At 48.2% G+C, this 61,953-nt stretch overlaps 4 protein-coding genes across 7 annotated transcripts in view; 3 read left to right on the plus strand and 1 right to left on the minus strand.

Moving 5' to 3' along the window:
- The first annotated feature begins 849 nt into the window (after positions 1 to 849).
- grm3 (glutamate receptor, metabotropic 3) lies at positions 850 to 29,291 on the plus strand. 2 transcript variants are annotated; one of them, XM_029154500.3, is made up of 14 exons: positions 850 to 1,007; positions 3,485 to 3,553; positions 8,045 to 8,104; positions 11,797 to 12,344; positions 13,364 to 13,507; positions 15,666 to 15,935; positions 16,075 to 16,690; positions 22,417 to 22,659; positions 22,764 to 22,953; positions 23,023 to 23,332; positions 23,445 to 23,638; positions 23,832 to 23,964; positions 25,009 to 25,186; positions 25,926 to 29,291. In XM_029154500.3, the coding sequence occupies exons 4-14, from the start codon at positions 12,027 to 12,029 to the stop codon at positions 26,000 to 26,002; spliced, it is 2,673 nt and encodes an 890-aa protein (XP_029010333.1). In that variant the 5' UTR covers positions 850 to 1,007; positions 3,485 to 3,553; positions 8,045 to 8,104; positions 11,797 to 12,026; the 3' UTR covers positions 26,003 to 29,291. The 2 variants fall into 2 exon arrangements, with proteins under 2 accessions (XP_029010333.1, XP_029010332.1); XM_029154499.3 differs by having other exon boundaries at positions 11,800 to 12,344.
- A 1,196-nt stretch (positions 29,292 to 30,487) lies between these two features.
- On the minus strand, positions 30,488 to 38,646 carry elapor2a (endosome-lysosome associated apoptosis and autophagy regulator family member 2a). Of its 2 annotated transcripts, XM_029154496.3 has the most exons (22): positions 38,357 to 38,646; positions 37,390 to 37,510; positions 36,357 to 36,546; positions 36,129 to 36,276; positions 35,888 to 35,977; positions 35,606 to 35,711; positions 35,344 to 35,496; positions 34,860 to 34,948; positions 34,581 to 34,761; positions 34,372 to 34,500; positions 34,172 to 34,262; positions 33,996 to 34,098; positions 33,781 to 33,918; positions 33,042 to 33,305; positions 32,770 to 32,943; positions 32,502 to 32,688; positions 32,263 to 32,359; positions 32,063 to 32,164; positions 31,855 to 31,981; positions 31,584 to 31,762; positions 31,217 to 31,385; positions 30,488 to 31,129 (listed from the first exon to the last, which is right to left on the minus strand). In XM_029154496.3, exons 1-22 carry the CDS (start codon positions 38,450 to 38,452, stop codon positions 31,061 to 31,063), a joined length of 3,003 nt encoding a protein of 1,000 aa, XP_029010329.1. In that variant the 5' UTR covers positions 38,453 to 38,646; the 3' UTR covers positions 30,488 to 31,060. The 2 variants fall into 2 exon arrangements, with proteins under 2 accessions (XP_029010329.1, XP_029010330.1); XM_029154497.3 differs by lacking the exon at positions 38,357 to 38,646 and having other exon boundaries at positions 37,409 to 37,510.
- A 9,828-nt stretch (positions 38,647 to 48,474) lies between these two features.
- On the plus strand, positions 48,475 to 59,931 carry fam107b (family with sequence similarity 107 member B). 2 transcript variants are annotated; one of them, XM_029154516.3, is made up of 4 exons: positions 48,475 to 48,664; positions 56,841 to 56,979; positions 58,758 to 58,914; positions 59,007 to 59,931. In XM_029154516.3, exons 2-4 carry the CDS (start codon positions 56,852 to 56,854, stop codon positions 59,124 to 59,126), a joined length of 405 nt encoding a protein of 134 aa, XP_029010349.1. In that variant the 5' UTR covers positions 48,475 to 48,664; positions 56,841 to 56,851; the 3' UTR covers positions 59,127 to 59,931. The 2 variants fall into 2 exon arrangements, with proteins under 2 accessions (XP_029010349.1, XP_029010348.1); XM_029154515.3 differs by lacking the exon at positions 48,475 to 48,664 and adding an exon at positions 55,972 to 56,144.
- A 1,001-nt stretch (positions 59,932 to 60,932) lies between these two features.
- LOC114857741 (glycine cleavage system H protein, mitochondrial-like) overlaps positions 60,933 to 61,953 on the plus strand; it is a 2,538-nt gene continuing 1,517 nt past the window's right edge. Inside the window, exons 1-3 of the mRNA XM_029154518.2 lie at positions 60,933 to 61,115; positions 61,320 to 61,402; positions 61,646 to 61,709. Coding sequence (XP_029010351.1) covers positions 60,965 to 61,115; positions 61,320 to 61,402; positions 61,646 to 61,709 — 298 coding nt within the window. The 5' untranslated portion in view covers positions 60,933 to 60,964. The remainder of the gene's footprint in view (positions 61,116 to 61,319; positions 61,403 to 61,645; positions 61,710 to 61,953) is intronic.

Genomic DNA, 61,953 nt, shown 5'->3' on the forward strand with positions numbered 1-61,953 from the left:
TAATGACTCCATGAGCATAATCATACAAACAAGTTGCTCAGATGTGTGTGTGCATGTACACACACACACACACAACTGAGTGCCACTGCTTCTGATGGAACAACACAGGGAAACAGAGAGGGAAACAAACAACAGAAACAACTTGCAGAAAGTGTGTGTGTGTGTGTGTGTGTGTGTGTGTGTGTGTGTGTGTGTGTGTGTGTGTGTGTGTGTGTGTGTGTGTGTGTGTGTGTGTGTGTGTGTGTGTGTGTGCGTGTGCTTTAGATCATGCCCTGTGTTAGTGTGATATATGATGGAGCCTTCAGATGAAGACATCTCTGAAGGTCTTTAGGTCTCCGTGTGCAGCTCCTCTGCCACTGCCTGCTTTTTCACATCAGAAGCATGAACAGCATGTTTAGTGCCCCTCTCCCGGGTTTTCTTGCTGCTGACATCATAGAGCGTAATAGTTTGCTAAAATATTGATGGAGCTCGCATTGGATGTGAATATCCCCTCTTCTCCGCGCGGAGACGCCTGTGGATGAATTCTGTGCCCGTTCATGCTCCCGCACCTCGAACATGCGTGTACCATGTATCTGAGATGCCCCCTCCTTCTCTCCTCCTCCACTAAGTGAAGCTGGAGTTGTTGTTCTGAGCGGTAAACATGTGCTAAAGGGGGTGAATGGCTAAGTTTTCTTTTTATCCAATAAAAACGTCTCCCTGCCAGATCGATTGTTGTTGCTAGGAGACTGAAGCATCCTTTGGCAAGGGGCTACAGCTCTCCGCGTCTGTTGTTTCCCTCTCCCTCTCTCTCTCTCTCTCCCTCTCTCTCTCTCTCTCTCTCCCTCTCTCTCTCTCTCCCACACACACACGCACGCACGCGTGCGTACACGCGCGCGCGGAGCTGGCGCGCAGAGCAGTGGCGCCCATCCTCTCTCTCAGTGCGACTCCTCCGAGGGATCAGGAGTAGACTAAGTCAAACTTCCAGATTAAGAATTGTGCGCAGCCTTTGAAGAATCCAAGTCGCCAAGGTGGGTCAAATATAACATGTTCCATATTTGTTAGTGAAATGTATTGCGGTCTTGGGTTACGAGTTGGGCGACAGAGTGCAGGGAAAAATTGTCAGTCCGGGACCGTTCAAGCGCGCGTCAGCCAATCATACGGTGGGGACCAATTTGCTTTGAACTTTGCGCAGGATTTAAACACCCAGTTGTCTGCGTGATTATATCCCGGCTGTTGCGTCGGCTCTATACATTTAATCAGATTCTCCGACTGATCGCAGGTTGTGATTAAGAAAAAAAAAAAGCCCCGATAGCTCATCTCTGCAGCAGATGCACGATAAAGACACAGAAGGTGAAACAAAGAGTGGGCTATCTGCAGCTGCGGATATTTTACGCTGCATGGAGAAGTTATTTGGGTTCAGGCGGACCGCTGAGCCGCCGCGAGCTTCCTGGGAATAAGACAGTAGCGCGTCTCCGCACACAGGCATACAGGTGGATTCTGCACGAGCCCGCCGCTGCTTGGAGAAACGACTTTCCGCTCACCTCCGAGCAACGGCGCTCCACGCAGAGAGACGCGAACCTCCAGTACAGGATCGAGCGGAACCAACATGCGTCTGTCAACATCGGATGATGCGAATATAGATTCTGACAGACTCGGTGTCGTTAATGCGGTTGTCCACTGACAGACGAGCGTTACGGGGACTAGAACTTAGTTAATAGACGATGACGTCTATTGATCCAGGTTGACTCACACGTGAGTCCTCTCAGAAAAGGCTTATAATAATTGGAATTCTGAAGACGGGTGATAAATCAAGGCCCCTCGGCTGTATTCCTGCAGAGCAGGTGTGTCTTTGCAAGGCTCATCCGCGAGCACACAGCGACCTGACAGCTTCTAAAGCTCTTTGCCATTGTGTAACTTTAACTAAATGGATCGACGCGCACATCACAGTTAAACATTTGAGTGGGAACTTAGACAACAGTACATAAAACATTTCAAAGTCAAAATGCTTTTTGTCTATGGAGATAATGAGGTAACACTTCATGTGATAATAATAACAATAATAATAATAATAATAATAATAATAATAATAATAATAATAATAATAATAATAATAATAATAATAATAATAATAATAATTTTGTGCTAGTGAGGGTGGGGTCGACCTGCAAGGCTTTTGTTTAAATTTACTATAATGTGCATTATCCACAGAATAGTATTATATATTTATGCATATTTCATTTGAGTATTTTTGTTTACTGACATGCAGTCTGTTCATCTGTGTGTGTGTGTGTGCAGGAGTTTCTGTTACTTACTGCATGCCTGTGTGCATTGGGTGTACAGTACGTGTGGGTGGGCATTCGGTGGCCTTGTTGCACCTTAAAGACAGGTGTTTGTATGGAGACTGTGCACCTCCTGTGTGTGCGTGTGAGGAGACATTATGGATTTGGCCTTGGGGTCCAGCATTTTAGTGCTGGTAAATGTGCTTACATGAGCTTGCGGTTGTGCATTTTGTGTGACTGTGTGTGTATATGTACAGCCCAGATGGTCTTCCACACAGCACCAGCAGCAGCGGTCTTATATAAGTCTTCTATGATAATGGCTACGTGTTGTCACGTAATGTACAGGCAGTGCTGGCTGTAAGTGATCACAGGGCGATTGGCTCTCTGATGGTGTCCTCTTATTGATTTTACACATTTAGTAATGTGATTAATCAAACAGCTGAGAGGCTGCGGCCACACAGAATCTAACGTCCTCTCCAAACTTCAGTAAGTGAAGTGTTGCTGACTTCACCTGAACTTCAGTTACAATCAAGGTCACAGAAATATAGTTCAGAAACAATCTCATATAAAAAGATATTCATCAAAGGTCAAATGTTTCTTTGCAAAAGGGCTACGGTACAGTATGTGGGTGACTTCTGACGTTCTTTGCACTTTTGCAATTGGTTTTGGCGAGACAACCAAATCCGCCTGACCGTAGACGTCCTGCTCCATGAAGGCACCAACAAACGTTTCATGCACATGAGGCAGTATGGGTTTTCCCATGCTGTAAATTTAAGTGGAGGATTTGAGTTTGCAGTTGTAGAAATTCCATCTGTATAATAGGAGATTTACATTAGATATACTGTACCTGCATGAGTCAGACTTTGCTCCATTGGAACATTTTGTGGATGTTGAGGCTGACTCAGCATGTTTTAAAACTGCAGAGTTGCCAGTCGCTATTTTGCAACAATAACCAACTTCATGAATTAAGAGTTTCTCAGTAAGTGTTACAGGCGTTTCTGTGAACAGCACACTGTTTAAGAGCTTCTTAATGTTGCTGCCTGTGGTGCTGAATTCATTTAAAAATAACATGACTGGTTTAATAGTGTGAAATTGTCTTCTACAGTACTGACAAAACACAAATTAAATGTGCATTATGGACAATAGTCTGTGAGTTTAGTACCGTTTGGTCACACAGAATGATGAACTTTCCTCTTTCTGATTTCATGTGTCCATCAAAATTGAAGATCAGAGGGTGGAAACATGGAACCTTTAATGCCAAGAATCGAAAGGAGTCCAACATATTAATTTACCAGGTAGGTACAGAAACGCAAAACCTGCTTCTTTGTGAACAACTAACCCAAGTGTAATAAAGTGGATTCATACATAGGAGTTGAACACAAAACGCTCCACATCATAAACTGGATATTTTATACTTCAGATTGATGTACAGTATCGCAGCAGCATCTATTTGGTGTATTATCATTATTATTATTATACACAACAGATGAATATCACACTCTGTTCTTCGTGAAGGTCTTGGCTCATCGCGTTGGGGCAAATCTACTGTTGCTCCACACCACAGGTTTCCTACACTGTTACGCTCTAGAAAAGGGAGGCATCTCAAAATCACTGCGGTGTCCCACAGCTCACCTTTCATCAGCAAAAAGTCACACACACACACACACTCACACACAGCGCCGCTGACATGCACAGACATTCACATGCACGTGCATACACTCAGGGGATGAGGCAGAGAAAGGGCAGCGGGATGTACAGCTGTGATGGTGTGTCTCAGAGAGAGATCAGACTCTTTAATAAGTGATGAATTTGAGGAGGGAGAGGTGTGTGTGTGTGTGTGTGTGTGTGTGTGTGTGTGTGTGTGTGTGTGTGTGTGTGTGTGTGTGTGTGTGTGTGTGTGTGTGTGTGTGTGAGGGTTGGTGAGAGGGGGCTTTGCTGGTCATGCAGTCACTGCTATCAATATTGCTGCTATGCTCATGGATCTTACATTCAGCTTGAATGCGACCAAAGGATTTTGTGCAGTTTGTTGTTGATGTGGATCCTCTTTGGTCGATGCATATTTCTAACTATGAACGACATACAAAACCAGTCAGCGGAGGTCAGATCTGAAAATGATTCAAACTGCTAACAACAAACCTGGAGCCGTGTTGTTCACTGCAAACTAGGATTATTACAAATTAGCATAAATTAAAACTAGGTTAAACCCAGCTCACAAATAGATTAAACAGATCCACAGGTGTAATATTAATGTCTCAGTAGAGTGTTCCTGACCTGTTTGGTGGAATAAGGAAAGGAGGATTTTACAGAAGTCATTTTTGTTTGTAGCAGTATCAGATTTGACAGTAATTTGTAAAAAGAGTATGTTACAGTTATAATTTGACTATTTTACAGCAATTTGTTGTAACTGAAAATTATAAACACAGCGTATTAATGACAATGGGTGCGAATAAAATAAGAACGTTTAAAAAAGACAGAGAAGCGAGAGACTCATCTTTGCTTGTGAATGATTTCTGTCCTGCACAATGTTGACTGTGATTTATGCTATTATTACACCATAAGGATGAATACGTGATATTAAACCAAACAAAGGGTTGGAGCCTTCAGTTTTTTTTTTTATCATCCTCTGTTTAAGCCCAAAACATACTGTATAACCCAAACTGGGATTTATGCTCATACCTTCATCTTTATTTTAGCATCAGCGCATGAACAGAAAGCAACTACGAACACAATAAATAAATGCAATAACGCTCCTGTTGCATCAGGCTTCACTTCCACGGGATGTTCTCCCGCATCTGCAGGCTGAACCCTCTGAACCTCACTGCTCTGCTTTTCCCTGGTCAATGCAGAACAGAACTACACCGATCAGGCCTAACGTTCAGGTGAAGTGAATAACTGCTAATGTCTTCACTGTGGCTCCTGTCAGTCGGTGCATGTATTAGGCAGAAACTGAACATTTTGTCCTCGCAGTCGATGCCTTAGATGCAGGAGCAGGTATCAGAGTTTTAGGGAGTTTCTACATGTTCCTGGGGAGACATTATTGCACACACATTTGTTTCTAAAACTGCAAATATACGCAGTAGGTGCGTTGCTCATTCTGACGTAACCATTGCAGTCTTTCAGCAAAATTACTTAAGATCATCTTAAAACCTGAGTTTGTTTGATTGATAAATAAGACGTGCTGAATCCACACGTAGCTGTTGTTGGATCAGCTGCTAATGTTAGCGACCAGCATGAGCATCACACACATCACACACAGCTCACTACGCTTGGCAAACACAGTCAAATGTCAGAACCCTGAGGATATTTCTGCTTTTTTCAGAACACAAACCAAAGTATTTTTGGAGAACAACAAGACAAAGCTGGACATCTCCGAGCCGCAGTATCACAATTTCACGACGCAAACACGGGTTGTTCACGTCCCAGCACCGCAGCCTGCAAACGGATTCCACTTATCAGCTGCTAATAAGCTTTCAAATCACCTCTGAGCACAGTTTGGTTCTGGTGAAGGGAGGGGGCTTGTTTTTCATCAGCAAAATTGTTATATGTAGAAAATAAAAGAAGAAAATCTTCATATAACTTCTATATTTCTTCATATTCAATGTTTGTTAGTTTGTTTCTCTTTCCATTTGCCAGTCAAAACTCCACACCGAACCCGAAACCAATCATCATTACTCCTGTGTTAGAGCGCTGTCCATACCAATCCTGTGTATTCTTCAGTCTGCCACGTTCAATACTCTCTATTTCTACCAGGTCATAGTTTCTGCGTATTGATGGGAGCCGTGACAGACCGGTGGGGTGTGAACGTGAATTAAGCAGGACGTAGGAACACTGGTACCATTGCAGGGCTGACTGATGGTCGGCGATGGCTCCCAGGGTCGTTACATGACAGTTAGGTTGATAGATGGCATCCATATATGACAGGCCCACCGACCTCTACGATGATGAAATGCAGATCTCACCAATGCTTTTATACATTTTTCACCCGAGTCTGTTTAAGGCAGACATTTTTAATAAAAACCACGTCAGATGAATTGCGGACCACCGAAAACACATGCTGCAGACAACGAAGACAGAGATGATACGGATGAAGGCAGAGATGCAGTAATAGCTACAAGGTATTATATGTCTATTGTCACTGATCACTGATAAACTGATTGAATTAAAATGTATTATTGTTGATCAATTGTCTGTCAATAATATCAGTTAATGGAATATTCCCACATTCTGCACCATTCAGAAAGTCTCACTCAGTGTATAAAAGTTCACAATGTTCAGACTGCTGAGCCTGTTCACTAGAGCTTTTGTGTGGTGCTCAGAGGTTAAAAGCTTTTTAGTGGAGAATCCCGTTCGAGTACCTGCTGCACACAAGAGCCCAGTCCAGACGATGTGTCAGTAAAGCACATTGCTCCTTTCCGGGGTTAAAACGAGTTCCATTGCAAATGTACTCCTTCATCTGCTCCATAATAGTGTGTGAATTGCATGCTGGAACTGCCATTCTGTTGTTAAGCAAAGATCAATGATTGCACTAATAAGCTCTATTTAATTTCACCTTTTGAGGTTCAGCAAATCAATTGTATAGTATGTGTCTGATACATCTTTAACCTCTGAGGTCATAAAATGGATTAAACTGTACACCAAGGTCTAAATTAGCAGAATCAATAGTCATCTGACATATTATGATTAATTATGATTATCAGAAAGTGGTGATGAACCGAGACTTAATCCAATTAGATCCGCATCTTTTTCTTCAGAGATACCATCTACTGTATAAAGAGGCCAAGATGTGCTTCCTTCAAATACAGTATTATTTTATTGAATCAAATTCTCAGTGACTTATATTTAATGCCTGTTTTTAAGTAAATTGACAGAAACATTTGATATTGTGTGGTTCTGTGTGATGCTTTTAAAAGGCACAGAGAGATATGCATCATGTTTTACTGTTGTGTTTTGTGATATCCTTCTGTCCTATTTATGGATCATCAGTCTTTCGCGCCTAAAACGTATTTCGTAAATAATTAATGGTCACAGCCCATTGCACCCGTTAGACTGTCAGAAGTCTGGGACACCATGTCACAAACACATACACACAAACACACACACACAGGGACCGTGTCAGGGTAAAAGAAAATAAGAATATGCTTTTTGAACACACCTGCCTTCTCATACAGCTGATATGGTCTTCAATCTATTCAGTCATCACTAATAAGCAATTGAGTGGATTGGCAGATGAAATATAATGTATATTCCCATACTATGGGCTTCCAAACATTGATGCAGATGTGGTCCTATGAGCTGTATAACACTCAGAAACACACACATTGTCACATTTATCCACTCAAGGAAAACACACACAACCTACTGGGCAGAGTTATTGGACTCTCTCTTCGCTCAGGCTACTGTGGTCCATCGACCCTGCATGGCTGCTCTCAGCTGGATGCGTGTCATCCACAGCAGCTCTGCCTGTTAGAGTAAAGGAAAGGCGGTGGAGGGTGTTAGCAAGGTGGGAGTAAATGGGAGGAGGGGAGAAGGAAGGAAATGGTGCCATAGAGGACACAGACAATGAATCATGAAAAGCAAAAGACAAGAGTAGTGGAGTTTAGTCTACTTGCTGACTTCAGATGTGAACAGGGTCAAAGGTGAAATGGGGCTGTCTGTCAGATGCGACTCTGGAGAAGTGTTTAAAATCAGTGTCCTGCTCTAAATGATCCTTTCTCTTTCCTTCTATTGGCAGTCAGGCTGTTTTATAGTGATATGTGATTTACTTGCTTTACTTGTGTCTTTAATAGGTGTCTGTCCTGATGTTCCCATGTGTCAGTGGCCGTCTACTCATGTACTTCTTCATGCAGGTAAGATCAGAGGTAATAAATGCATGCTAGTAATGAAGGCTTGATGTCGTCCCAATGACCCGAGTGCAGCAATTAAAATGAAACATAACACTTCCACGATGAAAATCATTTTAATAATCAAAAATCCTAGAAAGCAGAAGCAAATGCAACACTTCCACCACTACAGGGTGGAAGCTTGAGACCTTTGGGTTTTGAAAAAAAAGGCATATCCTTTTTTAAATAAATTATATGGTCTAAAGCCTGAAGTTGTCGGGGAAATTAACAGTGGTTTACTTGCTTTCTAATAAATAGGCTCCAACATGCAAAATAATGTAATCACCATGCAGTTCGTGGCCCTGCAACTTAGCCTCGTAAGCAATTTTTGTTGTAATAAAGTGAGAAAAGTAAATTGTTTTTTCAGTCTACAGCGTGTGCTCGTCTTTCCTGCATGGCTGCTCTTGTGACAGGAAGCTAGTTTTGGGCACTTTCCAAGAAATTATAATTCAATTTCCGTGGATACCATGAAATCAAAATAAACTAGCTAGGAGTTATTTATTTAGCACATTTCTAGGAAGTTGTTACTTGAAAGCTTAGTATCAATCTAAGGTGTTGCGTGAACCCGTTGTTGGACTTTCATCTACATGAATATATAGTTTTATAATAACATCACATGCATGTGTTTGTTTACAAATGAATACACACATACAGCCTTGTTGCATCACTGCCCTCAAAACTGTGCTCGTTACAAAGTCCCCCTCTGTGTTAACTTCAAAGTGGCCTCTAACAGTGATCCAAGTTAGTTTTAACAGTGTACTTCCAGGGTCGCCAGCTTTTTAGCAAAGTAATGGAAGCCATTCACAGGAAATCTGCTTTTTTGCACGCACGCACACACACACACACACACACACACACACTCTGGTGCCCCTGACGGCTTGATGGACTGATATTAATCTTTCATAGACACATCAATGTCCCAATTAAAAGCTGACATTAATTCCATATTCATTTAATGTTACCTGACTGTCACTGAGTGACAAATAATGTTGTGTTAAACCACAATAACAAGTGGAAGTTGTGCTTTTATATTCATATAGCCACTAAACATGCATTTATTTTACAGTACATGCCAATGCCGTGAGCCTCCTACATGTTTCCTCAACACACTCATTCAGATCTCTGTTGGCTGAGAAGGAAGAAAGCTAAGATATACAGTAGAAACAGCCTGCTTTTAGGTCAACCCCTCAGAGAAGTAAAGGTGTGTGTGTGTGTGTTTGTGCGTGTGTGCGTGTGTGCGTGTGTGCGTGCGTGCGTGTGTGCGTGCGTGCGTGCGTGCGTGGGTGGGTGTTTGTCTGGGTGTGTGTGTCTATGTGTGTCAAATTACAGAGAAGAGTGGTAAAGATATGGCAGCCGCCTGCAGAAAAATCTGAGCACCCTGCGTCTAAAGACGCTTTCATCCTTTCAACCTGCACACACACACACACACACACACACACACACACACACACACACACACACACACACACACACACACTGATGTTTAGGCCCGAGATGCTAGATACAGTAGATGAGACAGTCAAAACATCAACTTCTGTCTTATCTTTCCCGTTGAAGAGACATGAGAAACTGTTTCATTAGCCAGGTTTGTATTGGATCGTTTAAGGTTTAGAGCGACAACAAGTTAAACTCTGCTACAGCAAAGTATTTGAATCCTTGGATATTTGTTGAGTTAAATAAACATATTCAGTGGCTGGGATGTGTACACCCCTGTTATTTGCCAGTAGAGAAAGGCACCATGCTTGTTGACTCCTTCATTTATGATGTCACTTAATGACAGTCACTAACAAAAATGTAAATAACCATTATTAAAATCTGCTATAAATCAAAATGATGGCATCCATCCATTTTGTCCTGCAGGCACAACACCAGTATTCACGAAAGTGCAGCTCTTATACACTTTTCTTCAGTAGACGGTTTTATTTAGTCTCCGCCTGCTTTTACCTTGGCTTCGTGCAGACTTAACTGTGCTGTTGTGCGGGAAGAAGCACAGGTGGGGCTGTGTTTATGCAGATTAGCCGACGCAGTGCAGCTTTGGACCAACATGCCAACATCCAATAGAACCTACCCGAGCCATTAGAGGTCTGTGACTGAATGAAATGTATATAATACATATAAAACGTAGAGTGAACCGTGGTTGTGGATCTTAGATACTTTGAGGCTGCTTTGCTTCCTCTAACACTGGAAACCTGTAGCATGCAAAAGGCAAGGTGCAAGGTCATTAATACATGAAGGTTGCTGAAGCATGCAGCCAACCAATATTAGTGAACTGAGGCTATTGACCAGAAGCAATGCACCAAGAATTTGTCCGGACCGTTCGTTTTCAGAGGCTGTTTTCTTGCTATGCGCCACCGCAGCAGGTCAGAGCAGCAAACGAGTGGTGAGTGCTGAAGACGCTTGTTATTAATGGACTGGATCTTTTGGAGACTGCAGAGGCCATTAAAAGTTGCATTGGAGTTGAATTTGGAGGAACCACTTGAAACAGTAGTGGTGAGAAAATTGGGCACAGCTTAAAGCACTTAAGCTCATATAAGAGAGGTTTATAAGTTTGAGCAGAACCCAGTAACTCAGGACGCCAGTTAAGAGTACCGTAGAACAGGTAGAACAAAAAACAGCCAATTAAACAGACCAACACTAAGCCCTGTTTGAAACAGAACCCAGAACAGGGAAACATACAAACAAAAGCAATTTAGACAAACCTACAATGGCCTGAGACGAGGCCTTAAATACAGACTATGGATCCAGGTGATAACATTAATCAGGCCGGGACACAAGACAGGAAACAGAAAGTGACATAAAACCAATGAAGAAGACAGAACTGGAACAAAAACTAAGGCACCACCAGCAGGCGGAGGCACAAACTGTCACACAAATGCACAGGTCGTCCAAGCCTTGTGCACTGATGCATCCCCACACTATCACTGATGCTGACTTTGGACCTTACTGCGACTACAGACTGGAGCTGGCGTTATTTTCTCCTTATGGCGTAAGCGATTTTGTAGAATGCTACGGGTTCACGGTGGCATAGTTACAGTTTCTGGCTGCACCTGAAAAAGGAAGGCAAAGAACGTTGAAGCCACAAGCGCCCAAATCCGCAGCAGCAGCTTTAATTTAGATGTTCGGCTTCTCTTGGCCTCATTGTTGTCAGTTAGCCACGTCCACGGTAAAACACATTCACTCCTGACGTTGTAATTATTCAGGCAGGAGGGGAGCAATGAATCTGGTAACACACACACACACACACACACACACACACACACACACACACACACACACACACACACACACACACACACACACACACACACACACACTTAGAGGCGTGCACCCATGGATGAGCAGAGAATCGTTGGAACAGAGATCAGATTAGAGCAGCTTTTCTGATCTGTGGCTTGAGAAGGCCGGGCTCATGTATCAGCCATCTAAGCTGGCTTATCCTGACGTGACCACAGGCAAACATGAAAGTTGACAGGGCGATATTTGATGGGGGGGACTGAGGAACAGGGGGGAACAACCTCCCAACAGCTCTATGTCCTGTTTAGTCATGGCCTGGCATTGGCTGTGAAGCAGAAATGTTAAACGTTCTACCTTGATGTCTCTATATATACTTTATAGTGGTCGTAGCAGTGCACTCATTCTATTTCTTTCTTCTTTCCAAGCAGGACTGATGTCCAGATGTTGCACCCCTCCATGTGTGGTCCAGTTCAACTCTCCCTGACCGTTTCATGGGCCACAGATCAACCCCAGCATCCACACCCACCGCACGTCGCACACCTCCCCCTTAACCCCTCACCCCTAACCTCCATCCTTAGTCCCACACCTCCCTCAGCTCCACCCACCGCCAGGCTTCTCCAAACGTTGTGACAATCGTAAACTCTCCGAGCCCGACATGGTGGCCCGCGTTCCCACTTTGGTCTTGGTGGTGATGTGTCGGGGGGTCTTGCTCTCCGTCGGGGACCCACCTCAGTCTCGCCGAGAGATCCGCATTGAGGGCGACCTGGTGCTCGGCGGCCTGTTCCCTGTGCACGAGAAGGGCGCGGGGATGGAGGAGTGCGGCCGTGTGAACGAGGACAGGGGCATCCAGAGGCTGGAGGCAATGCTGTTCGCCATAGACAGAATCAATAAGGATAGCGCTCTGCTGCCAGGGGTCTCCCTTGGGGTCCACATCCTGGACACCTGTTCCAGGGACACCTATGCACTGGAGCAGGTAAGCTTCCCATCAGATGGCTCACGCTTCAAATGGCATTCACATCATGTGAGGAGTATATGTGAAGTGATTCCCCCACCCGGCCATCGACCCTAACACCTGCTGATTAGCTGGATCAGTGTCAGAAGGTCTGAAGCTGGAAGATACCAGCTGACTTTGTTTTCCCCGTCTCCCTTATCTGACCTGACTGAATGCACCTGACCCAGGTAATCAGCAGGGGAGAGGTGAGAGAACTGCTGATCTAAGATATGCCATTCAAGTCACTTTAGTTTTATTTGCAGCAACTGATCCCACATCGGGGAAATTCCACGGTTCAGCACCTTACAGGAAACAATTTAAGGTGTAAAGCAAGTATAACACATGTGCAAACACAGTAGTTTGAACAACGTGCACATGTGACTGGTGATTTCAACGGTATCACTGTAACTATTATCTGGCGCCTTGTTGTTGTTGTTTTGTGCTCAACAGTTCTGCCACGTTTAATTACCTTAATTAATTTAATTAGCTTAATTAGCTATTTGTGCTCTTCTGCCGATGACCCGATGTTAGGGTTTCCTCCTTAAATTGAAAAATGTGCTGCAGATTTCGGTAATGTTTTTATTCTAAACCAATTAAAACCATAATATTTAGCTAAATTACAATAAATGTACCTTGAAATTTTGTTTCATTCTCTTGAGGTTAAGGATGTTTCTCAGACGATAACAGCAAATGACTGATCGAGAAATAGAGATTGAAACTATTTGTCCTGAGAGAAATGAGCCAAGATATTAAAAAAAAGAACTTTTCCCTCAGGGGTTGTTCTTCAAAGATTACTGTTTTCTTCCTCCTTTTTTTTCGTTTTTTTTTAATGGTAATATGAGCTTGTAGGGTTTTCGAAAACATTAGGGGTTCAACAATGGTTGTTTGTGACTTGTCTTATGAACATTTATAAAACCTCATGCTACAGTAGGTCAATATTATGTATGAATACTTAATGCGGCGCGGCCCAGTGTCTGACATGAGGTGCTTGTGTTGCCAAGGCTCTGGAGTTCGTCAGGGCCTCCCTCACTAAGGTGGATGACACGGAGTTCATCTGTCCGGACGGATCCTACGCTCTGCAGGATGACAGCCCGCTCGCAATCGCCGGAGTCATAGGAGGATCCTTCAGCAGCGTCTCCATACAGGTATGAGGTATCCGGGAATTCTCCTGACAAGTGTGCGGTGTGTGTGTGTGTGTGGGAGGGGGGGGGGGGGTGACTTCCAGTGACATGGCCTGTGTGCATTGCATGTGACTGATGTGTGTGTTTCTTAAAATGAAATTCCGCCGGTGTGTTCGCCTGTGTTTCCCCAGCTATTGTAGCTCTTGTCACAGAAGTGGGTGATTTGCATAGTTTAGCATAAAACCTCCTTCTGCCTTACTCCTCTGTGACTGCACAAAAGCCTCCTCCTATCAGTCCTTAAATCCCTAATCTCTGCAACTGTCTCTCTGTCTTCTCTTTCTCGCCATCTCTTCTTCTCTGCTTCCCGTTTGATGCATTTCTTTTTAAGTCCCTCGAATCTTGGCTTCCGTCTTTGTCATCCCTGCCTACTTCCCTTCGTTTCCCTCTTCCTATGCATTGGGAGGCGTCCCTCTCGGTGTGTGCTGACCTCAGCCCTTGCTTCTCCTCCGTCTTCCTCCATTGCGAACACTTCTGCCCTGTCATTTGTCCTTCATCACACATAATTACCCTGTGTTTTCCCGTGGCCCTTCGTTGCCGTCGCTGCTGTTTCTACCTGTCTTTTCTGGGCTTGGCGCTGTTTACAAGACTTGAAGTGTGCTTCGCTTTCTGATCTCATGCCAATAAAGCTAATCCAGCCACTCCTTCACGCCTCTCCACTTGGCCAGTCGGTCTGCCGCTTTTAAGCAAAGTAATAGGGAATTATTTTATGTTTAACCATGCACAACTAAACTCTGGGGCCTTGAGGACATTTACATAGCAGGCATCACTCTTCATATGTGCGTTTGTGTCTCCGCGTGCTTGTGTGGATGTGTGTGACTTGCATTCCAAGCAGAAAACACACAGCACCCCTCCACTGCAGCAATTTTTTTTCCTCCTCCTTCCCTCTCATCTTTTCTCCACTCTCATATTCAGCCCATACAGTACGTCTCCCTGCCCACTGCCTCACAGGAAGGAAGCACTGGCTAACAGAGTAAACTCTCAGTGTCCCAACACGCTGGCGTCTTACAGTAGCTACAGTAGATGTGGTCATTGTTTCGTTGCAGGTGATCAGGTGATGAAGCAATGCAGTTACATTTTGCAGCATGACCTTCCCTGACATTAAGAGCAACTGCGATCATAAACCCATAGCTATCAAAGCTATAAGCAGGCATCCTTGCATGTGTGTGTGTGTGTGTGTGTGTGTGTGTGTGTGTGTGTGTGTGTGTGTGTGTGTGTGTGTGTGTGTGTGTGTGTGTGAGTGTGTTTGCTATTCTGTTACATTATTAGTCTAATGTGATTCTGACATGTTGTCAAAACAGCTCATCAACTGAGCTGTGAATGAAATATAGAAAAGCTCAGAGTGATACACTCTAAAAGGATTAAACGGAGGCAAAAACAGAATCGCTCTGTGTGTGTGTGTGTGTGTGTGTGTGTGTGTGTGTGTGTGTGTGTGTGTGTGTGTGTGTGTGTGTGTGTGTGTGTGTGTGTGTGTGTGTGTGTGCTCATCTTGAATTGTTTATGTTAGTGTTTCTGCATGCGTGCGTACGTATAGCAATTATATCGCCGCTGTTTGTTTTGGCATTCGTGAGCATGACCGAAGCCAATCAACAGTAAAACAGTAAAAGGGAATTTTATATGGACACCAGTAGACCCCAGATGATCCATCATTAATACATGAGTCGGTGTTTTATTGAACTTCTGTGTGTGCGCATGCATGTCTACCCTTGCTGCATGGTGTTTTATCTTGAGATAATTGCATTATGCATGACACGATTCCTGTCGGCAGCAACCTTCAAACTATGTGCGATTTTCTTAAATAAAAAAATGCACTTAGTGGATGCGTTGTGGGTCTTTTTTATCGTTTTTGTCATTGTGTCAATCATGTTTGATGAAAATGTCATTACTTGCTTAACTCTGCTTAGCTCCACACACAAATCAGCCTGTCAAAGGGGGAAAAACCCCAACTAACACAGCATTAACTACACAATTATCCATTCATAGCTATGGTTGAGCTATTTAATTTCTCCACCATGTCATCGTTTCATATTTTTTTCATATCTTTTTCAATAGCAACAAAATCTTTCGTAAAAATGTACGTGAATACAAAATGTAACCACTATTTCACCTGATGGCTTTCCCTCAGGTTGCCAATCTGCTCAGGCTCTTCCAGATTCCTCAGATCAGCTACGCCTCAACGAGCGCCAAGCTCAGCGACAAGACGCGCTACGACTACTTCGCCCGCACGGTGCCCCCCGACTTCTACCAGGCCAAGGCCATGGCTGAGATCCTGCGCTTCTTCAACTGGACGTACGTGTCCACCGTGGCTTCAGAGGGCGATTACGGGGAGACCGGCATAGAGGCCTTCGAACAGGAGGCGCGCATGAGGAACATTTGCATCGCCACGTCGGAGAAGGTGCGGCGCTAAATATAAGCTCATTTCTGGGTGGATTAAAGCAACCCTTGCTCAAAGCCACTAGGCTTTAAACACAAATGAGGGCAATATTACACTGTGATCAGTTGGGGACAAACGCTCGTGTCCTTGTTCCGTCCAGGTGGGACGTTCTAACGCTAAGAAGTCCTACGAGGCCGTGATACGGCAGCTCCTCCAGAAGCCCAACGCCCGCGTCGCCGTCCTCTTCCTGCGCAGCGACGACGCCAGGGAGCTGCTGGGCGCCGCCGCCAGGCTCAACGCCTCCTTCATCTGGGTGGCCAGCGACGGCTGGGGCGCCCAGGAGAGCATCGTCAAGGGCAACGAGGTCACCGCCGAGGGCGCCATCACGCTGGAGCTGGCGGCCAATCCCGTCCCGGAGTTCAACCGCTACTTCCTCAGCCTGAACCCGGCCGTGAACCACCGGAACCCCTGGTACAGGGAATTCTGGGAGCAGCGGTTCCAGTGCTCCTCGGGCGGCGGAGGGGCGGCGGCGGGCGGCGCTGGACCGGAAGAGGCGCCTCACCCACCGTGCGACGAGGACTTGGCGATGGACAGGAGCAACTTTGAACCGGAGTCGAAGATCATGTTTGTGATAAACGCGGTGTACGCCATGGCTTACGCGCTGCACAACATGCAGCGGAGCCTGTGCTTCAACACCACCAAACTGTGCGACAGCATGAAGGCCTTGGACGGGCGGAGGCTCTACCGGGATTACATCCTGAACGTCAGCTTCCCGGGTAAGCGAGCTGGTCGCACGCGGCGACCGCAAAACTCCCAGATAAGGTGTTCAAGGTGAAGAGTGATGTGGGAGAAGGGGGCGAAAAAGAGCGGAAAGAAGGGAGGGGGTCGTTAGCAGTCCACTCATGAACATACCAGCATGTTGTCCTTCTCGTCAGCCGAACCAGCCGAGCCCCGAAACATAAAGAAAGCACTGAGACAAATCCTCTTAATTGCTATGTATTGTCAGAGCTTGCCATTGACACCTATTACCCATGTGTAATTGATGCGACGCTACAAAGTTGCTTTGAGGAGAGGAGAGGTTGAGTTAATCCGTAAGCCATATTCTTCTGCCTCGCACTAATGAGATTGTGTGTGTTATAATAGCTCCTATAGCGGGCTGCCTGTCTGTCTGTCAGCCTCTGTAGAGTCGGGAGAGAGGAGACAGAGGATTGGCTTGACTGACAGCTGGCGCACAAAGGAAGCGGTATAAATAAACTGCCGTGTCTCGGGGACTGACACCGGTTTAGAGGTGCTTATTCCTCCGCCGACCGTGACCAGGAGCAGACATCAAAAACAGCCAGACAGATAGCGGTAACACGGCAACTTTGCCACGGGACGCTGGGGAGCGCGAGGGAGAGAGCGAAAGAATGGCGTCACGCGCCGAGGGAGGGGGGGGGGGGGCTTAGCGATAAGACTGACGAGAGAGAGAGAGAGAGAGAGCGAGAGCGAGAGAGAGAGAGTCTGAGGTGAGGTAAAGGGGACGTAAAACAGAAAAAGACACGGGGAGGGGAAGGAGGGAAGGAACTAGGGAGCACAGAGGCAACGCCGGAGTGGGACGCGTGCATCAGCAGCGGGAGAGGATTCTCTTTGAAATGCCTCATCTTCGCTTCTGCTGCGAATCAAAGCAGATCTATTTGAGAGGAGGGCGAGTGAAAGGAAAGCGGGAGAAACGACAGAAGGCGAGGGGGGAAAAAGAACAGTCGGAACGGGGCCATCGCCGCCTCTGGTTGGCGCAAGTGACAGTCACTTCCTCATAGGACGCGTGAAGCGCGGAGAGACAGCAGAATAAAAATGCGGCTTCGCGCCGAGCGAGAGAGAGAGAGAGAGGGGGGGGGTGGATCACTACATGTCTGTGTCTAATCGTCTCCCCCCTTGCGTTCCCTCCCGTCCCTTCACGACTGATGTATGTCCGCGAAGCGCGTTATTCTCTTTATTCTGCTGCAGGGAGGGAGGGGAGCACGAACAAGACAGTTGAGATCGGCGCCGGTGACGTCGCTAGCGCGGCAGCGGCGCCGCGCCGCTCTTTGAAAAGCCCACGGTCGAAGGTGGCGACGGGGCGCCCCCAAATGACTCTCTCTCTCTCTCTCTCGTGCGCGCGCGCGTATACATCTCTCCCATCCACCGTGTCGGAGGAAGGAGCCGAGGTGAGTTGAGGTTGAACGTGGGGTAGAAACACTGCAGCAACGCCATCCGCAGTGCTCTCAGTCTGAACCGTAGCAGACAGCAAAACGCACCCCCACCCCGAGCCTCGCTCGCACCCCCTGCTCCGAGACGCGCACGCGTACGTGCGCTACGACGCACAGGTCGCCGCGTCTCCACGCTTTGGAAAACGCGCAATGACCAAAGTTTAATTTCACGTTCCCCACGCAGCGCACAGCCTGTTTTGTTTGGTGTCACGGGCAGCGTATGCGGCGCACTGAGGCAGCATGTTGTGCGGATAGGAGTGTTTTCATATGCCACTCTCCTCATCTCGTCTCATCTCGCTCGTTGCCATGGTAATGAAGCCGACACGATTGCCAATTGTCGAAGTGATCCGGTGGATCATGGGAACTGCTCCCCACCAACTACTAAAAGACACGCGGGCGCATTTGTGCATTTTTATGAGGCCTCGCTACATACTTCAAACACGCAACGCGCGCGTACGCGCGTGCGCGCCGCAGACGGCTTTTTTACAAAGTGGCGGCTTCAAGTGCTTGTTTTTTACACCAGCATGAGATTGCAGACACCCCCCAACCCACACACTTCTCAAAGCTATCATTCAACGTCCCACCCACCCACCGCCCCTGAACGCATCGGTGTGTACACACATGCATGCAGCCCTCTGTTCAAATAGCGATAGATGTGATATTCTGTGTGTGTGTGTGTGTGTGTGTGTGTGTGTGTGTGTGTGTGTGTGTGTGTGTGTGTGTGTGTGTGTGTGTGTCTGTTAGCAGAGGCGTAGTGCCTTCAGGGCCATATTGAGCAGAGAGCTTAGTGCAACATTTTGATGCTGGAGAACAGCCTTCACTCTTTCTCTCCCTCATTTTCTCCTCGCTCTCTCCCCCTGTCGCTATCTCTCTCCATCTCTCTGCCGTCTCCCGTCTCTTTTTCCTGTCTCGCTCTCTCCCTCTCTGCTTTTGTGCGGCGTCTCTCTGTCGCCTCTCTCTTTCTCACCCGGCGAGTGTCCTACACTCTCTACATTCAAAAACAGCACATCCCACTCAGACTTCACAAGGTTGCTCTCCTGCCTCCACCGCCTCGCTGTGCTGGTCTGTTCCTCCACTCCTTCACTATACTCATCCCTCCATCCATCCTTCACCTTTTTCCTCCCTATTGATTCCTCCATTTAAAGGCTTTCCTCCATCCACCTGTATCTCTGCTGCCAATCGCACTGGCTTGCTTTTACACTTGCTATCGCCAGGCTTTTTGTCACATATTTCTTCTCTTTCTTCTCCCTTGTCACTTCCCTCCTTTCTTTCCCCTTATCTGGTTACACAGCTCATCCTCTCTCCCAGCACCTTCTGCTTTGTCTCCTCCATCTACCGCTCTCTCCGGAGCCTTGGATCTCCGCTGCGGCCTTTCCTCCTCCTATACATTTGTCACCCTTGTTTTAGACTTCCTTCTACCCCCCCCTCGCTGTCTTCTTTTCCCCCGTGGCCCGCTGCTCTGTGGCCCAGGCAGCGCCTCCAACCCCCCGGGGACCGAATCTGCCGGGAGAACAAATCTAGCTAATGCGATCCGTCCGAGTGTGCATTCGTGACATGCGAGTGCATCCTGGCGTCCATTTTCGTGTATGCTCTGGGACGTGTGTGTCTTTGCGTGAGTATGTTGCTTCACGCTCTCCCTGTAGGGCACAGATGTGTAAGGTCATCAACAGTCTGATGGATGAAGAATGGTTGGTCATACTATTAGCAGCTCAGAGTGGTTGTTTCTTTGCATTTTACTCAGACCGGGGGTGTATTTATAGTTCACTGTTTACATTGTCAAGTGTAAATCGGGATTAAATCGGGGATTCAGGTGAATTGATGCTTGGAAATATAATTCTCTATTCCCGAGCCAACCACTAATCAACAGCCAGCTTTTGGAATTTTAGTCACATGCTCACACAAAGAAGAGATTCCCCCTCCACCTTTTGAGCCCGCACCTCTCTCTCTCACCCCCCATTTTCTCTCTCTTCTTCATTTTCAGATTACTTATTCCTACTTATTCATCCCAAGCCAGTTTGCCTCTCTCTCCCTCTCTCGCTCGCTCGCTCCCTGTAATACCCACAATCCCCCTTGGGCTTCACTTTAGCACGACATGGCCGAGAACATAATTAATTTCTCAGCTTCTGAATGAAAAGCCTGTTTCCACCGTGCGTCTAATTAAGCTGGAATAATAATGTATGTCCGGAAGTTAGCTGGAATTCTAGTGTCTCACAAAAATTAGGCATCTGGATTTACTTTGCAGTTTTTTCCTAATATAACTTTTAGCTTTTTTATGTTATTATTTGTTTAATAGTAAGTGTTTTATTAACCACATTCACAAAGGATACTTTAGATACTTGAACTGTGTTGTGTTGCAGTATGTAGATAAAAAGATTTTTAAACATTACCATTTCTACTAGAATGAATGGAAAACAAAACAAAAAAAAAAAAAACAAGAAATATGACAACTCATCTTGCGCCGCCACTAAAACCACAAATGAATCCCACAGAGGCCAACGGGGCTGTTGCTAACTTTAGCCCCGCGTGCGAGCGTCCTTGCTGAGCAGCGAGAGCGGCATCCATCAGTCTGTCTCGGCTCGGGACCTTTGGGGTCTCCGCCGGCCTCCGTCGGCTGCAACCCGCGCCTTCGTACGCCTCCTGATAAGCCACTCTGTCACATCAGCCAGGCTGCAGATGTGGGCTACAGAGAGGAATGGAGCGGCCCCTCGAGCCCAGTGCCTTTCAGAGGGAAGTGAAGGACAATACAGCCCCTCTGAAGGGTCCGTAGACTAGTGCTGTTATCTCTTTAGTCTGCATTACACGTAATTACCACATAGCTACAGCTAATTAGGCTTCGCACATCTAAGGTCCTAATAAGGTGCAGTTATGATAATTAGCTGGTGGCAGAGTGTTTCTGCGTCTGAAAGGAGGAGACCTCACTTGTCTTTTGGCTCTGTGTTATTAGCAGACTTTATTATCTGCCAACTCACAGAGTAATGGATTAATACTTTTTCTTTGCCGACGATATTATCAACGCCCGCTTATTGAAATCATTTTCATTTCCCTGTCACCTAAACATTTAGCCTTAAAACCCGGCGACAGCTTGACACTTAGAATTTCCCGTGGCAGAGAGCGAGGGAGGCGGAAGATGGAGGGCTGCGCTGTCCCTGTGATTTATGGATTTCATAAACCCTAACCCGCTGCCGTCTGACACATCATTCTTCCGTGAACACACCGGGCGTTTATAGGCAGTGCGTGGAGCTGCCACACATAAACACACACACACACACACACACATGGACACATATCAGCCCAACAGCTGTATTCTGATTCACCCCCTTGATCCCAAGCTGCGTGTTTAGCATTTGGCCCGTGGACTCTTCTACCCAACGACGGAGGCCGCCTGTTACAGTATCAGACTGGGATGAGCAGTGACGCTGGGTGAACCCAGCGTACGCTCCCCAGTCACAACGGCGTGCGACAGGGAAGGCGCCGGCGTGCGACACGCAGCATCGGGCTGATTGCTCCACTATAAGGACAGAAGCAGCGCCGCGGGAGTGACACACACTTTGTCTGTGTCACAACGACCAAGTGTCAGCGCTGTCAGGTCTGACGCTGCCTGTAACGCGTCAGTAGTTCTTCTTTTTTTCCCAGCCTCTTTCCTTCTTCTTCTTCTTCTTCTTCTTTTTTATCGGTTTCAGCAAACTGCCAATTTTACAATCTCCTCTGTTCCCACATCCTCAGGGTAGATGGTAATCCTTTCATAACAACTTGTATACAAACCAATTTGGCAGTTTCAGCAGTGTTCCTCCCTCACATAAGATACCCAGAGGCTAATTCCATCAATGTGTGGGTAGCCACAGCACTGCCCTGGGATTCAGTCCGCTTCCTTCATGCCTATATGGTTTTATTGTTAGTTTGTTAATGATGCATTTGGCTATAAATGTTGTCAGATCAGAATTTAGAGCGGTGGTTTTGTGCCTGTGCGTGACCTCAGGGAAGGATGAGAGGCCACTGATACGCGCAGGCATCACCAAGCACACACAGGCATTTATAGTGTCCTAGCTAATACTTGTGTGACTGGCCACTGTCCGGTAATGAAAACACTATTGTAATGCCCTTCACAGGCTTAACTGACCATAGTGCTATTGTTTCTGTCCTCACTGCTGCTCTTAGAGGCATCAATGAGACATCAATGGGATGCTTGTTGTGATTGTTGAAGCCTTAATCTCCCCTTTCCACTCATCTTATCGCTTTGTTTGTCCCGTCTTTGTCCCCCTCCACCCCCCCTCCTCCAGCCCCTTTCTCGCCCCCAGGCAGCGAGACGGTGGTGAAGTTCGACTCCCAGGGCGACGGCATGGGCCGGTACAACATCTTCAGCTACCAGCGCTCGGGCGACCGCTACGGCTACGCGCCGGTGGGCGAATGGGCGGAGAGCCTGAGCCTGAGCGGCGACCTGATCCACTGGCCCCGGGAGGCGGTGCCCACGTCGCAGTGCAGCGACCCCTGCGAGCGCAACGAGATGAAGAAGATGCAGGCAGGTAGGGCTCAGAATGCGAGACGTGCACCGACACGGCACCGGGCGGCAGCGCCTTGCGGCGGCCTCAGCCTGTCACACTCTGCTGTTTATGATGCTGCTTCCCAGGTGAGTACTGCTGCTGGATCTGCACAGCCTGTGAGCCGCACGAGTATCTGGCTGATGAGTTCACGTGTGCGCCCTGTGCCCCCGGCCAGTGGCCCACTGACGATCTGACGTCCTGCTATGACCTTCCCGAGGACTACATCATGTGGGAGGACGCCTGGGCCATTGGTCCAATTACCATAGCCTGTGTGGGGTAAGTGGCAGGGGCTCCGGGCTGATCCACAGGGGCGACGGTGATGTTTATAGCCCCTGTTGCCTCCAGGTTCATGTGCACCGGTCTGGTGGTTTGGGTGTTTATCCGGCACAACGACACGCCGCTGGTGAAGGCATCGGGCCGGGAGCTCTGTTACATCCTGCTCTCGGGGGTCTTCATGTCCTACGCCATGACTTTCCTGTTCCTGGCCAAGCCCTCCCCCGCCGTCTGCGCCCTGCGGCGCCTCGGCCTGGGCACGTCCTTCGCCGTGTGCTACTCCGCCCTCCTCACCAAAACCAACAGGATCGCCAGGATCTTCAGCGGCGTGAAAGACGGCGCCGGCGCGGCGCGGCCGCGCTTCATCAGCCCGTCCTCTCAGGTGAGCGGCCTCAGCATCCTCCCTCCCTCCCTCCCGCCCCTCCCTCCACCCGCGTCAGACGGATGCAGGAATCCAACGTGCGGCTGCCCTCACCCCCCTCCGTTGGTTCCAGGTCTTCATCTGTCTGAGTCTGATCTCGGTCCAGCTGGTGATGGTGTCGGTGTGGCTGCTGCTGGAGGTCCCGGGGACGCGGCGCTTCACGCTGCCCGAGCGACGGCAAACGGTCATCCTCAAGTGTAACGTGCGCGACGCCAGCATGCTGCTGTCGCTGGGATACGACGTGCTGCTGGTCATCCTGTGTACTGTGTAAGTATGTCTGTATGTTATTGTACGTGCTATGGTCTGCGCCCTGGGCTGTTCGCAGTCTGTGTCGCTGATGCCTCGCTGGAAAAAAAAATGGGGCCGCATGTGCTGAAATAAAACTACTAACTCTACTAAAGTAGGTTTTGCAGGTGGTGTCTCATTAATGTAGTCTCTCTCTCTCTCTCTCTCTCTCCAGGTATGCCTTCAAGACCAGAAAGTGCCCAGAGAACTTCAACGAGGCCAAGTTCATTGGCTTCACCATGTACACCACCTGCATCATCTGGCTGGCCTTTCTTCCCATCTTCTACGTCACGTCCAGTGACTACAGGGTAGTTACACCTCGAGGCGCCAGCGCCACAGCTACACGTCGCACTGTGATTAACGCGGACGCATAAGTAACTCAAACAGACTCAGACAGTTCTTAAGTCTTGCGGGCAAATGTCCCGGCTCTGCAGGACTGGGATGAGAAACCCGACAGGCTCCGTCAAACCGCTGACACGCGTCCGGGTTTAGCAGCAGAGGGGAGTGAGTGTTCACCTGATCCATACAAATCTGGAGCGCAGACACACACCGTGAGCGCACACACGCATACACACACACACACACTGCAGCTGGATCAGAGAGTGTAAGTGAAGAGTGCTGATGCCAGGCTTGCACATTTCTCACTCTCAACCCCCCCCCCCCCATTCTCTCTCTTTTTCTCTGAAAAAAGGCGCTTCCTTAGCCTTGGAATCTGACTTTAAGATTAGTCAGGTGGAGGCACAACATCACCAACACCCACCGCCACCCACCCGTGCACGCATGGGAATACGCTGCACACACACACAGGGAGGATGTGATGGGTTGATTACTAACGCGCTGCCCTATACGACCCCGTCCATCAGCCTCGTAACCATCTTGGACACTTTTCCGCCACAGAGAAACTATTGTGGCAGAGCACGGGGACGCGCTGCAGACCAGTAATCAAAACTCCAGAGAGGATTCCATTAAATTAAGCCTTTATTTCACACAGCAAATCACAGAGAGCGGGGTTTAGTCTAGACACTGCTGAGTTTGGCCTCCGTGGTCTCTGTATCGATCCATCGTATAATTGTTATCCTCCAGACGTGGTGCAAAGTAACAAAGTCTGCCAATAGAGTTAAACAAGCTCCACTGAATCAGTGAACATCAGTGGTTTTAAGCCTGGTGTTTATCTACTCTTTATCAATACAGCTTTGCTTTCTTTAATATACACCTGTGGAGAGGTGTTCCTTATTGTAGATTATTATCATGAAACTAGCTGTTAGAAGCAATTACTCTGTCTTACATTAGCATAAGATGAATCCATCAAAGTCTGGCTACTAATTACTATCTCCCCTCTGCTTCCTCTCCAGGTCCAGACCACCACCATGTGCATCTCCGTGAGTCTGAGCGGCTTCGTGGTCCTCGGCTGCATGTTTGCACCCAAGGTCCACATCATCATGTTCCAGCCCCAGAAGAATGTGACCAGCCACAGGCTTAACCTCAATCGCTTCAGTGTCAGCGGGGCTGCCACCTCATACGCGTCTCATGGTAGGTTACAGGCTGCAGCAAAAAGCAGCTGAGAGGTCTGATAAAGCCGTGACAAGGAAGGTCATCGAGTATGAAGCGTTCCTCCGACAACGTCTTCATTGCATGACTGACGAGCTTAGTCCTGAGCTAGGCAGACTTAGCGTGGCTGTAGCCGTGAGATGCCAGGTGACTGGAGCCGTACGTGAGTCACAGGTTTCAGAACATGCACTCCTGGGGTACAACGAGCATCACTCTGGACTAAATTTAAAGCGCGGAAATTTAATTGGTTTCACAAAACCAGATCAGTAGCGACGCGGGTGCTATTCCAGGCACATTATTCCAGATGACTTTTTAAGTTGGCAGCGATGCTATATTTATTAGCAGCAGATTAGATCTGCAGTAAAGCCAGCGCTTACATTTTTACTGTCGCTGTGGCAGAATCCTAAAGTAACGTGAAGCTTGGCGTTGCATTTCATTCATGGCGGACGGCTGCATTAAACGTATGCTGTGATTAACGCATGCAGTAAAGCTTGTGCTTATTTCGACGCCTTTATAATTCCTCAGGGTCCTAAAACTTTAGCTCCACATTACAGTAACTCCCCCCTGTTCCTTCATCGCTCGTCACTCGACTAGTGAGATACTCAGATCCATCGATGTACTGTAATTCGGTGAAATATTGTTGCTGCTTTGAAGGAAATGCTTTTCGTGGGGTTTGCCGTCGTCGCCTCACGCTTCCCTCTCGCTCCTCGTCTCTTCCCAGCTTCCGTCAGCGCCCACTACGTCCCGACCGTGTGCAACGGGAGAGAGATCGTCGACTCCACCACTTCCTCCCTGTGAGCGCAACACGTCCTCTCCCTAAATAAAGCCCCTGCGACTGTTAGCCAAGCCGTGAATCCATGATCAACCACCTCTGCCCATCGAATAGGCCCACTTTACTGACTCACACACACACACAAACATGATCAACCTTAATTGTGGACTAGGACTATATTGTTTCACAAATGTAGAAAGTGTGTAACTATAATTAAATTATTTTCTAGGGTTGTACATACATGGATAGATCTTGTTGTAAGTAGAGAAACAAAAGAACAAAAAAAGTTTTTAGGAGGAATTTTTGGAGCCTTTGTTTTTGATAGCTTTGTTATGATGCGGTGTAAATAGACATGCACTAAGTCATGGTAGGAGGGTGTGTGTCCCTCAGCTCGGATGCACATTCGTGGCTCTGCTTGCCTCACCTGCAATATCCCACAGACTTTCTATTCTCATGCTTTTTTTGTAGGTCTCATTGTAATAACAGATGATGTATGCATTTCTATTGTGTATCTGTACATTTGTATATTACGCTACTGATGGTTCAAACAGCACAACGGTCTTGTACCCCGGAACGAATGTGGACAAAAAAAAAAAAAAAAAAAAAAAAAAAAAGCATAAACTGGATTGGCTGCATCAACAGGAAAGGACAACAACCACAAAAAGAATCCATCACTCATCGATCTAACTGAGCTGTGCCAAAACACGACTGTCCGTTTGAGAATTTGTTTAGTCACTTTGACCGATCTGCTAATAATCTCATTGTGGCTGCAATCGTTGCTGGAAAATGTCTTTTGCTTTTGATACAGATGTTCGTTTTTCTATTTCTAATCATGGATTCCCTTTATCTAAATGGCCATAGTTCCAGACATGTGTTCACCAACGCAACGCTCTGTTCACTCCCACTCTCAAACTGTTCTTTCTTTAGCCGATCGTTGTAATGGATTGCTATTAACGAGCAGAGCTGACGAGGTGGACTGCAAATGTATTTCTGCTGCCGCAAATCTGCCAGCACGAGTCCTGGCTCACTATTCTGCTTTACTTCTACTCAAATGAATTGCTGCTTTGCTGAACACATGTTTTTTTTCCAGACAAAGAGCAGTATCTCGTGTTTTTATGCCCCATAGATACAATGTGTGGTGATGTTTTGAATATGGCTATGTGCCTTAATGTATGTTCGACAGTGCTGCAGGTAAAGGTCGTAGGGGATCGGTTCTGGATTATCAGCTGCACCTTCCGGTCCAGTCGCTGTAAAGGCGACTGTTTCCGCGTGGAGTGCGTCTTTCAGGGCAACACTATGCTAGTTAGCTGTATTCCCTACCAAGCCTTCTGCCATCGATTGTTTACTTGAAGCGTAGAAAAGGTGACTCTGAGGACTTTCTGTTCCCCGCTTCTATCTCCAGTCTGTTCTGTAAGAATACTGACGTTTCTAATAGGCTCCCATCCCCTGATTTCACAGCGTGGCTCCGGGCAAAAGGAGAGAGAAAGAGGTCGAGAAGCTCATAAACCATTAAGATGATGTCACTGACCCATCAACTTACTGAAGTGTGCAGTTTACATATCTGTGTTAAATGTGTTGACATGGGGCGGCACAGTGGAGCAGCTGGCTCCGGCGGTCCCGCAGAGGCTCACGCGAGGAAGCGGAGCACACGCGCTAACAAAAGGATGTTAGAGTAGAGCTCGCGATGTGCAGAACATTCATCAAAACATCAGGTTCCATCAGCCTCTCCGTTCGTGGCTGGAAACACGGCAGACTCTCCACCGGGCGGCAGTCATGGAGGTGGGAGAATGAACGATGGAAGCAATTAGGGGAAAACATGTTGAAATAGGCCGAATTAGTGGCTTCATTTAACATTAGAGTATATTTCATTTTAAAAAGAGGCCTCACATGCAAAAATGAATTGCACGTGTCAGGAAATCGATAATAAAAAAACTTACATCGTTACATAACTTACGGTTGAAAATATGACTGTTATTTACTGTAAAACAAAACTATTGGAAAATTAGTGTTCTCCATTGGCGAACATTTCACTCTGGAGCAGTTTCCCTTTTGCGCAGCCAGTCTCCCAGCCGCCATGATAATCAGTGAGTGATAGACTGAAACATTTTCAGAGGATGCGCCGTCGAGAGCCGACCTACATGGGGGTGCGGGGAGCAGGCGGAGCGAGCGGCGCGGCGGAGCTGCCGCTGGATTATGTAAAGCGCTCCCACAGCCCAGAAGTCACAATGTTTCTTTGGAAGCTCAAAAGCATCTCAGAGATCCACCGTCTTTGTTAACAAAGGGCTTAGCCATTCACTCCGTGGTCCTGCTCCCACAAGATACACCCCGCATGGCCGGTTGCTACGGACAACCACCGCCGCATCCGCTGCCGGAATGTCTGTTTGCCTGCGCGGAGAGGAGGGTGGGAGTCGAGGGCGAACGAAGAAAGAGAGAGAGGGGGAAAAAAAATGCTGGCTTCTGGTTCAAATTGGCAGAGACTGGTGAGATTTGGCTCAGCACAGCCCGGCACTCTACTCCCAGCTTTTAATGGCCACACAAATAGAGCACTTAACCCTGATTCTCCTCTCATTTAGTCCAGGGACCAGTCCCGGACAACAGTCTCACACTCTCCCCCTGACCCGCTCCCACTCCCTCAGCCTCACCCCTTCAACCTTCCCTCTGCCACCTTTGTCTCCATCATCCACCGCGCTGTGTGTGAAACTTGCTGCCGCGTCGGTCTCAGCAAAGACCACCTAAGCCGGGCCAGCAGACTGGCGGCCCACACTTAGGCTGAAGCACCCAGATCTGGGCGCCCACTGCAGCCTTGCCAACGGAGCAGGCTGGAGGAGGTTGGATGAGGGATGAGGGGAAGGCAGGAAGCAGATCCGAAAGTGTAGGGGGAGAAAAAAAACAATGGGATTTAGATGTAAAGAAAATGGATTACTTTGAAATACACCACCTCTCTCACTATTCCACACAGCTTATCATCTCATGTACCCAGGAGCTCTCTATGGATGCCTCCCTAATTGGCCTTACACATGAATGTCCCTTTCAAACAGCACACCATCCACTACAGACATTTTTGCTCCACCATTCAGCTGCTGCCAACTGCCATGTGCTCCACAAAGGTCTCTGTGCTGCAGCCCCCCGCTATATAACAGAATGTGTCCTTGGCCTCCGGGTTTTTCTAACGAGACAAGATCTCGGCGGCAACACGGAGCCGAGGTCAAGCAGAGCCTGGAACCGGCCAATCACAAAGCAATAGGTCTGTGTTTATGATGCGTGCAATAAAAAGGAGGCTGTGATGACATCGTATTAAATAACAATGAGCAAACAGCTGGTGTTGTCTGGTCTTTCGCAGCACGAACACAAAGCCTCTCCGCTAGCACATTACCTGTAAATAGATTTGTCTTTTTATATTAACGTCCCATCGATACCTTGTCCACATACACACAGGCTCGGGTCAGCTAGAATCGACAAGATCTGTCTGTTGTATTCTGCCGACTGACGTTTGGCTAAAAGCATAATGGATAAGTTGATTTTCCACTGTATGAAGTAGTGCAGACAGCAAAATACCAAGTATTTGCCCAACTTTCCCCGTTTTTTGTCATTTCTGGCTGCAGCATCATGCCTAGAGTTTCTGCTTTTGCAGAACTGGCCGTTGACTTGGTTCTTGAAGCTTAGTAAACACCGCCCTCTAGTGGTGAAACCGTGAACACCACCAGAATGACTGAAGAACACGCATGAGCTGTGTTTGACAAGCAGCAACGTGAATCCTCAACACTTGGGCAACAACTATGTTTGACAGACTGACTAGAAAAGGGCGTTTTTTTGCTTTTTGCTTTGTTACAAGCAAAGACTCGACAACGTTGGGACTCACATTTGCAGTTTTCCACTGCCCTCTAAAGGAGAATCCCAGGAAAGACACCAGCCACAGATTTAAAATACAGCAGCCTGCTGTTAGTTTTTCATGGATTATAGTTTCAGCAAAAGAAAGGTCAACTTCTAAACCAGACCTGGGCTGTGACGGCATTAGGATCCTTTTGAAAGCAATAAATCATGTTAAACACAAGTCTGTGCTCTGCTTACATGATTGATTGGAGGTGATCCTTTGCTTGGCCACAGATAGATACCAGCCCATATACACATGCAGACCAAAGCTTAGCTTGATGATGAACTGCTGCTAGTGGATCTTAACTCAAACCGTATATGGTTTAGTAGGAAGCACGTGTCATATAAAAAGCTTCAAGTAATAAAGTTGATTTATGCAAGGTCCTAAAATAACATTGCTGGTGAAGAGCGGGATGGTTTCACCCCTGGTAGTTAAATTACTAACAGGATGACAACTTCCTACATGTACATGCATGTCACAGTTTTGCTTATTCTTCTGACGTGGGCAAAAAAAAAAAAAAAAGTCACAAGCAACAGGTTTTGTCCTCCATGTTCTACTGGTTTAAAGCCGTGCCCTACCCACACACGTGCTGTGCTCGTAGATTAAAAATGAGAATTTAAAAAAAAAAAAATTAAAAACACCCGATAAATATTTCGTTTATTTGACATGTGCCGACAATAGTCATCATCACAGCCTCAGTAACATGACATCTTCATTTTCGGTGGGACAAAGAACACATTAATTACAGTAAAAATGCAGCCAGAAGATATCACGTGTGTGAATAAAGAAACTGACAAACGGTAACCACGGCGACCCTAATGGCAAAACGCACCGTGGCCGTCGAGGGACATTTCGGACGCTACGCAGATTAAAAATAAATAGAAACAAAAGCTAAATATCCCGAAAAAGGGTTTGGTCTTACCCTGAGGTCTTCCAGCGTCAGCTTGGATCAGAACGTTATGTCCATCACATACACCTGCGTCACAGAACTATGCCCCGGGTCGGACGGCTCGGTCGTACCAAGCTGCGCTTAAGGCCACCGCGTTAGAGTGACTTCTCTGAACCTGGCCTGAGGTGCATGACATGTTTATATACACACACAGTTGGTATTCCAGGTACCAAGCTCATTAAGGGGTGGTTGGTTAAAGGGGTAGCTCAGTGGAAAGTCTCTAAGGTTTACACCGATCCCTCACTCCCTCTAATTTCACCTCTTCTAGCTCCACACCAGGGCTTTAGAATGGGATGAGTTCAGCTGCATGTTTTCATACTTCTGTCCGTTGCCCTAAAAATGGGGAAAAATGTAGATTCACCATTTTTAAAATGGTCATATTTCCTTCCAGCAGAAGCTAAATAACACAGCGACTCCCACCTTGGATGCAATGGCTTTGAGTTTGCCAAGTAGAGAAGGCTTTGTGTACACAACCTCGTCCTCCATTTCTCCCTCATTCTCTCCCTCCATCACGGCACAGCTGTCGGCTCCTGGCATCTCGCACTCCTTATTGGCAGAAATCACCAAGCGGGAGTACTTATACTCCAACCTAACAACAAGACACAAATGATGCATTCAGAGCTGTGGGGGGAAAAAAAACAACCCACGAGGAGCAACACTGCCCACGTGAATAATGACAGAAACTGTGATGCTACAGGGAAAGAAATGTCAGGAAGAATAGGACCAAACAAACCGTTTTAGGAGCGAGGAAGGAAATAACAGAAACAGACAAAGACAAAAGTTGTACCGTTTGTTCTTCTTCCAGAAGTAGCAGGTGAGGGAAACGAGCAGGACTGCAGTGAAGGCGCCCAGTCCTGCACCGAGCCGGACCCAGAGCTCCATGCTCTCGCAGGGCAAGGTTTTCTTCTGGGGCAGGGTCACACCCCCAACACACAGCTTCGGGTCAGTCCACACATACAGCAGGTCCTGCAGACGCACACACACACACGCACACGCGGGTTTGTCAACAGAACCGAGCGGGACTCTACTGATGAAAACTAAAACGCGTCCACGCGCACCTGGTGTCCCGCCTGGCAGGACCCCTCGATGCGGTGGAAGTCTCTCTCCGTGCATCTGGGGCAGGCCGCGGAGCTCTCCCACAGGAATCGAAAGGCGCAGCCGTCGCACGTTCCTGCAGGGCACTGGCTGGGACGCCCAAACACAGAGCTCGTCACTCCACGCCCACCGGGGGGGGGGCAGATAACGGGTACGAGTGAGAAACGCTACCTGGGAACCGAAAGCTCTCCCTTGGCGCTTCGCTCCGGGTTGCAGCGAAGTGTCACCACCACGCTTCGACCCGTCCCGCACGATGAGGTCACCTCCAAGGACCTGAGCAACAATAACACAGCAAGGGAAAAAAAACCTTCAAGTTCCAATGCATGTTTTAAAATGAAAGACTAAATCTGGTTTTCAAGGATTGGAGGTACTTGTAGTAGAAGTGGATATCGGGGACGTTCTTGGAGGTCTGGGGGAACAGCTCTGGCCTCGCCCTTATTCCATAAAGTGTATTTGCTACTGTTGCTCCTGGCGATTACATGAAAGCAACATTGGCCACTTGAATCTGCCTCCTCCTTATTTGTGGTTTCATGTTACATGGAATATGAGAGAACATGCAAGAGCATGGGAAAATGTGTTAGCATGTCAGTTATGCAGCGCCGCCACTGACCCAGGAACGTGTCGGCCAGGTTAATGGACTGTGAAGACAGCGCTGTATGGAAGCCCCGCCCATTAGCCGGGATTATGGTTGATTGACAGATGAAGGTCTTGATGGTGTTGGCCCCTTCGCCTTTCTCTCGCTGAGAGTCGGTGATGGATAGGTCTGTTACATTGTCAGTGCATTCTGCCAAATGACCCTAGAAGAAGAAAGAAAAATAATAATAATTAGCACCGCCTTCACACAGAAAACCCCGCTGTGCGTTTTCATTCCACCCCACCTTCCCTCCACACAGGCTGATGTTGAACTGGTGGAAATACTTTGTTCCCTTAGAGGTAAAGCTTGGACCGTTCATCAGCGATCCCACGGAGCCGAGCGGGCTGAAGTCAAACGTCAGGGTCACGTTGCCCTCCGTGTGGGTGAAGCGACAGTCACTGTAACACAAACTGTGGTCCTGTAAAACAAACAAGAGGCAAACGGCTCCGTTTCACTTAAAGCCGAGACGAAATGAGCTCCGCTCACCTTCTCAGCGTCACACACACACACACACACCTGGTCGCTCCTGCTGGCGGGTCCACAGGGTCTGCAGGCGTCGGGCCCGGGCGTGGCGTGCGGGTCGAGGTTGGTCTTCGGCGGACACTCAGTGCACTGGCTGGTGACGGTGTCTATGTAGTGTCCGGGAGGGCAGGGCACGCAGGCGGAGCCGGAGGGCCGGGTGCTGAGGGCGCAGGCGCGGCACCCGGACGACACGCCGTCCACGGCGTTGCTCACAGAGATCGAGTAGATCCGCGCCACGTCGTTAACGTAGCGACGCGACTGGAGGAGAGAGAGAGAGAGAGAGAGAGAGACACACACGAGCGGACATTAACAGCAGCAACTCCTGCACTGTTTGTGGCTACTGCCCTGCAAATCCTGACATGAATGAGGAGGTTAATGATGAACACTTCAAAAATATATATATCTATTGGGTGAGCACAGCGATAACAGAAGGTGTCTTTGTCAGCGACGGTCTCGAGAAGCGGAGGGTTTACCTAGAGAGGAGATTTACAAGGCTGAGAGAGGGCGATAAACCCGTCAGGATGTTTTCCCCCCCAGAAACCTCGCTTCTAGATCTGCGACAACAACGGGGGGGGGGGGGATAAGCTGGCGAGCCGCGCTCACTTATCTGAGGAAAGGCCCGGCGGCAAAACGCCTTCCTGAGCCCAAGGCTTTAACCCCCGTACTGCAGCAGGACAGCGCGCTCCAGGCCGCTTGGAGCCCGGCCGGTAGCTCCGCGCGTGCGCGTACTCACGTCGGAGGGCTGGTTGGTCCTCTGGAACGCCCACGTGTAGGAGACCGAGGCGTTCTTGGTCATGACGTGCGTGTACGACTGCCTCGTCTTGGTCTTCTCCCACGACTCCACCACGGTGGTGCTCTTCCGGTTCACGTCCTACGGGAACAAACGTCTCCTTTTCATACTTCTGTGTGTATGGCTTCGGCCAATCGGCGGCCACGCGCCGCTCTCACCATCATGAAGTAGAGCTCGCAGTCAGCTGTGCACAAAGTTTCAAATTCAAAGGTGATGCGCCCGAACTCGGCCCCTGAAGGACTGGAGACCGACGTGGGGAGTCTGACGTGGAGGAAACAGGACTGTCAGACGACGGACGACTCAGTTAAACTCAGAATAATGCGACTCCACTTACTTGAAGCCGGGAATGTGAATGTTGAGGATGAGGTAATCATTATCTGAGCTTCCAGCTCCACTCTGAATGTGATCACCTGCCACCTCCCAGCCTTAAAGACACGCCAAACCCTCATTACTCACCATTTTAGGAAATACACACTTCCTTGTTCTATTCTTACTGGCGGATATAAACCTGCTGTGTGTTGGCAGAGCACCCACCGTTCATACTGTCACATTTGGAGTTGCCCACGTTAAAGCAGGAAGTCTTCATGTTCGCAGGAAGAACATTCCACCACTTGTACTCGTAACCCAGGGTGGGCTCGGTGCCCGCTGGACACCGCTCGCACGCTGGGGGACGGACACAACGGGGAAACAGTGAGGACGGCGCACGGAGGACGTGCAAAACGCGCGGCTGGTCGGCTCCGTACGTTTCATCCCGTCCGAGTAGGTCCCGGCCGCGCACGGCGAGCAGGTGGCGGTGTCGTTGTTATAGAAGCCGGGGTTGCAGGGGGGGCAGGGCTCGCGTTCCCCGCTCTGAGGCAGCGTCCCGGCGCCGGTCACGCCCTCCAGGCAGATCTTGGGCTCCATCCACTTATATATGACCCGTGTCTGAAATTAGAGAGACGGGAGGTGGCCGCACATGAACCGCGGCTGTGGACCAGGTCTCACTGGGACGTTTCAACTAAACAGGGCCCCTTTCCTCTTACCTTGCCTTCGAGGTCGCACGCTGTGTGGATCTGGAAATAATCCTTCTTGGAACATGGAGGTCTGTCCTTACACACAGCTGACCCCTCAGCTGAGGAAAAAAAGTGATCAAAAAAAGAAAGATAGAGTAGAACCAAAAAAAAAAAAGTTTGTTTGGCTGATGCGAGTCCTGTTATTATAACAAACGTCGACTGTACTAGTTTCTATTATAGCTTCACTGTGAGCATCTCAAACAAGGATATACAGTAGCACATTTACTACTTTATACTATGTCCCTGCTGAGAAATGTGTTAAAATAGATCAAGGAGGGTATTACTTTTATCTTCCTAATTAGCGTTGCACAAAACAAATATACAGAGACTTATATAGACACTTAAAAAAAAAACACCCTAAAACCTGCTACTCCCATGTGATCACACAGACCTAACGAACACGCTTCTTGTTCCCAAGTCGAACAAATGTGGCTGAAACTGCGCGTTCTCATACCTGCATACTGGACGCTGGTGTTGCACGGCGTGCAGGAGCTGGCGCCGTGCCCTGAGAAGGTGTCCCGGGGGCACGGTTCACAGCTGGACGAGCCCGGCACCCGACTGAACGTCCCCGGCTTGCAGGGGAAACACTCCGACGTGTAGGCGACTCCTGGTACCAGGAGGATCATGTGGAAATTTTTTTTTTAAATAAATAAATAAATAATCGGACATTTATCTTGGTTGGGATTTGTTATTAGAGTTAAAACCACGTTGCCGACCTTCTATCTGGATGTTTTTCAGAAGGACGGGCTTCACCACTTTGTTCCCCATCAGGACCCCGCCTGTTCTCCAGTACAGGATGTTGGTGCCAGATTTCAGGTTCACCTACACACATGATTTTATTGCGTTATTGCTCAGGCTTGAAGCACGTGATGCAACGTTTCAATCACGCTGTATATTCCTGTGTGAATCCGCTCGTTTCCTGCTGCTCGTCCTGACTCGGCTCTGCTCATTTTTGGCTGAAGGGCGCATGTGACAGGTGCCCTTCGTTCATCGCGTACCGTGTGGCTCGCCCACTCGCCGTGATTGGTGAGCTTGAGCCACTTGGTCTCAGCCGACTGCTCCATCTCCTGGCACTGGTCATTCTGGATCTGAAGCAAGCAGATCACAAGTATGAGCTGGAGGCCTCACCTTGTACAGTAACTCATCCAGGGTTATAGCAAAGAATCAAACAGTTTCAACATGGAGATGGATGAAAAAACTCATCTGCACACAGGTATGTAGTGCCTGAGTGGAACTCACAAAGAACTCAAACAGAAGGTTGTTGTCTGGATACTGGTACTCGAAGCTCACAGAGCCCTGCTTCTTTAGGTGGACGGCGTAGATGAGAGAGACCGTGCATTCATCCCTGTTGGACTCCAGGTAGTTTCCTTGAGGAACCCAGGTTGAACTGTAAACACACAGGAATTCTGATCACTCTCAGAACCCAGGATCCAGCACCCCCCCCCCTCCTCCGTCCCAATCCAGCACCTGTTACAGGTGAGCCGGTCGTCCCCGTGGGGATTGTTTTCCAGGAACGTTGCCACGCTGCTGAACCCAGCGGGCATGGAGTCCCACTGGTCGAAGCGGACGCCGCTGCCGAGCGAGTAGCTGCCCGCCGCGCACTGGGTGCACTCCTGAGCGGACATCTCCAGGAACTCCCCGGCCTTGCAGGAGAAGGCTGCGGAGGGGAAAAACAAAGCAGCGAGAGGAATATTGCAGGCTTCCTGCTCGGAGCAGAACATGAAACTTAAAAAAAAAAAAAAAAAAAAAGAGAAATGGTCACGCAGATCACTGCTCCATTGCTGCAGGAACTTAATCCTTGCATCCTGTCACACACTGTGTCTGTCTATGCACTTTTTCCACTGAGCGACTTCATCTCTACTTCAAGCCGGTGTTTTCATACCCCGTCAGCTTTTCCTCCCTCCTGATCTTGTCTAATGCCATCGTGAAGTCTCGCTGTGTTTAAAGCATGTGAGTCTAGTGCACCAAGTATAAAAGGTGTGTGTTTAGATGCATGAATACATATTCACGGATACTTTGCTTTTAGATTAATATTTATTGTCATATGAACTCAAATACTCTCTCACTCTATTTGTCTGCAATAATAAAAGCAACAAATCAAAAAGTACCAGGTTTCAAGTAGTTCATTTTATCTATAATAAACTTGTGATTTGTTCAATTTCTCTCAACAGAAATGGACAAGTTATCACCTCCAGTGACTCAAAACAATTCAAACAATTACACTTTGTTATGCAGAACTGAAAGAGCATCCGTTAATTCATGACTACGAAACTGTATAGCAATATTTAATCATTTACTAGTTAACTGCACTCCATACAAGAGTTCTTACAGCAACACGGCCTGTGTGCAGCGAGTCAGCAGAGCAATTATGTGACATTGTTTTGCTTTAAGGTTATTAGCCTGCAGTTATTTAGAGAATATCCACACAGGGTCAGCTGGGCTGTGGAGGTGGACGTCCCAGGCTACGGATAACACACACACACAGTTAATGATGGCTTACTGCACTCTGTGCCGCGTACTGGCTCTGGTAGTCCAACGCAGGCCCCAGGGCTCTGTGGTATGGCCACCCTCCACCGAGACCCCGTACTGTCACACTCTGTGTACTCATAGTAGTAGTCCATCTGCCAATACACACACACACACACACACACACACACAAATAAAACATCTGCATAATTAAATCGGTCGTCATGACAGTCCCGAACCCAAACAATGAGCAGAAGCCCTGCCAATGGCAGGTCAGTAAACATCCCTCACAAGCCTCCACCCAAATCAGAGCCCTGAGTCATCCCTGAGATAGTTTCCCTGGTCACAGCAGTGGAGCGTGCTGCTAAATTAGTAACCAACACTGAAAGTGGCTCCATGAGAGCATCGTTATCTCCAAAGCCTCACACTGCCCAGCATGGACGACATAGTTACGTGGGCGAAGGGTTAAAGAAGACAACACCTAAATGTAAAACCTCCACCTGTAGCTGAATGGAGGCCTTATTTCTGACATAAGCACATAAAAGCCGTGGTGTGTAGATCGATTGTCCCTTCACTCATGCCATTTAAAGCAGGACATCAGCTCTGGTGACGTGCTGCAGGAGTCTGTGCCAGACACAAGGAATGTGGCTCCACTATCTGAGGAGGGTGCTGCCAGGCTGGACTGAGGCGTTGAGCTGAGCCGGACCAGAGGGAAGGAAAGGTCAGCCCGTGCAGGATGCTGATAAGAGCCTGAGCGGCACCGAGTGGAGCGGTGCTGGAGTCCAATGTGGACCGAGGAATCATGATCCTCCATGTTTAAACTTAAACTCAACTATCTGCTGGGCGGTCACGCGTTCAAACATCAACCCGGAAATGTGTCATCAATTTTTAATTCCTAATTGCTAATTGTTCCTAATTGCCTCCATCTGCGCCCCCCAATAATAAAAGTGGATGCAGGGAAACCGGGTGGACGCGCATCGATCGGCGGTGGCACCGCTCACCTCGCTACACTGCCGCTGTTCTTTTGCCCCGTCAATCAGCCGGACCGCGGAGAGGATGAGAGCGCAACTGGCGACGACCCAAGCCGAGGACCGCATTTCAGATCACCGAGTGAGAAGACACGGGAACAACGCGACTCCGAGGGAGAAAACGGCACCGTCAGCCTCAGTGAGGTTGGAGCTCGCTCGGCACCGACACCTGCTTCTGTCGCCTCTTATCGACAGGCTGTTAACCCTCACCACCTGCGATTATCCTCAGATTGTGCGCTCCGGGGGCTGCTGCCTCATCACGCTCAGCTGAGCAAAAACGCAACAACTTCCTGTTAAGGTTTTCAGAGTAAAACCCACGATGCATGTAAGCCGGTAACATAGCCCTTTATTGCCCTTTCGAATCACATTTACTCGTGTGCGTTGTTTCTGTTCATTATAATATAATGTTCTTTATGCTCACACCAGCTTAGACTTTCTTCAATTCACCATTAAATAGCTTAAAACGAATGCCTATGTTGCTTTATTTTGAAGGCCTCCAAATAACAACACCGTTTTAAATCTGACTTGACGCGCGTGTGTTTATGCTTCTGTCTTACGTTTCGGTGACGTCGCTCGTGACAAAAGACCGATAATAACTGTTAAATGCAATTACTGTGCCTTTCAAACACTGACGCCTGTTATTTACGCTAAGGTGCATTTGTGTGTGTTATAAATAATTAAAGTTTAAGGGCTCTGGACAGAGCAGCTGAGACGGCGATAACGACGGTCCTCTGCATTTTGTGCGACGCTCAGAACAGCTTTATTTTGGTGACATGCGTTCTACAAATGCAATTCATCGTAGTAGCAGTGACCGCCAGGTGAAGACCAACACGCCACATGTCCTCATCCCTGAACGCTTTGTTTTCATTCGCTACCGGTATGATCATTGACCTGTGATGATTGACAGAGCCAGTGTGGCGTATTTAGGTTGAATGAAGCTTAGCAGCAGGTCAAAGTTCATCAATGATCAGTGTTGTAAAATCGTACACAGTTTTGCTTTTCTGTGTTATGTGGGTTATGTGAGCGTGCTTAAAATTATGCAGCCAAAAAAAACATTTTCAACATTAAACAAGTGTAATTATTTCAATGTATCACCAGGCTAGTTAGGCTAATAAATGGCTTACACCCAGAGTAACTAAATAATAAATGAGGTTTATGTGTAGCGTCTTCTAGGAACAGCAAATGCTGTTTTCAGGTAGAAATCCAACATCCAATACCATGTTTAAAGTCGTCTGCAGCTTTGTAGTTTTGTAGTGTTTTGAATTGAAATTGAACCTTTTTTTAGGTTCTTTGTCCAAATTGTAATGTTACAAATAACCATACAAATTGTCCAGCGCTGTAAAAAGTCAATACATGCTTTTTATTTATATATGTTACAATAAATTCCCTAAACTGAGGCATTTACGTGTGTATTTCAAATAGTTCTGCATTACTGTTTTTGTTTGTTAGCCTCGTCTTTCCATTTCTAATTACTTCAATGCTGTCAGAAATGCAAATGATTTAAAGTAATCAGCTGTGTTCGAAGAAGATCACCCTGCGGTTCATATCATTCCTGCAGCGCTCATGTGGATAATTTATGACATTCTGCCTTCAGATGCATCACAACCACTGTCCTCTGGGACGGATTTGTCTTCCTGCTGTAGGACAATATTAAATGCAACTTTGACCCAACAGCGTCTGGTTGTCCTTCTTGTGGAAATAGCTACACATTTCTATTTGTATATAATAATAATGGTAATCTGTGTTCGAGTTCAGATGACATATTCACCGTTTCACATACCCCCAGTCACATCTAAAGCTGCATTTTGTGGGTTTCCATACTGGACCATAATGTTATTGTATGAAACATATCTACTGGTTAAATAACCACAGTGTGAATATTTATACTGAGTCATTGGAGGCTAGTCAGGTTTCTCCAGTTCCACTCATTCTGTGGGGACGCCAGGTCCTTTCTCTCTCTCTCTCTCTCTCTCTCTCTTTCTCTCTCTCTCTCTCTCTCTCTCTCTCTCTCTGTCCATGCCCCTTTCCCTCCCCTCCTTTCTCTTTCTCATCCGGGGGCTATCACTTACAGTGTTCGCCTGTAATTTGAACTGTCATATTCAACCAACTGTAACACTCCAGTAACCTTTACACCCCTCGGCCGCTGCTCTGTGATCAGGCGGCTTTCGTTTAGCACCACTGGTGAAGTAGGGGACAAGTGCATTGGTTACTGGCCCTGGATCAGATGGTAACTAGAGTCCCGCTGGAACAACGCGTCCCAACCCCAGCCCCCAAATTCACAACAGCCCAGGAACTACCCGATCGAGTAACGAGACACCCGGCATTGACGCGCTGCTCACCAACACAAAACCCCTGAGACGCTACACATGCAGGGGGCAGACGAGGGACTCTGAAGGCCTGAGAACAGCATGACCCTCGTCTGTGTTGCTGCAGCCACTTGAAAGCAGCGAGACTAACTCTCAGATGACCAACACGGCGTGGACTTATATGGCCCAGTCTGGGATGGACCGAAGGCCCTGCTGCTGATACGGCTGCCACAGGATAAGTGGGCCACCTACTCTTCCATGACAAGATAAGAAGGCTGCAATGGAAAAGCATGAACGCCTTTGTGGGAAGTTTATTTAAAGAGCAGAAAGGCTGGACTGGCTTTTGTGTAGTGCATGTGTCTGCATCTCATTTGAAGGATTTAATCAGACTGGAACAACCAGAGCTCAGCCTCTTGTCACCTAATGTCATTGGGATTGAGGTTGGGAGTCACTACACTGCTTTGCTTGGTAACCTCTAAATCCACCAGCATGCACGGACTACCTTGCTCCTCTCTGGGTTGTTTTGGTACTTCGCCAGATGTCAGCACTGATCCAGTCCCTCCTCAGGTGCCGGACGCCTCTGGACCCGTTGTAAACCAGCCAGAACCTCTGCCCGGCATCCCACGGGAGCAGCGGAGGACCGCGGGCTCCGTCTCCACACGCTCCACCAGAACCAGCAAAGTCAACGGTACCGGCTCACAGTCTACCTGTGGCCTGCAGGGCGAAGATGCTGATCCGGGCTCTGAGCCGCCTCCGGCCTGCGATCACGTCTCCCAGAGCTCAGGGGACGATGAGCTGGACTTGGAGTGTAGCCCAGAGCTGCGGCTTAAATATCCCCAAATCCCCAGACCCTCAATTATTATCAGACAACCCAAGGTAGTGAGAGTTTAATCAATGCATGCTGTTTCCTTAACTTCACAGCTTCTGCTTCTTACTGTACGACTTATGTAATGCACTTTATATCCACAGGAGGGTGTTAGAACCCAAATAAAGTGAACCATTTCTTCATGTACGTGTACAGTAGTACACAGTAGTAGTAGGAGCTGGTTTCTCCTTGGAGCAATTTGATTTAGTCATTTTTTAACAGACTACAAGAAGTTTTTTGCTAAAGAGCATAACACTTATTCACGATATGTGCACACACACGTGATTCTAACAAGATAGGGTGTGACTGTGATGTGGCCTCAGCTGCTGTTTGCTAATCTCTGTAAACTCACCATGTGTCTCTGCGTGTGCTGCTCGGTCTGAGTCACGAGCAAACACTAGAGGAACACGCACACCCTTTCCCCCCGCGATCCAAGAGGAGAGCGACACGTCGCGCATAAGTCGCGTCCTTGGGCTCGGATCAATAATGCTGATTACGGGTGGGATCTGCAGAGGAATGGGAGGGAGGAGGGGCGGGTTTTAATGGGAATCCTGGAATTTACACTGCTGATTACTTCATCCAAAGGGAGACGGGCCACCAGATGCTCAGACATCTGTTGGCTCGCTGGTTTCATTGCAGAGGATTGTGGGTTTGAGATGGTTTAAGTTAAGAGAAGTGTAGAAGAATGAAGCGCCCGCTTTATTTAATGTCTGCTCGCGTTTAATCCCTCGACTGATGCAAACTCCGAACTAACTACAAACCACATTTTATGTAAAGTCGCCCTTTAACTACCTCGTAGCAGCAGCCGTCCAAATGAAACTGCAGCCAGCGGCGACAATACATGTGTGTAGGACAACTCCCAGGGTAATAGGCCTGTGGACGCATGGAGCCGGCCCCTCCCCCGGCGGGGCCACTGTGGGTTGTATCAGAACAAGTTGCACAAGCGTGTTCCTCAGGAGCCTGTTTCCGACTTCCTGTGACACCAGCGAACACGTTTCACAACGCATCTGACCTTGTGTGGCCGTGACGGAGGGTTCGAGCGCTGACGAGCGGCCCCCGTGCATTAGTCCCATGAACAGCTGAGCAGTCGCAAATCACAGCCCGGGGCCTCGTAATTCCTATCTTTAAGGTGCTAATTAATCCCCACTCCGCTCAAGCACCCTGGAGACTGAATTTATAAAGACCTGCAATTTATGACCATGCGGCACATTTCGGCCTCGTTGTTTTATCCTTCTGTGTGACTTCGTATCAGTGTGTGATGATAAGTTTGTTTCGTTTATCTCTGGCCCCTCTGATAAAGGCAAACAGGTTGATGGGACAATGCTCCCATCTAGACCCTGTCCACACTATGTTTTATGCTGTGTGCAATAAATGAATGTCTTATAATAAACAACGATATAAATTCCTCAGTGCTCTCAGCCACACAAAGTAGTAAACAGCCACCAGATGCTGATATCACTGTAGTGAGGGAGGAGCTGGACGACTAAGAGCAAAGGGCACAAGCGTTCCCTGGTACAATCACTGTGTGCTGACGCTGGCTTTACATCAGCTTCTGACCTGTTCTGGCCTCTGCAGGATCAGTTATAGATTTCTGCTACCATGCTTATATTCAGCATCTCCAAGGCTTCTTAGGCCCATCTCTGACCTTCTCATGGCCAATCCCATTTCGATTCTTCATGTCTATAATTGGCTTGTAAAACTCCATCGTGTTTTAGAGCTGAGAAGAAAACTGATTATTGATCTTGATTATTGGCTGCAACCGGAGATTTCTCACTGACATGTAAGTGGTGGCGGCCATTAAATGACCGTGTTTGTTATTCGCTGATGGCCTTACAGTGATTGACAGTGTGCCTTTGTGTCCCCCCTCCCACACATCCCCACAGGAATCAGAATTCCAGGAAGCGCTGTCTGACAGATCGGACTGCGGAGAGACGGAGGACGGAGGGTTATCAGGTATGGAAAACCGCACGCGCTTCCTTCGTGTTCCCTCTCTGCTCACTCCTTCAACTCCCGCTCGTCCATGGGCGAAACTGCCGGGAACAGATTTTAAAACGGAAAAAAGTTCAGAGTCAAGCTGACGGAAAAATAACCAGAGGAACATAGTTGTGAAGAGAACACATCTGATTGTGAGGAAATGATGTGGCCGTGGCCTCATTGTGTCACGGCGGAAGAATTTCTCGTTCCATAACTCTGTGTATTTGAGAGCGATTAGGACGATTCCCCGCGTCCTGTGGGAACCTGTGCGGGACGTCGTGTGTGAGCGCTCGCCAGGATGTCTGGGAGGAGCTGGGAGGACCGGGTGCTGGCGGTTACCTTGGCGATGAGCACCGGGAGGAGCCGCGGGAGAGAAAGGGGTTAAAGGATGGAGCTGAGTGGCTGGTTCATAATGTGATTGAGTGTGTGCTCTAGAAGGCAGGAGTGTGCGCGACCCGCCCTGGCACAGACCAACACAGCAAGGCAGCTCCACCGCTTGTTGCTCGCTAACCTCATCTGATACCATTACAAAGGATGGATTAGAGGCCTGTGGGAGTGGAGATAAAAGCCTTTCAAAAATAATGCAACGCGATAAACCACATTTTAAAACTTCAGCTTCAACAATGACCCTTTTAAAGGTTTAGCACATTGAGCCACACACAGACGCACACTGTCCAGAGACAAACATCTGCCACATGTGGATCTCTTAGGCTTGTTACGTCCACACAATGAACAGTGCGAGGCAGAGGACTGTGGCGTCTTTCGAAACAATACAGGCGCGCGTGATAAAATGGGAGAGATTACGACGCGTCGGGGGGTTAACGTCGGTACAGAACATCCTCTGTGTCTCTCTGCCTGACACACGATTGTCACACTGACCTTGACTTCCTGCGTCCGTGGAGGGCGCCTGTTGTTGGAGGGCCCTTCCTGCGCGCGGTGCTGGAAATCCTGCTGAGTCAGCGAGGCCGCACAAAAGCACACAACGGACAGAGGAAGGGACAGATGTGCGTTTATATGTCATCACCCGCCACGAACCACCTGAATTCATCCCTGTTTTCTTCCCCGACTCTGTTTATGATTAACTAGTATTAATGTCACTCAGTGGCGCTTGCGTCAGTGCAGCACAGGATTACTGGAGTTTGTTTAGGCTGCATGTTTGCGCATGGTTTAAAGCCGTCTTTTATCAGTGTTTTGAAATCTGATTAGTTTCTAAAAAGCGCGGTTGAGTATGAATTGGACCCAGAGCAAAGACTTTAGCCGGGCACTTTAGTCCGACTCTGTGGATACGTCTCTCTCCCTCTATAACGGAACCATCTGCTCTCATTCTTGTTGGCAGTCATTAGGCTAAGTGGAAAGGCTCCGTACAGTAAGGCTCAATAAATCTGGGTGGCTCGACCAGTAATAACAGCCCCGACGACGACAACATCCGAGGGCCCGGTTCTGAATGACTGGGGCTTTTTTGCATTCACACACACATGCAAACGTCGGCGCGCGCGCACGCATGCAAATGCAGGAAACGGGGTGCAGTCAGTAATCTGCTGCGCATGAGTGGAGCATTTATTTAATTTGACCGTAATAGATTTGCATTGTGGTCGCGTTCTTATTTTATCCTATTAAGAGGAAATGAAACTCGAATGGATGGAAAGAGAAAAAATAAAAAAACATGTCAAATTCCTACCACATTTTTTTAAAATACCAATACTTCTGTTTTTCTGATGAAAAGGAACTGAGACATAGAGTGGAGAAACATTAGTAATGACGCGCCTGACAAAGCATGACAGGGCGCTGGCTGCGATGGGGAGGCTTTGAGTGGCTAATGACTCCACATGAGCCGAGAGGCTGACGCAGCACTGACCTCACAAACCTCCCGCAGGCGCGGGTCCACGTCTGCATCAGTCGCCTCCGCATCTGTGCAGACAGGGACGCTGCGGTGTGACTCATCCGCCGCTGATTGAATTAGCTTAACTTTCGCGAGGAAAGGACCACGCTCCCTGCAGAACCAGAGGCGTCGGCTCCGGTCCAGACGGCAGCGTCGCCCAAGTGTTGTTAAAAAAACACCGAGCATCTCCAATAAAGCCACGTACAGACAACGTAGGGGGAGGTTACGCTCCCCCGAACTGGCAGAACATGATGTAAATGCAGTCGGCCCAGTCGGCCCAGAGGTTGGATCCTCTGGGTCAGACATCGTGGAGGGAACAGAGTGGAAAGAATGCTTGCGATCAGCGGCAGAGACAGGAAAATAACGGCTTGATGTTAAAACGGGCGGGCAGAAAATTTCAACAAGTATCTGAAATGTGGCCGAGGGCTCCTGAACGTTCACGGCTTCAGCATATGGTGGTGGAACTGCTGGTGTAAAACCCCCAGTCACTAAGAAGTAGGTCACACTGGAAGGGGGAGGTGTTTACGTACACTGCAATTACAGGCTATTATTTACCATCACTGCGTTTCTTACTGATCTGACGTCGAGCACGGCTTCACAGGACACTGGCTGTTTTACAATGTGCCCCCTATTTAATGTGTCTCATCACCAGTGTGCAAGCAAAAGACAGATCTTAATATAAAAAAAGAGTCAGAGAGTCACTATTATCGGTGGTGGGACATGCCCACACTCACAGGAAAGTCTCCCGGCAACCGTGGTTTTCAGATTGCCGTATCCTGTTGAAAGTGGAGGCCCTTGGAGGCCTGACAAAAAAAAAAAGAAGACGAAAACAAGGGGCCTCACATGCGAGTGCACTCACACACGCACACACATGCACACACAAGAACTGTGGGAAACCCTGGGACTGTGACAGCATCTGTTCCTGGATATTTAGCTTCAGATAGAGCAGGGATTGAAGGCGAGTCGCTAGATGTTGCAGTGACCGAACAGGAAGCAGCATCACCCAGTCAGTCTGTACTGCTCAGTAAAAGGCAGATGCAGGGCTTTAGACGGGGCCTATTTATTATTTATTTATTTATATGACTCTGCGGTGGCATCAGCCGTCAGCAGTATCACAGTGAGGGACAGGGAGAGATTATACAAGACTGTACAATCAGAACTTTTAACTACATTTGCTCTGTTTATAGATGAGTGTCTGCATGGTTTCTCTCTGTTTTCTGTCCTCTTGCTGCGACTAATAAAGGCATTTGCCTTCTTATTCAGAACTGTCGCACAGCCACTCGCACAGGAAAAGGTTTCACTCGTTCCAACCGCTGTTTGGGCAGGTCTCGGCAACGAAACCGTCACCTGGGGCGCTTCGTTTCAGTTGTGGCGGGGGAGAAGTTGCAACTTGAAAACCACTGATAACGATCTCTGGCGATTACTACACACGAAATGAACAGTTGCCATGGCATCGAGGAAGTTCAATCTTCCTTTAGTGGTAAAGCGTTTACAGCAAGCATCAGCTGCTTGCAACCACACTGCTTGTATTAATAAGTTGGGTGATGCATATTTTATTGAAGAATAAGTTTCATACTTAATATTTCTTCGTAGAACAGACAGATTCGACTAAAGATGTGAGAAATTCTAATCTTTAGATTAGATTAAAGTGATGTCAGTCCCCACGGCTGCCCCTTAAGGAAATACTGTATTACTGTACCATGACCACAGTAAAATGGTAAGGCTGATTGAGCACACACACACACACACACACACACACACACAGTTCACATGCTTCCTGCACAGTGGAGCATGTGGGGACCCGTGGAGGGAGTGTCCTCGACTTCACGTCTGACTCATCCTGTTGTTCAGCCCAACACTCTCAGTCAACCACCTCCTGACTTATGAGAATGTGCTTGGGAATGCTGCGTTATCTGAAGGCCCGCCACACACACACACACACACACACACACACACACACACACACACACACACACTGTCATATGTTTAGGTTTCAGACCAGTCTCCTGGGTCATTACGTGTGCTCTTTGTCATTTCCAGTAAGCCTGTATTGTACCTAAGCAACTTTGATCTTTCCTCAGATCCACCGGGACGACGGCTTAAACAATATGTCCCTCGAAACAAACAAGGCACCATAAAGCCACAGATCTTCGTGAAACTAGGGGGCTTTGTGGGCCGCTTTACCAGAAGGGTGGTGGATAAGCAGTAGGCGTAAGTAAGCAGATTACTCTTCATCACAAATTCCGTCTGCAGCATCAACATGCAGCAGATCTGTTGTAATCAAAGCATGGATTGATAGTGTGACCTATATGACCCCGCTCACATCCATTGTGCAGCCAAGTGTACAAGTGCTACAAGTGCTAACCTATACGGGTTGTAAAGCCAGAAAATACTTTATTGTGAACCATCTAAATAAATAATAATAATTATTAGTAGTAGTATAAGAATATAAGATGTCACTTTAACACTACTTAAAGCAGCAATCATAGTGTTAGTGTTGTTGTTTGGCACAAACTGTAAACACGTCATAATAAACATGTGTCTTTTACTGTGGGACACTTTTGTCACAGCATTTTACTCATGAGGGCACAGAGACGGAACAAACCCAGCTGGAAGGGGCTAAACTGCAGTGCAGTGCTTAAAGGTCAGACAGAAACAAGAAGGAGTTGTTTATTATGATTAATGCAACTTTAGAGGAAAGAAGAACCGTTTGTCATTGTGTAAACACCACTGTGTGTTTATGCTGCTTACTGGAACTCGCATGGGCCACTTTATTAGGGACACGTAAACAACATAAGCCGATGCACGAGCAAATGTTTGTTTAGCTTATAAAAATAATCCTGTACATGTGAGGCCTATGTACATTTTTTAAGTCTTTATGAATAAAAGTCAAAGGTGCGCGCTCACGTGCCCGTGCTAGCGGGTGCGCGCCTTCACTCACGCCCCTCCCTGGGCCGGAGGAGTCCCCACTGCTCCGAGGGAGCGTGAAGAAAGAGGAGGAGGGGCGCCGCGTGACGTCACCACACCCCTCCCACCCAGCTTAAATTTACATTTTCTCTATGGGTCCTGGCTGAGTGTGTTTGTGTGCGCGCCGGGGCTGTTCACTACTTTCAGTGTAAAATAAAGCAGAGTCGGGCGGACACACCTCAAGGCTCCAGGACGCGGCCCGGAGACGCACCGATGCGGCCCGAACCACTTTGTCTTTTGAAATATTAAACAACTTCAGTCGGACACGTCCCGTCGGGGACGACTTTGAGGTGGGTGTCGACGTGTGTGTGTGTGTGTGTGTGTGTGTGTGTCTGGAGCTCCTGCGTGTGTTTTGTGCGGTACTTTGACGGGCGCACTAACAAAAGCAGCGCGTTTCACCGGGGGCGCCGCTGGCAAGAAGCGGCTTTATTTCTATTTCTATACATTTAAAAGCTGCAAAGTGGCGAGGACGTGGGAGGGGGGGGGCGAGGTTGCGAAATACAGTGTTGTTTCATTGTCTCCTTTTGTTGGAGCGCACGACGACGGGACAGTGCGGAGCAACGCACGTTGAGGTCGTTGTTGCTTGCGCTGCTTGCGTTGTGGCAGTTTACTTTGGGACGCAGGGGAGAAAAACCCGACTCCATCAGTCAGAACCAGTGAACACGCAGCGCTCACCACATATCACAGCGGCAGCATCTCACGGCAAACAGGAAGAATTAGTCCAGTGAAGTTGCACCTAGCAGGCGCTTTTACCGTTGAGGCAGAATGAGTCGACTGTGCCGGACTTGCTTGACTCCTCGTGTGTGTTATAGCGCAGCAATGAGCCGCCTTGTGTGTTGGAGCACATGGTTTGAGTCAGCGCTGACACACTGCTGTCATCCGGCGCGGTCATCGCTGTCATTAAACACAACCGCGCGCGCGCGCTGCGACGCGACCACCTGCGATTCCCCCCTCCGTCTTTCCACGGAGTTGAACTTCAGTGGGTCAAACGTGAAGTATAGAGCGAATAAGGCTGAACTCGTGCCACAGTGTTGGGTGTGCGTGCGCGTGCGTGTGTGTTTTCTGGGTGGAGGCACAACAGCTGAGCGGCCGCGGGTTCAGGTGTTCGGTGAGCGGAGGAAAACAGGTGGAATGAGAAGCACGCCGCACGCAGCTCTGCGGAGTGTGGGTGCGTGCGTGTGCGTGCGTGTGTTGCGTAGGGAGGGGAAAGTTTCTCGCACATGTGTTACTCATTTGGAGAGAAGTTTGTCGAACGATTTACATCTGTTTTCTGATCTCTGAAACCCCTCCTTGCTCTTACTCAGCTTCTCTGGCTGTTTTCTGCTTCCCGTAAAGGCCGATGTTGTCAGAATGTGTGTGTATGTGTGTGTGTGGGGTGGAACGCTTTCTGCCCCGTTATTATTGCACTCAGGATTTTGAGCATGTGAATGAAATGTTTGTGTCTCCATTCTATAATTGCACGTGCTCATTAAAGGCTCTGGTGCATTTGCTCAGATGTGTCATTACAGACACCTGAGTTTTTGTTGTTGAGGACGAAGTCCGACCTCAAGGAAATCCAGGTATTTGGGTCATGAATAGGTGTGTGTGTCCTGGTGGGGAACCACGGGTGTGTTGACCTCAGTAAATGGGCCCACTGGTCTGTGGGCACACAAATCCCCATTACTCAGCTGAACGCTCTGGTCCTTCAGACCCAGTTATTCACACGTTTTTAAATATTTACATGTAGGCAAACGCCGAGTTCGCTCCTTAGTTAGGTCCATGTTTGCTGCGTTCCGGGGCCTCAAACTGTGAAATGTTTTAATATTTGGCCTCCACAACAACAGTCCCCACATTAGTTCCTTTTGCTCACGCTTGCTGAGGAATCAGTGCAACTGCTGTGTTGTTGGTTGTTGTTGTATGGACGCGTTGCCATGGTTTTAGGTTATGATGTCACAACTCAGGTGTTTGGTTTCCTGGCTGAAAGCCAGTGTGAGATGAAGGGTGTGTTCCTGTGAAAGACACACAGTCAGGTTTGACTTTCTATGTTTGCGCACAGTCTTCATGTTGATTTACTCAAAAAAGATAATAGATATGAGTAAAAACGCTCCGACAGAGACTCGGCTCGTCATAGAAACCCATTGATTTTTCTGCTACGCTGGAACCTTGATCGCAGTAAAGCACCATTACTGCGCTGAGCCCTCTGTAGACTCTAGGTTCCTTCCTCCTCACCGCTTGTTACGTTGAAATATAGGGAGGTTGGGACATTCAGCTGCACAGATTGAATTAGGCTGTTTGTACGCCAGCATCAAGACTTATGATCCGGTCCCACGACACAGCACAAACAGGAACAAGGCTCCGCACACGAGCGGAGCGTTGTCTGTCTGTCTATATGAAGTTTCACCACATTGTCTACTGTACATTCTGTTTCCAAGCTTTGGATGCAGAGTCAGATGAAACAAAGGGCCGCCGGTGGCCTCCATTTCTCCCCCCCCCTCATTATCCGCGCGTGCATCCCTGTTTGTGTCTGTGTGGCGATGGCGTAGTTGCGCGAGGTAACAGTTGTTATTGGGGTTCTGTGTACTAGCATGTAAACAAAGGAGACCCTCCCCGGTCCTCCCCGGTGTGCCCACCGGCCAATGGGGCGCCAGCTGCCAGCTGGGCCCAGCCAGTAGACGGGGAGGATGGGCGTGACTCGCCGCCAACAGGGGGGAAAACGGCAGCAAAGCACAAAGCTTCGACTGCGGATCAGACAGCAGAGCCGTAACAAAGACTTTCCCTTTATGACCGAACGGCACTTCACTCTGTTGCGCCGCGGCTTTTTATTGCAGGGTCCGTGCACGGAGCGGGGAAATAGGCTGGGGGTGCAGTTGAAGAGGCCGGGCGGGTTTGAAGCACGCAGCATATGGCCACATCAAACATACATGTGTTGCGCCCGCGGTCGGTGCTCTGAGTGCGTGTCCGGATCGGCTCCACGTGTTCGTCCGTCCACCTGTTCACATGTATGCACACACATACAAGCCCATGTGTCGGCGTCAGGTGTGAGACAGGCGTGACCCCCCCCCCCCCCCCCCCCCAGACTCCACCCTCTCACCTGTTACCGGGCGCGCGTTGAGGATTTCGCTCGGTCAGCGCTTTTGGTTTTGAACTCCTGTTAGGGAAAGTGCAAGTGTTGCGCGGACGCCACCAAATGCCCCGACCCCCGCACCCGTAATCCCCTCTGCAGGTTCATCACATTCCCCCGGCGCGAGTCAAAGTGGGCCTTTTCAGAGCGGCCCATTCACGGCGTAATCCGCGTCGCCCCAGGGCTCGCAGGAATCGCCGCACGCACACACACGCGGCCTCAAAGCGGGGAAAAAAGCGGCTCGCGGCCCGTTGAGGTCATCCAAGAGAGGGACGGAACCAAAACACGGTGGAGCGACTGGAGCTGCAACGCTCCCACTGCCGAAGCACTGTGACACGGCACAGAGCACGTTCCACGCATGTGCAGACCAGACCTGGAGAGGTGCCTGTGTTTCTTCAAGGGTGGGACGGTTTAATGGAGAGACCAGTTAATTGAATGAAGTCTTGGCTGGCTGTCGGAACCGGGCTCGTGGATCCGTTCCTCGCGTGGGCGTCCTGTGCCGGAGCCCGGACGTGCAGCCCCTCTTCTCCACAGTGATGTCATCGCACTGTGGGAGTGGGGTGGAGGTCAGTACATGATGAGGCCCTAGAATTCCTCCAGCTTTAAGGCAGGAAATACAAAACAGATCTCAACCCCTAAACCTCCCAGCGGAGTTTTCGGGGAGCAGCCCCAACCCCCCCCTCCTGCACCCGCTTGCCTGTTTGCTCCTCAGATCATCGCGTCACACAGTTCAATTCGAGCAAATGCTATGAGTTTGTGCCCCGTCTTCATCCATCACCCGTAAAAAGAGCGCGGCTGCAAATCAGAGCCACGTGCTCGCGTCTCGTCCTCCTCGCCACAGGGTTTCAACGGGGGAATCACTTTGCGTACAGAGGATGCGGTGCCGGGCTGAAAACAAATGCTGCGGCTTTATGGGATGTTCATACCAATTTTGCATGCCGGTAGGCGCAAGCGATAGGGAACCCGCGGCGCCGCTTCACACACTGATTTCTGTGTCACCACGAGGAACGCTCGCACGCGTTCAGGGGGAGTCCAGGAAATGAGTCACTACTGGGCCCTCGAGTCTGCAGCGCCTTCACTTTCACCGTCACTGTCCCTCTCTTTCTTACAGACACACACACACACACTGACACGTACACCCAGCCAGACCCCCCCCCCCAGCTGTCACTTAAAGGCCCATCTATCTGTGTTTTTAATTAGGGCCTCCCCCATGTGTGGCTGAATGGCCGCTTCTTTAACAGCACAGCTCTCACACACACACACACACACACAAACACACACACACACTCTATCTGTCCTGCTTAGAACGCACAGCCGACAGGGGGAAGGATGTGTGGAGGACTGAGCGTAGGGTGCGGGGGCTTGCTTTAGGGGTATCGGTGACGCAATCTCCCCGGAGGGGGTGGACCTCCCATCTGTGAGTGGAAGAGACGGGATCTGGCCAAAAGCACAGAGAGGGGAAGTGACGGGGACCTTTTGAATAGTTCATGTGATTATGAAGTGGGTCCATTCCGTGTTTCGATGTTGAACCCATCGGTGTCTTTTTTTGCTGTTGACAACAAATAGTGTCTGACTGATGAAGGAGCAGACGTGGTGAGCCATGCGTTCATGACCGGTGGCAGCCCAGCCCCACCCTGTGCAGAGCCCTGGATGGTCTGCTCCGTGCATGCCCCCATCCTGAAGGACGGGGGGGGGGGGAGGTGGACGGCGATCCAAGCCACCAGCTGCTCCCTCCGTCTTCATTCTGCCCGTCTCGCCTGGTTCTTCTCTAGAAGATATGGATTCACTAATGACGACTCATATGTGTCTGCCCGTGTTTTCAGGTCTTCAGATTTGTCCCGCGTGTCTTTCTTTCAGTATGATCTGAAATTGATGGTTTGGAATTGCTTGTTATTTCCTCGTCAAGGCTCGTCTTCTCAGCAGTAAATATGGAAGAGAACAACCGGTCATGGCCATTTGGGATTCTCCTCCCTTTCCCTTATCCTTGGCCTTCTTCCTCCCATCATACAACTATAAATGTCTTTTAATTTAGTTCTTGAAGGTGTAGGAAGTGAGTCAGCGAGTCATTAACGCCTCTTCATCCTGTTCTTTGAGTTGCTGCAAAGCTCAAAGTGCTTCTTATCTGCAAAATGTTCCAGTACTTTTAGCATCTTATCAACAACCCTGCCTGAAACGGTGGAAGGAACAATGTGACACCACAGTGACTCTGACGGGGACTGAGCTTCATCGGCACAATGACTGTGGCTCAGTTGTCCCACGAAGCCCAGGATTAGTGGTTAAACTGGACGAGACGCTGCAGCCTGGAGCCTTGGTGCATTAAGTGCAGCTGTCTGTCCACCAGGATTCCTTCATTAAGGCTCCGCTGTCATTAGTCATGCAGCAGGTCTGCGGGTGTTTCTGTGAGCAAGGCAGACGAGGCGAAGCCCAGTGATGGGGTCGTGGTGGGAGTCGAAGTCCCGCCCACTCCTGAAAACGCCGACCTGAGCACGCGCCGCTGTTGGCCTCGCACTGAGCACAGCGTGTTCTGCTGTGTCACCGGGGTTGCCGTGGCGACGCCGCGAAGCTGACAGTTGCGGAGGAAATGGAGAAACGGCTCCGTGTCACGAGCGCAGCGCCGCGCAGCTGCGGAGCGACCGCTTGACACGCCGCAGCCCCTCCACCTGTCAAACGGGCCTTTATTGCGTCAGCTCCTAATGCAGCGTGGGTGCGCTCACAAACACGCACTCGCCTTCGCAGCCGCCTTCGCCAAACACATGCAGTCAGTGGTGTGTTACTGGGAGGACTGGTGCGGTTATTTAACTTTTGATATGTTCTTCTCTTGATGATGTAACCAGTTGTTGCGACATTTCACACCATGAGGTCATAGTCACACATGGGTCGATGTGGACGACAGAGTGAACTCTCGTCTCATCTGTTTTTCTTTTCCTAGACTCTGTCTGACCCAGTTTGTGTTGTTTTCCACTACTTTTACCAATTTGCTTCTCATTTTATCCATGACTGCTTAAACAGCCCTTAAAAAGTGTGTGTGTGTGCGTGTGTGTGTGCGTTTCCAAAGCAGATAAACAAACCCTTTTTATAATGGGATTCCTGGAAAGGCATGCATGTTGTCTAGAAAACACACGCGTCGCACCTACACGGGTCATGGACCAGGCGTCTACAGACGTGGACGGCGCCGGCGCGTGACTGTAAAACGCGTCGTCTGCGTTGCTTCTGAGGCCAAACCGGACACGGAGCACGTAATAAAGCAGCAGTGACGAGGTGGACTTTCCAGGGCTTCAATTTGAGGCCGGGGCTCCCCTTTGAACTCCCTATGTCACTTCCCGTCCCCCGCGGCGCTCGGAGGAAGTGGGAGCAGATGTGTTGGAGCAACGCACATTTTGACAGCGCTGCCAGTCTCTGCTCCTCTGCCCCCGACTACCGGCATTAACACAAGCCGCCTTTGATGTGCACAGCGTGCTCGTGCTTTCACGGCCCTCTGATTATGGCCGCAGGACGTTCTGCTGCCGTCTCACACGCTCAGATATTGTCTGTGCGAACACTGAGCAACGTGATCCTGTCGACGACCAACGAGGCGCTGATGTGAAATACCAGTTTTTAGAAAAGAGGTTTCTTTCTGAGCTTTGCTATACTTGTGTTTGAGCATCTTGTTTTGCTCTTGTGTTGTCATTTTGTCAGTGCACTTGAGGCTCACTGTCTGCAGGTCTAGGGGTCAAAATGAATTGAATGTGCCTACCTGTCCGACCCGGTGTTCTGGCCCAGTTATGTATTAACATCTGTTACTGGGTTTTATTCATTTGTTGTGCAACACAGAGTCCAAGATTTGTGTGTTCCACAAATGTAAAAAGGTTACTAATCTGAGATTAAGGGGGGATTATCTGGGTCATGACTGCACATCAAAACCTGGAAAAATGACATGATTTCCATTTGTCAACATGATTTCCATTTGTCAACATGTGTTTATTGAGCACTCCTCCCTCTTTGTTCTCCATGCGGCCACAGACCATGTTTATGTTGGGCTTCTTTGTTATGCAACTGACACGGTTTAGTTAAGGTGGTGCAGGACTGTTGCCCCCTAGTGGCGCTGTACGCTCATTACATCACATTACATTATTGCTTGTTGTGATTTTCAGGAACCCCCCCAGTTTACTTACCAGCATGTGCTGCGTGTTCCATTTTGAATCGCCCCAGTTGCACGGCATTCCTCTGTGACTCTCATCCAGAAATCACAGGAGGCTGAATATGAAGCATCGTTTATAAATTTCAGTCTACCATTACCTGCAGCAGAGCAGCTGCACGTGTCATTTGTATCCAGCATCCAAAGAAGTTGCGTTACATCAGTCTATGGCGCCGTTTACCTGCGTGGCTGAATCATCATCAGTTACAAAACTGTGGTGAAACGTCACTTGCTTCGAAAGTGCTGTAAGCGGGAGGGGGGTGGGGGGAGAGGGAGGAGAGAGGGGGGGGGGGGGGCTATAAAGCAGTCTTTGAACTCCACCCGGCTCAGTAGCAGACGGCTGTGAGCAACAAAAGCACCTCTCCTGCGCGAGGCTCCGCGGCGCCACTGGCAAACAAGGCAGCGTGTGTTTCTAGCTTTACCTGCAAGTCGCTTCAGATCACAGCGGCAGAGATGGCGACCATGTTCAGATACCCCGTCTTCCCTCATCTACAGGGTGAGTTGTTCTAGGAAAAGTGAAGGGCTTGACTTAATTCTGATGGAATGCACTTTTTTGCTTGAATACAGTTTTTGCCTGAGTGTATGACATCATTAAATCATTAGTTTCCTGGCTGGCAAATACAGGTTTTGACTTCTCAAAGTGAGTAGATGGTTATTTCTACACTCGTGCAAAATCAGAAAATACTGGTTTTATACTTGTAATACAGTCGTTTCTGTCTGAGACTGTAAGAAGACCAGCTGGTGAATGCTCGTGCAGGTCGAGAGCTTCTTAATCATTATCAGCCGTTTCTGATCGTTTCTGTGACTGAAGCATGAATTTGCTGTTGTGATTCATCGCTTCGTGATTTTCATGTCATCCGCCGGAAGGACGAAATGTTCCTCTTCGCCCAGTGTGGAACAATTATATAATTCCAGCGCTGAGTCGCCCGTCACTATAGAAACCATCAACTCTGAGCATATGCCAGAGCATCGGGGAGCTGCTCGTATCAGGATGCAAAAGAAAAGCAATTAGTGAGAAATGATAACTTCTTAGGAAAGTCTGCCTTTGTGAAACCCAGAGATTTCTGTCCCATCCGTGCATCGATGGTTCAGACTTTGCGCGTGTGTGGCAGTGGTGTTTCAGTGGAGGTGTTTTTCACTTTTCTTGTGTAAAATCAGATCCTTATGACCCTGGTTTTGTCACTGTCACCAGGGAGGAGTGTCATGGCTGAGCCAGACTATCTGGAGGGAGACTGCGATGAGCTCATCAAACCAAAGAAGCTGATCAACCCGGTGAAGAACTCCCGAAACCACCAGGACCTGCATCGAGAGCTGCTCATGAACCAGAAGAGGTCAGGGGGCTTCATTCACTCATCTGTTCACTGTTCAACATTATTAAATTCAATGAAAATATTACAACAAACAGACCAAAGGTTTTCAGGGTACATAATAAAAAATAATAGATATATAAATATCATCTAACTGAACACAGTGAACCTCTGTTTTCCTCCACTATCAGAACAGATCGGGGGAAAACAGAGCAGTGTCCAGATCCCGGCTAATTTAGTTTGACCTCCTCTAATGCAGGATGAGGTAAATCCACAACCCTGTGACTTCGCTGCCGTTGGTTTGGTGGCGTGCATGCAGCCTGTAGTGATGCTCCTTCATTATGTCTCAGGTGTTATGTAGACAATAAAAACCCTCAGGTGCGGTGATGCATCACAAATCAGTTATGTAAAGGTGGCAGACCTGTGATCAGCCTCCTGACACCGAATGCCCGCATCGCCTTCATCATATAACGCCAGCCGCTTTGTGCCCCAGCTATAAATAGCCGCATAAATACACATGCTGTTGACAGCTGTTACATCACAGCAGTGGTGCTCCCAAAGCGGTCAACGGGCGAGATGCTTGAATGGCGACGCAGGCTAAAAAGGAACGATAGCGGAGAGAGCAGCTGAATAAAATATGAATCCGTATTTATCCATCCTCCCTCCATCCGAGTGGATTGAAACTATAGAAAGCTGGCCTGCATGCTGGATTAGTCACGATGATGAGAGAAGGGAGGGGAGGGGGGATGGATGGATGCATGGCTGTATGAAAAAAGGAAAAATGCATCTTATGTAATCAAGATTACAAAACAGTCTAGCTGAGGGCCTTTCTCAGTCTTTGCTTCCTTCGCTGTAGTGACCCTACCCACACACACACACACACACACACGCACGTTCAGAATGTTAGAAACGCAGCCACCAGCACGACGCAGCGCGGAGGCAGACGTGTTGGCGTGTGGGATACGATAACACACATTCCTTCTGGTCTGCTGGAGGGCGGGCACTCGCGGGAGGGTCAGCGGTTATGTAAATGGTGCCCACGGTGAGCAGAGCCACAGCACAGCCTGTGTGATGGCTCGCGGTGACCTTGACTCCCCCACCTCCCCCCTCAGAGTCACTGTCATATCATCAACACTTACAGCACCTTCCTCTCCTTGGAACATTGTGTGCGCTTGGTTATGCAACCTTCAGATTTAATAATGCATTGAATTAACGCACTGAGGTGGGTTTGCTTTCTCACACACTCCTTGTTGTTCACAGGTTTTTTTTTGCTGATATTTCAAAGGGTTCAGAACATTCCATTACGTAACATTTGGTATTTTTTCGCTCTTGTTCTCAAGATGTGCTCACGCTTCGCTAAGACGTCCCCGTCCTCTTTTGTTGTGTTTTTTATTTTTGCTGCACAAACCTGTGCAGTTATGTAACGGTCCCTCTGGCTTCTCTGTGATTTCCCACCCAGCGACAGCTTTCGCATGAGAATAAAAATCAAATGAACTTGGTTTACTTTGGGCAAAAAGAATAAAGGATCTCATCTTTATCACAGTCCTTTTTTTAAAAAAAAAAATTGTGTTTGCAAATTAGGTAACACTCCGTGACTGGCACAAAGTCTACACTTTCCTGAAACACGCTCAATGTTTTAATCTGGAACATTTAGTCCAGATGTGAATTTCATGCACCAATGAGGTCATCCTCTCTCTCCCTCCCTCCCCTCCCTCCCTCTCAGCGGGGGCTGTGTAGCGTCATTAGTGTGTCGTCTCCTCCACTTCCCTAACATGCTGTTTGTTCTGTTTGATTCTGCACAGGGGTCTGGCTCCTCAGAACAAACCCGAGCTCCAGAAGGTTTTGGAGAAAAGAAAGAGGGAACAGGTTCTCAAGGCCCAGAAGGAGGAGCAGGAGGCCCACAAGAAGAGGAGCGACCTGGAGATAGAGCTCATGAAAAGGCAACAGAAGCTAGAGCAGGTATGGCGGAGGTGGACGGTACCACATTAACTCCTTGTTATATCATTTCTGTGCCGCGTATCTGAATTCTGCCCATGTCCTGCTTGTTGCAGCTGGAGCTGGAGCAGCAGAAAATTGAGGAGGAGCAGGAGAACACCCCCGAGTTTGTGAAGATGAAAAGCAACCTCCGCAGGACCAAGCAGGAGACAGATGGCGAGGAGCGGACCACTTAAAGACCCACGGGGTCTCTGGGCCTGACTGAGAAATGTGTTGTCTGTGGTACACGCCGGTGACCTGACCGTAGTCGGAGACGAACTTCCTGGCTTTATCCAACCTAGCTGTTCCTTCCCGTAGTGAGGAGAGAGACTTTAGGGACTAAAGACCCCCCTCGGCCTGCCCGACTGCCACGGAGTGCCAGTATTCACCTCTGCTTCTCACACCTGCCCAGCAGCACCCCCACAAGAGGGACCTGAAGCAGACATGTCACACGGCACACGGCTTTAAAAGAGGGCAGAACGCTTCCAATGATCTCTGCTGGAGAAACACACACACACACACACACACACACTTCATCCCCTCTGTTTTCACTCCTCTCTCCACAGAAAGCTGTACTGTCATTGGTGTTGTTATTGTTGTTTCTTTTTTTTTTGTGCTAATTTTCAGACTCATAAGGAAAAGTGGACACTGGACGGACTCTTGAAGCTGTGTAATGTAAAAGCCAAACAAATGTGCTTTTGTTATTTATGTTGGTAGCTTTTAGCCCTGGTGTAGGACACTTTTAGTCAGTCTGTATTTTAGGTTGTTTTACAGCATAGTTTATGAAGCCAGAACAGGACAAAGGGAGTGTATCATTGTGTGAACCACTCGACCACTTGCTTTACATTATTTTTTTAATTTTAAACATGCCATTTCCTCAGCTAATGCAGTTTTTAGCAATAGTAGGACTCCGAGGCATGAGAGTGACCTGTTCTTTACATATTCTGTTGTTTTGTATGAATAAAAGTGTTACTAAATAAATAATATACATTTGTTCCTTTCGGTTGTCTAATAAGACAAGCCTTCACTCTTTCTGATCAGTCGATGTGTGCTGTATAAACACACGTATTGGTTGCCAACCGAAAGTACAGTTGAAAGTGTCATAAAAAGGTCTAACCGGTAGTTTGACCTGTATCTGTTCTACAGCTGCTCCTGAAACCACCGTGATACTGTAAGAGTCATGAAACTTTATCACTGCAGTATTTACAGTGGTTGCCATAGACACGGCAGTAAATCCGATCATCACCGAGTGTTAACCTAAAAACCGATACCTGGCACGTGTGACCTTCGCTGTACAGAACTGTGAGAAACTGAAATAAACAATAGTATCATTTGCATTTCTGGAGTTTAGAGCAACAGAGAGAGAGTTCCTCTCAACCATTTCTCATTAAACTCGCTTTACCACGTTCCGTTTATTTTTATTTGTTTGTGAGCTGTACAGTTCTATATGTTATGCAGCTAGCAACGGTCTGTCATTTCTTAATGGAACAGAAGAAAGTACAGAAAGCAGTAAACCTGCCAAACAGTCATGACTCTGGTTTGTTGGTCTTTGTTCACAAGCTGCAACAGTCAAACGTCTAGATAATAGGCATTTGGAAGGTTTCTGTAAGGCTACAGCTGTTTTAATATGGCTGGAAAGCAGGATATCAGAAGAGGAAGACAAATAAACACCACTACTTCAGATTCAGCTACTGTAGTGCTGAGCAGATGTACCATGGGTACAAGCATGTCAAGGTCTCACCACATAACACCCCACAGTAAATAAGAAAACAACAATGAAGTATAATGTGAATTTTTGAAAATTAACCACTAGTCATGGCTGATTTTTAAATGTGGCTGTTTATAGTGCAGCATCACATGAAGATATACAAATTAGATTGTTCCCTGTCCTGACGACTGAAGGAACACCATCAGCATTGACAAAATTGACCAGCGGGGGGCGAAGCGGAACGGGCGGGGAAATTGAAGCGCCACCGGTTCCTCTAATACCCACGAAGAAGAGGCGCAGCCATGCGCTCATCAGTAAGCGACAAAGATGGCCGCCTCTGGGCTGTTCCGCTCCCTGTCGTCCAACTTTTCCACAGTTTTGCCTTTACTTTCCCGCTCGGCGCCGCTGTCTCCTTTGCGGCTGGCATCTAAACCTTATTTTCGAAGAACACTAGCTTTTTCTAGCCGATTAGCAGCAGGTATTTTTTAGTATATGCGTAAAACAGTAGCACGTTAGCTAGCTAATTTGAAGGTAACGTTAGCTCGAAATAAGGGCAGAGAGCGCCATCGCAGCTTTGTGCGTGTCAGGCTCTCTCCTGGTTGTCATGCAGAGAGAAGATTGCTAATATTCCTACTCTGAAAATCATTTTTTTGTGTTCTGAGATTGTTGTGTTGTCTTGCAGCACTTAAATTCACAGACAAGCACGAATGGATTCGAGTAGAAGACGACGGAATAGGCACCGTCGGGATCAGCAACTTTGCTCAAGTGAGTTAGACGGAGATGTAGACAGATGTAGCTAAGGCTAACAGTGAATAAGTAAAAGAGTCCTCACTTAGTGTGCACTACGACACCCGCTCTTATTGGCGCTGCTCACTTAATTATTATTTTAACTCGCTGTCTGTTGAAAATGCAAATGTAAGTACTACTTATAAGATCATAAAGTCCTCTGGAAACTGAAAACATACACAAAGGCGCAACAAAGTTAATGTTCTTTCTGTCGTTTAACAGGAGGCTCTGGGAGATGTAGTTTACTGTGGACTGCCGGAGGTTGGAACACAGCTGGCTCAGGAAGGTATGAGGTTTCCAGATTTAATTTCATGGTGTGGGGAAAGTATTTTTTTTTGTGTGGCAGTCTAATTAAAATGATGTAAAATATAGTAATATTGCAAATCTAGACTGGTATCCAGTGATACTACACCACAATGGATATGTTGGTAATTAACAATAAAGCAGATGGATGGACAGATGCAGCAATTTTACATAGGACATAGTCTAAAATCTGTCTGTTAAATGTGGTGAAACTTGATTTGTTGTAA

This window comes from Betta splendens, chromosome 6 (assembly GCF_900634795.4).
Source record: "Betta splendens chromosome 6, fBetSpl5.4, whole genome shotgun sequence".
Lineage (NCBI taxonomy): Eukaryota > Metazoa > Chordata > Actinopteri > Anabantiformes > Osphronemidae > Betta > Betta splendens.

Excerpts from the sequence above, each read along its gene's own strand:
- grm3 (XM_029154500.3), top strand. The coding sequence starts at position 12,027 with ATGGTGGCCCGCGTTCCCACTTTGGTCTTGGTGGTGATGTGTCGGGGG. Across the intron at positions 22,954-23,022 it reads ATTACCATAGCCTGTGTGGG|GTTCATGTGCACCGGTCTGG; the intron begins GTAAGTGGCAGG and ends TGTTGCCTCCAG. Across the intron at positions 23,639-23,831 it reads CTGGTCATCCTGTGTACTGT|GTATGCCTTCAAGACCAGAA; the intron begins GTAAGTATGTCT and ends CTCTCTCTCCAG.
- elapor2a (XM_029154496.3), bottom strand. The coding sequence starts at position 38,452 with ATGCGGTCCTCGGCTTGGGTCGTCGCCAGTTGCGCTCTCATCCTCTCC. Across the intron at positions 34,762-34,859 it reads CGTGCGACCTCGAAGGCAAG|ACACGGGTCATATATAAGTG; the intron begins GTAAGAGGAAAG and ends CTCTAATTTCAG. Across the intron at positions 32,360-32,501 it reads CCTGGCCGACACGTTCCTGG|GAGCAACAGTAGCAAATACA; the intron begins GTCAGTGGCGGC and ends TGTAATCGCCAG.
- fam107b (XM_029154515.3), top strand. The coding sequence starts at position 56,102 with ATGGCGACCATGTTCAGATACCCCGTCTTCCCTCATCTACAGG. Across the intron at positions 56,145-56,840 it reads CGTCTTCCCTCATCTACAGG|GGAGGAGTGTCATGGCTGAG; the intron begins GTGAGTTGTTCT and ends CACTGTCACCAG. Across the intron at positions 56,980-58,757 it reads CTGCTCATGAACCAGAAGAG|GGGTCTGGCTCCTCAGAACA; the intron begins GTCAGGGGGCTT and ends GATTCTGCACAG.